This window comes from Symsagittifera roscoffensis, chromosome 6, assembly GCF_963678635.1.
Source record: "Symsagittifera roscoffensis chromosome 6, txSymRosc1.1, whole genome shotgun sequence".
In the NCBI taxonomy this organism is placed as follows: Eukaryota; Metazoa; Xenacoelomorpha; order Acoela; family Convolutidae; genus Symsagittifera; species Symsagittifera roscoffensis.
In genome coordinates this window covers 30,475,641-30,547,729 of record NC_087067.1, presented here as the reverse complement: position 1 = coordinate 30,547,729, position 72,089 = coordinate 30,475,641, and the positions used below count along the sequence as shown (strand labels likewise).

The window sequence follows — 72,089 nt, the reverse complement described above, 5'->3', positions numbered from 1 at the left end:
TCCCCGGACAAAACTTTGTCCCATGAATGTTCTGACTTTGACTCCCCGAGCCTTGTTTTGTGGCAGAAGATTTTACTTTCCGACTCCCCGGACAGTTTTTCAAAGCCGTGCTTGAAGATGTCCGAGTCCCCGGACAATTCCACGTCCAAATCAACTTAATGAGTCGGCTCCCTGAAGAAAAATTCGTCCTCAATTTCTGCCTAGTTAGCCTATTTCTCTTCGAGCCGCTCATAGAACTCCGTCTCGGTACTCAGGCTGTCGGTGTTTTGATGCTTGTTGCGAGTCCGATGCTCTATGTTAATGTGATAGTCATCAAGGCGTACTATTCAGCGAACGGCATAAATTCGATCCATCGAGTATGTTTTCAGCCAAGAAAGAGCTCGGTTATCAATGCGTAGTTTAAAGGGAGCACTTCCTATATAAAGTCTATACTTTTCAACAATAAATCAGGTCTATTCCTCTGAACATTTCTGCCTTTGTCGTACCGTATTTCATTTCAGTGTCGCTAAGAACTTTACTACTATAAGCTATGGGTCGAAGAACAGTTCTTCCATTCACTTCTTGTTCCTGATGGAGTGTGCCCGAAATGGCTACCACTGATGCGTCAGTATCTAAAACGAACATTTCCTTTTCCGGTCGGCGCCAAGGACCAGGGCCTCGCATAGCTTAAGTTTTATATTCTCGAAAGAGAGTTCAGCCTCATCGCTCCAGCTGAGTTTCTCACCCTTTTTCCGCATAAGTTGCTGCATGTCAGCACCGCTTCCACCACCTCAGGGTCTGGTCTGACTCGGTGTTCGTCAAAAAGGAGACCTTGATACTTTATGGTATCCATCAGGATTTCACACTTGGAGGTTTTGGATTTCAGGCCGGTCTGTTTCATGCAAGTGAAGACTTCGTCTAGCCTTCCCATATGATCTTCCAAGATCGATGTTGCAATGACAACGTCGTCAACTTAGCACATTATATGGTTTCCATACTTTTTCGTTACGCTCCTTAGTGCCTGAGCCATTAATCTTTGGAATGTTACTGTCGCGTTACACAATCCAAAAGGCAACCTCTTCCATTAGAACAGTCCCAGTTCGCACGCAAAGACTGTTTTCTCGGTCCTGCTTCCCGAGGGGCATCTCCCAGAACGCAGAGCCCAAATCCAAAGTCTCGAAGAAATTCGCGTCTCCTAACTTCGATAGAATTTCCTCAATACGCTAGATCGTATAGGCATCTTTGATCGTCACTTTGTTCAAATTCCAAAAATCACAGCAAAACGTAATTTGCCCGCCTTATTTTAGCCAGGACCACGCCCCAAGCCCACGAAGACTTTGATGACTCAACCATATCATACTCCATAACTAATTCAACTTATTTCCCACGTGCCTCTGACTTGTTTGGGTCATTCCCCTAGCTCCTTTCCTGTGAGGTACCGCGCTTTGTTCTATTTCTATCTCATGCTCCACAAAAACGAAACAAACGATGTTGGCCTTGTGTTTCGAAAAACGTCTGCGTTCCAATTTAACACTTCCCTAGAGGAATCCAGCTATTCGTCTGACATTTTGCTGTTAAAGGGCTCTATTTCAAGTAAGACTGGTTTTTTTGCTGCTAATTCTGTATCTGATGTCTTTTCAGGGAGAATTGAGCGGCTGGACCAACCATCGTCTGTTTCCCAGTTTGTAGAAAACACCTTCTGTAAATAGCATAATTCATTTATTCTCTTCAATATACACTCTTTGTTAGTGTTAGCATGTAACGGACACTCAGTCACTTCAAATTTCTTCTAGTTCTCCATGCTCTGATGTTCAGAGACAACACATAACCAAGATTTTTTTCACGTTGTATCGTCACTGGTGATGCTTGCTTGTTCACAAACACACTCAAACAAAGTCCGTTCTGAGTGAGTGAGCAACTTCTTCGTAAAATAGCTGAGATCATACTTTTTGGGTTGACTAAACAAATTGTCTGAACGTTCTATTGCTGTTAAGTTCATTTAAGTTGCTCGTCCTAAGCGTGGCCACAAGGGCTTGATTTGGTTTTAGTCTAACTTTTTGATCTAGTAAAATTGGCAATTTGGATTGATTCATCAAGATTTTATTGACGGGTTTTTTTAATACTTCCTCTCTGGTTTTTTAATTATTATTAGTTCATCGTTGAGTTCAATTGTGACACCATATTTGCGCACGAAGTCGCGTGTCAAAATGAATTTGTCGGACTTGAGTAGGAATAGACGACTGGGAACCTCAACTAGTGATGCCTTCCACCCAGTTGCAGCAAGATGTCCTTCCAGCTACATAACTTGCACCCTGGTTGCCCGCGGCTAGTCAGATACAAGTAGGTTTCAAGTCCGATCTATCAAAACTTATATCGGTCCAAGTGCTAATGGGCATGATACTGTCATCTGCGCCGGTGTCCAGCAGGCCCTTTACTGACAGCTGCTCAAGTTGTACGTCCAGCACGTGCGAGTGCGCCAATAGGTCGGCTTAGCAACGAATATGGACTGCGTCCTGCTCAAGCATGGCATTATGTTCACAACGTCGAACCTTCAGTTCTTCTTGCCTGATATAGATTCAACCTACTTTCATTGTGACATACATCAGCCTTTGTGTAGATGTTAATGCCTTCCATATTGATCAAGATTGAGTAAGTGACATAGACCTCCATAGACCTCCAACTACCCTCATTTACCTTGGTCCGCCTCTTTTGAGTAGCGCTCTCACCGCTCTGGAGTATAGCTACGGATCTTTCTCGCGCACAAAATTGGCGTGGATGCCCAGATGAATCAATTTGATTTCTGAAGGTTCACTTAAGTTTTTGACCGATTCGGCTTGACCGCCATTATTTGCTACCTTCTCTAGTAAAACCGAAGGTCTTCCCTGATATAACATTTAGCTTCATTCCTCGTTTTTTGCGTACTTCTTGTTCTTCCACCTTCAAAATCTTCTCTAAGATGTCTAATTTTTTCTCGCAGCTCCGTGTTTTCCAGTTCCGACCTTGAAAAATTCTTGGTAGCTAGTTCCTGTTGAACCTTCTGTCATGCGGTTAACGCCACCAGACCATGATTCAACTTAAGCGTGTTAGCAAAGATTTTAGCCAGATTCGGTTCACCTTTGTCTTCTGGCACTGTTTCTACTTTCTTGCTTGCAAAGGTGCCTTTTGACATTTCTTTCTTTCTTGACTAAGCTCAACTCATTAATCGTGCTCGACTGGATAACACCTCGTGGTGCCGAGGATACTTCGCATCAGCTACTGCATTCCAAAACTGTGTACAGCCTGATTTTAAGTGCCCTTTGAGGTTGAAGAGAAAACATCCCTGGCCGTATTTCATGATTAAACCTCTAACATTTGCTTCTCGGTCCTCGTCTGTCGCGTCCAAATTGTCAAGGAAGTAACCAATTGCCTCCAGACTTTGTTTCTATGTGGAACAAGCTGGCATGTGGTGGCCCAGTGAGCCACAATTTGCCCATGATTACCTCTTGTCCATGTCGTCACAAGGTCTATACCAACCGGAACCAGTGCCGGTGTTCATACCACTATAACTGCCATAATTGTTCTAACGACATGGATTAATTGGCTTAATTAGCAGGTACTCGCGCGACGTCATGCGCAAGTCATTTGGCGTGGGTACAAAATCCGGTGATAAAGTGCAGTAATTGACCAGCATAGTCTTCAGCTCGTCACTTCTCACCCTGTACGTGAACTTGGGGGCTATAGTCAAGTTTCTTTCCGAAATCCTTTCATTAGGTTACTTCTCCTCTTCAATCGAGAAAAAATCCAAAAATTTTTCTCGATTGACTCATCATCCCTTTGGCACCTCTTTTCAAACTTCGCCATTGCCCGATGTCCTTGTACTCCAGAGCAAAACGAAGTATTGAAGATCTTCCAAGCACTGCCATGTTCTTTAGCCGTTTTCACCATGACACAGCTCAGCGCCGTGCCCTTCAGGTTAATTTTCAGTGCACGGCAGTATTGTTTTTTCGAGAGATTTTCTTCCTCGAATTGTAGCTTTCATCACCTCTATCCAGTGGTCTATGCAGCCTTCTGACTCGTGCTTATAGATCTTTCCTTGCAGCCAAAGCCTTTTCTTTTCCTTAGACTCGAAATTTGCTCTCGGTCTCGTGGGAGCCTCTGTGTGTCTGGATTTTCGGAAGCCATTGGTTGTCTTACGTGATTTTTTAATCGTGTCTGAGCTATGTGCTCGGTTATAGCTGGTCAATCGCTCTTCGAGGTTTCGCATCATCAGGTCGGCCTTCTCGTCCAATCTACTCTCTAAGTTCGTCATCGTTTGAGTATTGGTTCTATCGTGATCGTTGAGTAGTCGCTCAATTTCCTGTGTCATTCTACGTTCTCTTTCCTCGGATCCCTTGGCGACTAGAGCTATGTTTTCTGCCAGGCACTGATCAAAATTCTGAGCCAGTAGAGCTTGGTCACATTTGGCCTGCAATTTTGCATCAGCTAACTCTTCTCTCAGTTTTTCCTGACCATATAGAGCTCTTTCATCTATTCTGTCTGTTCTCTTTGTCATGTCTTGTCGCAAATCGTCGAGATCTGCTATTACATTGGCAAACATGCCATTCCTATTGTTAGCCGAGCCCGACTCTCGGGTTGGACCCAGAAAAAAAGACGCACTTAGGTTTGCAGCCTGCTGCTTGATGACGCACCAATGCTCTATGTATTCATTGACATCATTAGCCTATCAAATGTCGAGGACGTTTCCATCGTTATTCCATCCGATGATGGTCTCAATGGCGAAGCGGAAACCGCTTTTTTGCTCTTCTAAAGCTTCGGACTTTCTAGGGTAAGTTCTGTGTCCGACGAGTGTGTCAGTCCCAAAGGGGCGCAGCCATATGATAGTTCGCTAGCCTGAATAGCAACCATGATTCAACGTATGGCGTGTTAAAAAAAATTTTCGTTCCGAACTTGGGTCTTCTTCCTTGGGACATATGCTCGACATTATTTCATTCTTACTTTGTATGACACGTGAGGTTTGCCTTTTTTCCGAATATCGCTCTTAGTATCCGACCAAGAGAAGCCTCCAGACAACAGCTCTTCTCTTGATTAGCCTGGGAACGCTCCGATATCCTTCCAAGTCCGTCAGTTTTTTCATGCTCAAAGTCGTCACCAGATCCTTCAAGATCCCTATGATGGTGGTGGTTGGGCTCGATTAACATTTCTTCTCCTTGTTTAATTATAAGGTTGGATTGCACTCAACACCCGGCCTCAGCGCTTCGCCCTTCGTCACCTTCTAGGTACTTTTTGCTCCCTAGTTTCATTCCGGCAATTAAATGATTTTTGCGACCTTCATTTGTAACGTCGAAAACAAAAACTTCATAGGTACTGCATATCAAAACCCGATTCTTCAAAAAAAAGGTTTCGAGAAATTCTCTGAATGTAATTCAGCTAAAACAAAAATTTGAGTGTGCCCAGTTGTGAGAAAAATTTAATCCCGCTCAAGTACTTAGTTTATAATATGTTATAAGGCACAATAACCGACGCACACAAGGGACACAAAATAATCTCGTATCGCTATCAAATTACCGCTGTAGCTTTATCATATCACTGCCAAGTTTTAAAATCATGCAGTTCTTTATAAAATTAGCAGTGATAAATTCAGCTAGGATGAAGTAAAACCTAATCTCTCAAAAAAAGAGACTTACCTCAATTGGAACATTCCAAAATTCCAAATGAGCGAAGCGCAGAACAGTGCCATGGTCTTCTAAAGTCAGTGTCTTTTTGCTATTGCACACACCAAATTATTCTGCTATGTGCGCTGCGAGTGCCCGAGCTGTCCTAGTAATAGCTCAAGGCAACCTCTGATTGAAATTGTGTATTTAAGGTTTAATCCAAGCAAAGGTCTACCACACTCGTACAGTCCAGGTGCATGAGAGTAGGGGACAACTGATTTTCTTCTCAAGTGAGTGTTTCTTTGCTAATACACTCACCGAGACTTTCTTCCTTCGTGTTTCCGGATTGCCCAAGGCAACCCCAGAGCCAAAATAGCAATAAAAAAAATGTTCGGTTACTCTGATGAAACCAATTTAGAATCTAAATTTGATCGCGAATCTCCGCGTCAACTAGTCTTCTCACTCCTAATATATACGCCCCGCCATAGGTTGAGCTTCTTTTTCAAGTCGAAAGGATATTTGATGTATTTAAATTACCTCGGAGGGTTCCTCTGAATTCCGCTTGTGAGGGGCGTTAGAGGGTTTAAGTTACTTGGGAGGTTTCCTTTGGAGGGTACTTAAAACACTTAATTTACGTTAGAGGGTTACTTCGGAGGGTACCTCGGGCACTTAAATTTTACCGAAGGGCTTCTCAAACTTACTAAGGCGGGTTATTAAGGCTTAATACATTCCGGAGGGTTAACTAAAATTACCGCTGGTGTCAAATGACTTGAAAAAAAAATTACACCGGAGGGTCACTTTTAACTAATTCGGAGGGCTCCCCAAAAACTTCTTACCTAGGAGGGTTTTTGAGGTGCTTAACTGACTCCAGAGGGTTACCTCGGTGGTTTCCCTGAAAACTACGAAATCAAGTGTTTTCGCCGCGGAAAAGCCTCCAACTGCAATCTAAGTTGCTTAAAACAAGGCTAAGTCAGCCTTTCAACCTTCCTTCTAGGATACTTTTACAATTTTGTAAAAACATCTGCTCGGAGGGTTCCTGAAATTCCGGACTCTCACCACTGACTAATTAAAAAAAAATTTTTCCCAAGCCTTATAATCTAAAATCTGTTATGGTTCAAAAAAGTAAGCAAAGACGTCAACTTATGGTACCGAAGTAACTCCGATCGCTTTAGTAGTCTTTAAGAAATCAACAAAAACGCGTTTGCTAAATTGGCCTTTTTTCTATACCAATTTTAGTTTTCAGAGTCTTGATTCCCAATTCTTGCTGAAAGCGCTCGAAAATACTTAAAACGAGCGCATCAACCCTGTACTGAACTTGAATAACGCCAAAATTATACCAAAATATGTTTGGAAACAAAATTTAGTCAAAAAGTATCGGGTTGGGAAACTCCAATTCCTTCCATTTCCGATGTTTAAGTCTCTATCGTTATCCACAGACTTGCTCGGAGGGTTAATTCAAAAAGGTTTTTATAACTGAGCTCTTTATCTTAACAACCTCCTACTGCAAAAAAAATCATCGCTTTATCGCAAGAAACTCAAAATCTTAATCTTCAAAACATATTGATGAATTCAATCGAAACAATTCGATCGACGTTTGATCGATAAATTTAATTTTCTCATTTTTTCCGAAATCTTGTTCCGCGCGGTTTCTTTTTTTAGGTGGATTAAAATACGTAGTGGTTGACTGGTTGGTTTCAATCGGAAAAACTCGAATATCTAAAACATTGGGGTTACCTGTTTGGTACGAAAATTGGTATTTTTCGACAAATTTTTGGAACGTTCGGGTCTAGTATGGGAGATAGAGAAAAAACAACACAGGTTGAAGGTTGTAATCTGTTAGTAAAAATGGTTGATAATACTATACCCTCCCTCACACCAAATTATCCCAACGAAGACCCTTAACTCGGAAACTCGCAACCGATGGAAAATCGCACCCCAACCACCTAAGTATATTGAAATAGTACCAAAAAGATATTAAAATATCGAAAACGATATGCATCGGTCGTTGTTGATCTTGTCCCTAATGACCCTGATATGCCCGAAGCATGTCTGTCAGCTTGCCGCTCAACCCTCCAATCACAGGCAAAATTCTCAATTACGTGCTTAAGTATTCAGTCAAGACTCAAGGTAGGGTTACCTAACCAACAAGCAAAACACTTGATCTTTCGATCAGGAATGAATTAAATCAATCTAAAATAACCACAACCAGAAAAGTTGAATCATATTTCGTCCGGAAAAAAAATATAAAATGTCATTTTATGTTTTCACTGTTTTTGTTCCTTTTCATTCTAAAGTAAAATTTATTTTGGATTTTCATAGTTTTACACTATTTTCGTTTAATTTAAGGCTTTCATTTTAATTATTTTTGGTCCCAGGAGCTTGTGAGAAGTCGGCTCATGACTTCCGACCTACACCTCCAATCCCCGGAGTTTTCGGTCTAAACTAGGTTAAAAAGCTAAAAATTGTACTAGTCGGAGCGTCCGAACCTTCCAACTAGTACATCACAGGAGAAAAACTCAGGCGCTCGGAGCGGAGTGTTCGTCGCTGAAACGTTTGCTGATCGTAATGATGGAATGCCTTAGTAGACCCCACCCACGAGAGCCATGAAAACGTCTTTGTAACATTCGCCCAGAAATTACACAGTGAAGGAGCGTAGAAAAAGTCCCTATGACGACTGGCTGATGTCAATTACCTTAATTCTACTCGTTTTTCTTTGTCACCACCTAGCCATATTTTTTTTGGTCTGTTCAAGCTCTAGCCATCATGTTACTGCTTTTAGGCCATCAGCCAAGTGAAATTAATTCAGCTTCGGTTTACATGCAAAAAAAAGCTTATAGCTGGATCTCAGATCCCCAGACAACGTGATTATTATTAAAACTAAGGCTAGAAACTATATTCAAAGGTATTTTTAGTGATAGTTATACATTAGGGCCATCACAGATAGATTGACACTTTCCTCGCCCCTAACTACTCTTGCTCTGTAATAAAAAATCAATATTGAGTTAAATTAAACACGTTAAGGGCGTTACAGTAGCAAAAGGGATTTTATTGTTCTTTAAAATAGCCTCTGGGCACCGGGCCTCCAATTTAATTTTTCTGCCACGACTAAACTCCTTGCCGTGTCTTCGTATCACAATAAGAGCCTTCAGCTGTGTTTTTTTTCAACAAATATCTCCACTCTTTTTTACACGACTGTTTTCCGTGTCGTATTTGTCTGTTGTTGTTTGAAACGTTGTCATAGTCAAAACGTCCGTTTTTCAGCGTTTCTCAGAAAAATCACAGTCCCATTCAAAAATTCAAAACTTTAAAATTCTAGAATACTCTGGCTTCCTCTTTGACCTAAACTCGTAAATAAGGCCTTTATTACCGTGTACTTTTAGCAACGGAAGCTTCCGCTGTATCATCCAGGGGAATGGCACATACACCAGCAGGGGAGAAGGGAAACAGAAGATTGGGATGAATTTAGGAAGTTTCCTGAAAAAATACCGTAATTTTTTAATATGCCAAAAAATCGCGAAAACCGCATAAGGATAAATACAAATACCACGAAACGCTGAAGAACTCCAAATATCAGCAAAGAATTTTAAACGTAGAGCAGAGTAGCTTCTGCCCGCTAATTTTTGGATACACCGGTGGCGCTGCTCCAACAGCCACGCGGATGATGCAGCGATTAGCCGAAAAACTAAGTGAAAAATGACAAGAAAGCTATCCAGAATCTATAAACTACATAAGAACTTAAATAAGTTTCGCGCTCCTGAGGAGCTCCTTACTTTGTATAAGGGGGTGCAGATCGCTACGCAAAGTTCAATTTATCGACAAATCCATAAGCGCTATTGTAGAGGAAGGACGGCTAAGATAAATTAACATTACGACGATGCATTTAATGCTGATTTATGACTTCATTGCTGATTTATATGAATTTTTATATCGCTGATATGGCCCTATCCAGCTTGTGCACTTACCGTAACTAAAAGGAAGGGCCCTTTTTGTAATTTCGTTTTTTTGAAGCACAAGAGATAGTGTCCTTGATCCTTGAGACAATGGTTATAGGGCCTTTTCTTAACCTCATATGTGACATAAGCAGACGACTGTTACAGGGCGTTTACTCGAGTTTTGTCGAGGTGATGGTTGGCTGATATATTTGTATCAATACTGAAAACAAAGAAAGGTCTAAGCGATACGTCCTTTCAATTAGGATAATCTATATCATAAGTTTATCCTAATTGTTGCGATAAACTTATGAAATAGATTTGTTATGTTTGATGTTTGTGCCTGTATGTGGAGCGCCCTCTGAGGGAGTTTAGAGACAGGTCTGTCAAGTGGCTTTCTGTGGGGAGGTGGGAAACTGGAACTGGCTTGAGGAGTCTGGTGGTGCGCCGCTGGACCTACTGAGCTCGGGTGAGATTGTTACTTGTTTTCGATTTATTTTTATAATTCGATTTTAAAATTTAAATTAATTTAGTTGTCTATTTTTTTATTTGCTGATTTGTAAAATTCCCACTAACCGCTTATCATGGGTGAGTGCAGTCCCCTAAAGTCCAGTCAAAATTCTTTTTTTACCTTTATGCTGCGTCAAGATGAGGAAAAACAACAAAGAGTGTACAAGCAAAGATTGCTTAAAACCTTCAGGATGATAAATTGGATTAGATGTGATTGTTGTTCTAGTTGGTATCATATCAGTTGTGTAATTATTTCTCTTAGCGACTCTAAGAAACCCAATGGTTTCAGTGTCCTTTATGCGTTGATGTAAAATCTGTTAATAAAGCAACAATAGGTAATGATTTAGTGCTAGACAATTATGTTAATACAGCCATCTCAAATGTCCGAGTACTCAAGAGAGTAGCAAAAAACTCGCGTGTTCCCTTGGCAGAAAATCTGTCGGACAAAATAAATGACATCGTCTACAATGTAGAAGATGTTACAAAATGGCTAATTTTTTTAACGTCGTTCTTGTTTTTTTTGGAGCAACCGAAAAGAAGTGGACGCAAACATACCACAAGCATGAGTTCTTTGATAAATAAAAAAATTCGAGCAAATGACGTGTCACTTCCAAAACCCCATCCCCAAGTTTCAAGCCCGCCTCTGAGTGACCTCGAGCAGAGAATAAAGTTAATAAGTAGTAAGCTCGATGAAGGAAATGTAAAGGGAGGAATAAGGCTTGCTGCTTCGGATGACAAAATAGCTCCTTTTTCAACTGATAACTATCAAAAATTGTTGTCTAAGCACCCGCAGCGAGCCAAATTTGCAGCTCCAAATCCAGAAAAGTTGGATAGGTTTTTCGTAACCGATTTCGACCTATGCAAAGCGATAATGTCCTTTCCAAACGGATCAGCAGCAGGTCCTGATAAAATAGTTCCTCAAATTTTTAAAGATCTTGTTAGTAAGTCGAATGGCAGTGCAGGACTTAACTTTCTGAAATCGCTTACTAAGCTGATAAACCTCATTGGAGATGCCAAAATACCCGAACCACTAAGTCCTTTCTTTTTTGGCGCAAAGCTTATCTCCCTCATAAAGATAGACGGAGGGTTGAGACCGATTGCCATAGGCAACACGCTGACACGTATTGCGTCTAAATGCGCTGGAAGCAAGGCCCTCTCAGAGCGACAAAATTTTTTCGGAAACGTACAGCTAGGATGCGGTACCAAACGAGGAGCAGAAATAGCTGCGCACTCGTTTCGAAACCTAATTGAACGCGACGACAATCCAAAAGGCATTGTTCTTTTTAAACTAGATTTTAAAAATGCCTTCAACTCTTTAAACAGAGAAACAATGCTGAATCATGTTTATTCAAATCGCCCCGATTTGTATAATTACACCCATTGCGCGTATGGTAAACCTAGTTACCTTTTTTATGGAAGCTCTGTCATAATGTCAGAAGACGGAACTCAGCAAGGTGATCCTGAAGCCCCACCCCTTTTTGCGGAAACAATTCATACACTAGTCAAACAGTTGGAGTCGAAAAATAACATCTAGTATTTAGATGATGGGAATTTAGCCGACGACTATAAGGTAGTACTCCGGGACCTTAAAAACATTCTGAAATCGGAACAAATTTACGGCCTGAGCTTAAACACTGAGAAGTGTGAACTTTGTTTTTTGGGACCGACTACCAGTACACAGTATAATTCAATTTTAACACAATTTCGAAAAATATGCCACAAAATAAAAAAAAAAACAAAAGAAGAACTCCTCATTTTAGGATCTCCAGTCGGCGAACTTTGCCGAAAAGAATTGCTCGACAAAAAAATTAAGGAGCTTGAAAAAATCTCGGATGTCATTGACAAACTAGACGCCCATTATGGTTTTTACCTCCTGAAAAATTGCTTTAGCATGCCAAAACTCCTATATTTTTTGCGTATGAGCCCTTGTTTTTTTGCAAAATGATTTTTTGGAACGCTACGATTAATTACTAAGAAATTCGTTATGCAAGGTCACTAACGTGAAAATGGATGATAACCAGTTTTTACAAGCAGTTCTCCCGGCAGCCAAAGGTGGCTTGGGCGTTTCTTCCGCTCGTCTACTCGCTTTACCCGCTTTCTTAGCCTCAGCAGTAGGAGCGAAAGATGCCTTGAGCGAAATCTTTGGTTTGGAGCATGTGGATGGAACCTATGATGATGCGCTTAAACGGTGGTTTGACCTTGGAAAAATTGAAATGGCTCCGGAAAATGAAATCCAAAAAAATTGGACGGAGCCAATTTTTGACAGCGAAATTGCAGACGTGATTTTACGACTCGAACCAACGGACGTAAAAAGGTTCAACGCATTCCAAGATAGATTTGGCTCCCAATGGTTGAACGTCATCCCGTGCAAAAATTTAAGGTTAAAACTGTCGAACCAACAACTCAGAATTGCGATAGGACTTCGATTAGGATCAAAAATATGCGAACGGCATAAATGCGTGCGCGGAAAAGACGTTACCGAGGATGGTTGGCATGGTCTTTCTTGCCTCAAAAGTGCAGGAAGGTTCTCTAGGCATTCAAACCTGAATGCCCTTATAAAGCAGAGTCTATCATCTACTCACATTCCGTCTGTTTTAGAACCACAACACCTCTACAGGACCGATCAGAAGCGACCAGACGGTTTGACGCTCGTTCCATGGGCTGATGGTAAGCAGCTCTTGTGGGATGTAACGGTAGTAGACTCCTTAGCTCCTTATAGGATTAATGCCGGGTCTGTTTGTAACCCTGTGTGCCATTCTGCCAGATGACACAGCACAACCTTCCGGCGACATAAAAAAGAGTGACAAAAGGCCTTATGAACAAAAAAGTGTTGCGACGGAGGGTCAGAATGTTCTAGAATTTTTATTTTTAAAATTTCGATTGGAAGAAGAACATTTCTGAGAAATAGAGAAAAGACGGCCATTTTGAATAAAAAGACGAAAAACAGAACCACGATAGAGATTGTGAAGAACAGTCGAGCAAGAAAATTACGAAGCCTCTTATCGTGGCAATAACACACGATAAGAACCTTAGCGACGGATATTTGTGGAGAAGGAGGCTTCAGTGGGGGAAGAAATATACCACGGAACCCTCCCGGGACACGAATTATAAGAGATAAGAGTGTTATCTCAAGAATATTACGGGAGCGGAGGCTTGGTCCCCCAGAGACTGTCTATGTGAAGGGACTGTATAGACTGACTATATAGCTGCTATAATGTCATAGATCTTAATTAACACCGTTATTATTTAATATTTCAGAGCATGAGTAGCTAGAAAAAGGGAAAGGGTCAATCCATCTCCAATGGATTTAATATAAAACGGTCACACAAAAACATATTAAAATAGGTTGTTCGAGCCGTGTTTTTAATGACAATCACGTAGTCTGAGGATCCGAGACTCAGCTATGTGGTTGTGTTCGCATGTAAACGAAAGCTGATCAAAAGTCGTTTGACTGATGGCCTAAAAATGGTAACTTTTTACTTTGCCCTAGACAGACCAGAAAATCAACTGGCAAGGTCGAGACGGTGAAAAACGAGTAGAATTAAGGTAACTGACGCCTGCCAGTCGTTAATAGGTACTTTTTCTACGCTCCGTCGCTGTGTGATATTTGGGCGAATGTTACATAGACGTTTTTATGGCGCTCCTGGGTGGGCCTGTTAAAGGCATGAAACCATCATGATCAGCAAGCGTTTCAGCGACGTACCCTCCGCTCCGGGCGTATGCCCGAGTTAGAGGCCTTAATGACCGTTATTGTACTAGGGGGAAGGTGCGTACCCTCCGTCTAGTACAATTTAGCTTTTTAACTTAGTTAACACCGAAAATTCCGGGGGCCGGAGGGTTAGGTGGGAAATCTAGAGCCCGCTTGTCCTGATGTCCCAGGACCAAAAACAATTAAAGAGAAAGCGTAAAACCAAACAAAAATAGTGTATAACCAAGAAAAAGCCAAAAATAAATTTATTTGAAAACAAAAAAGTACAAAAAACAGTAAAAAATCCAAAAAAGACCAATAACAGTAAAAAACATAAAGTGACAGTTTATATGTTATTTCCGGACGAGAGGAGATCTGACCTTCCTATTTGTTGTTGTTTCAGATTGATTTATATCGTTTCTGATAGAAAGATTGTGTGTTTTGGTGAAGGGTTGCATACCCTCCCTCGAGTGTAATTTGAGTGTTTAAGCACGTTAATGGTGATTTTGCCGGTGACCGGAGGGTAGAGTGGCAAGCTGATCAACGTGTTCCACACTCAACAGGGACATCAGGGACAACATCCGCAACGACTGTTGGGTATCGTTGAAGCAATTTTAGTATCGTTCGGGTACTATTTCATTAAAACTTAAGTGGTGGGGGGCACGATTGGCGCGGTCCGATTGTACCCTCCATCGATTACAAATTTCCGAGTTAAGGGTCTTAATTCGGGTATTTTGGTACAAAGGAGGGTATAGTACTATTCATTAACGACTATTAATAGGTTATTATCCTTATTACATATTACTTATCTCCTCAATTAGATCCAAAAAACACCCAATTTTGTCGAAAATCATCGATTTTCGACCAAACTGTAGACCCCCAAATTTTTGGATATCCGAGCTTTTCCGAACAACAAAAAGCTTTTATATAGGGAGTAGCTACGTAGTTCGATCCCCCTAACTAAAGAAACCGCGTGAGAAAAGACTCAGTAGAAGTTGGAAAAAACCAAAATTTTTCGGTCAAAATTTCGATAATTTTTTGAATTTTTTCAATCTGTTTTGGGGATCGAGTTTTTGAGTTTTTAGAGTTAGAGCAATAAAATTTTTTGCGTTAGGAGTGTGCTAGCATAACGTGCTCGGTTAATAGAGAAATTTTTGGGTAACCCTCCGAGTAGCTCCGTGGATAGAGCTAACGACTTAAGGTTTGGAAAAGGAAGGAATCGGAGGGTCCAAATTTGATAGTTTTTGGCCAAATTTTTGTTTCTAAACCAATTTTGGTCCGGTTTTTTGCATTATTCCAGTGCCTTACAGGGCTGCTACGCTCATTTCAAGTATTTTTAGGCACTTTCGACCGGAATTGCGGAAAAAGTCTTTCAGAACCTATATAGGTGGTGAAAAAAGGCCATTTTGACGAACGCGTTTTTGGCGATTTCTCAAAGACTAGTTATCCGATTGGGATAATTTTGGTACCATAAGTCGACGTTTTTGACCACTTTTCCGAATCGCAACCGTTTTTGGGTTGATTATTTCGGAAAAGAAAAATTTTTTAAGATTTGTTGGTTCGGAGGGTCCAAATTACAGGTAACCCTCCGAGCGGCAGAAAATTTTATCAAAACATCTTTTTATTCAACTGGGAAGGTTGACCGTGTCAGCCAACCTAGTTTTAAGTCAGGTAGACCGCTTTCAGAGACTTTACTGCGGTGATATAACCCTTTTTTTTATTTTGGGGGAACTCTCCGAAGTGACCCTCCGGAGTCAGCTAAACCCTTTAGCAACCCTCCTTAGTGGAAAATTTCCACGAGATCACCCTAAGAAGTTAAAACAGCTCCCCTTAGAGCTCCTAGCTTGTTTTGACGCTTTTTGAAGCCAGTGAAAGAACCTTCTAAGCGAGATCAAAAAATTTGAAAATTTTGGAGGTACCCTCCGAAGTAACCCTCCGGAGCATATTAAGCATCTTATTGACCCTCCTTAGTAAATTTAGGGGGACCCTCCGAAGTAACTTGGGTGATTAGGGTACCCTCCGAAGTAGCTTGGGTGATCAAGGTACCCTCCGAGGTAACCCTCCGGAGTGTCTTAAACCTTCTAAAGATCTTCCTTGTTAGAGACTTGAGTAAACTTTCTGTGGCAACTTGGGAAACGGAAAATATACATTTAATTAGGATCATATTAGGATATTAGGCGTGCTTATCAGGATCATAGGGACCCATTTTGACCCGGAAATTCGTGATCAACTTTGGATTCTACATTGGGTGTATTAGAAGTACCCGAACAAAATTTTTTTTGATTGTGATTTTGGTTGTGTGGTTGCCTTGAGCTACTTAATAGGAAAGTTCGGGCAATCCGGGAACAAATAAAGGAAGACCTCGGTGGGTGTATTAGGCAGATACACACCCACTTGAGAAGAAAAATTGTTCCCTACTCTCGTGCACTTGGAGCAGTCCGAGTGTGGGAGAGCTTTTTCATAGATTTGACGAATTTTCGATCAGAGGTTGCCTTGAGCTACTTAGTAGGACAGCTCGGGCAATCGCAGGACACCCAAAAGAAGACCTCGGTGGGTGTATTAGGCAGATACACACCCACTTGAGAAGACTGTGTCCTGGGCTTCGTTCTTTCGGATCGTTCCGATTGGGGGAAGTCTTTTTCTTTAAGACTAAGTTTTATTGATCTGTTTCTGAGTCATCACTGCTTTTTATCAAAGATTGCTTAATTTTAACAAAGCAGTGACTTGATAAATTGTGTGGCGATAAATTGATACTGACAAAAGTTCGCTGTCACTTGTAGGATATTCTTATCTGATTGATTATCTATTGTGTTTTGTGTGTCGATTATATCTTGTGGAAACTAAGTGATACTGTTATACCATACAACAGGGTTGAGTTAGCATTATATCAATACTGGGTAGACCCTGTGTGTAACTTTAGCTGAGTCACTAGTTTAGTCGTGAGAGATCTAAGAGACATTTTGATACTGACGGAATCGAGTAGGCAGCGTTAAGTGATTTAACTAGATCTTGTTTGTGGTACGTTTGCATTGCCATCAAATTACGAATATTTTCATTTTGTCAAAAACTATGCAGCGCAGGGACTCGCTAGGATCGACTACTAAAATTCCCAGGCTAAGCAAGGGAAGCACGCGGAAATTTAAAACTAGGCGTAGCCAAACCTCGTTTAGCGGCGCTTCCGACGCGTTTGCTGAAGACGAATCGACTAAAGGTCAACCTGATCTTTCAGTGAGCGAAATGAAACTAAGGAGCGAGAAGAACCTCGATGGCAATCAAAGGCGGAGCGCCGAGGCCGAGCCTGCGAGCGAAACGCTGGTGGATCCCTTTGACGAAGGGGAGCGAACGCTCATTCGACCCGACTTTGAGCCAGATGAGGTCCTCGAACGGGAGGAAGTCGAGAGGACAGAGGAGACCTCGGAGCGTCCCGAGGTCGAACCTCGGGAGGAAGTGTTGTACAGGGGAATGTCCAAATCAGAGACTAAGAGCTATAAATGGAGAAAGGAACCTTCACATCCGACAAGTGCACACTCATCTTTGGCCAAACAGAGCAACAACGCGATGATGTCGAGTATGAGTCCGGGTGAAGAGCAGACGTTCTCGAAGGCAAAGAAAAGTTGGAAGTCTTTGTACGATGAGCGCGTGACGTCGCTACAAGCCGGAGGTCTGTCCTCTAGTTACGATTAACCGGAAATAACCCATCCGGATGTGAACTTCACACCGTGCCCAAGGAACGACATGAGCAGGGAGGCGTCTTCTGCCTCGCCGACCAGGCCTATGTCAGATGGGATAACGATGGGAGCATCATCAACGTTTGACAGACTGATGACGTCAATGCACAAGCAAAAGGGCGGTGCGTCATCGAGTACTAGGCTACAGCCACAGTTGACCTCGTCTTCTCTGGGGCTAACCCCGCCATTGGGGGCAGCTGGTGGCATAAGTGATATGTTCGCTGGTGTGATGAATGGCCTGGATGAATTGAGGCGAGACATGACTAAGAGGATAGATCAAGTTGACGAGAGAGCTCACCATGGTCGAGAGAGTTTGAAAGATGAGCTAACGCACGTGAAGTCGCAGGCGAGGTTTGATCAGGCTCAATTGATTCGTGACACCGATCAATGCCTGGCCGAGAGCCTGGCACAGGCAAACAAAGAGTCAGAAGAAAGAGAGGCTAGGATGACAAGAGAGATCGAGCGATTGTTGAATGATCATGATAATACCTACGCCCAAACGAAGACTGGCCTGGAAAGGAGGTTGGACGCCAAATCTGACTTGATGATGCGGAAGCTTGACGCGATCCTGAACGGGAGTAGTTGGCAGGAGCATTCCAACTCAAGGGAGCGCTCACGCCATGTGAATGTTGGAGATGGTACGGGCAACAGTGCCAGAGCCCAGCAAGGCTCGAGAACGAACTACGAACATAGAAATAAGGAGCGGCCAAGAGCAGCCCCGCAGAGGCCTGGCTGGACGAATCCAGTCCCGTCGGAGGCAGATGCCACCCCGGAGACAAGATTGCCAACTGTGCCACAAGTCAGTTCAGTACCGGATCTGACTACAGTCTCACAAGACACAACGATGTATGCCTCGATGTTTGAGCCTCTGAACAGATCTCTCGAAACATTCATCACTAAGCTCTCGAAGTCAACCGAGAGAGGAGAGAGGTCAAGAAGAACACTGAAAAAGCCGAAGTCATATAAAGACGAGTCGGACGGCTGCATTGATACTTGGATAGAGGTGATGAAGTTACACTTTGAGGAAGAGAATCTCTCCAAGAAACAAGAGTGCAGCGCGCTGACAAGCAACCTGGAGGGTACTGCATTAAATTGTGTAATGGCGAAAAGAGCCAATGAGAGAGACAGCGCTCGCAAGATATTCGACATCCTGCTGAATCGTTTCGGCTCTGGAGTACAAGGGCACCAGGCTATGGTGAAGTTCGAGAAGAGGCGTCAGAGAGATGAAGAATCAATAGATAAATTCTTGGACGACCTTGAATTGCTCAGGAGGAGAAGCAACCCGGATGAGAGAATATCCGAGCGAAACTTGGCGATTGCTTCGAAGTTCATGGATGGAGTAAGGAGTGAGGAGTTGAAGACGATGTTGGCCACTCACTTCACCCTGTCGCTTGACCAGGTACCCACGCCTGACGACTTGCGTATGAAGTCACGCGAGTATTTACTCATAAAACCGAGGGCGCAAAACCGTTACAGCAATTATGGCAACTATAGCGGGACAAACACTGGTGCGAATTCCAGTTGGTACAAACCTCGCGATGACATGGACAAGAGGAGGTCGTGCGCGAATTGTGGTTCGATGGACCATCACGTCTCTGCGTGTTCTGCATACAAACAGAACATGAAGGCCATAGGCTACTTTCTCGAGGACGCCGACGCGACCGACGAGGATCATGAGGAGTACGTCAGAGGGCTCATCATGAAATATGGTCCGAGGTGTTTCTTCTGTAATTTGGAGGGACACTTTAAGTCGGATTGTACTCAATTTTGGGACGCAGTAGCGGACGCGAAACATCCCCGCCACGAAGAGGCGCTTTCGGGTGTCAAGGCCAGTCGAGCACGTCTGATGAAAAGGTTAAGACCTCACGACCAAAAAGGTTAAGACATGGCCTGACGAGGTGGTAGCCTCGAACCTCGAAGCAGAGTCGTCTAGCCCACTCAAGGTGGATTACGGCCTGGCGGCAAGGACAGCGCTGCAGAATGTCAAACAGGACCTAGCCACGAAAGAAGTGGAGCAATGGGTAAGGTCGGAGCTGGAGAGCACAGATCTTCGGGAAAGTTTTAATGTCCTGGGTAAAACGACAAAAGCAGAAGACAAAGAGGAACCCAAGAAACAGGGACTAAAACTAAACGTTATATCTGGTAAGACTTTCGGCATGACGAAGGCGGGGACCAAAATAATGTCCATCATCTCAGTCGCAGGGCACCAGGTGGTCAAGAACTTGAGTGAACCATCCGAGATTACACTAGTCCACCTGGACATCTATGCCGACTACCTGAAGGAGAAGGATCCCAAACTGGACTCCAGGGCAGTGCGAGCGCTGCTCACAACGGGAGGTCCGAGACTGATGAAAGTGGACGGACATTATATCGATGTACATGGCCCTTACCCGATCCTGATGAATGTGGATGGCATCAATATCTACACGAAAGCTCACATAACTGATGCGAACGATCAGATTGGCCGGATATACATTGGTCAAGAGGAGCTGAAGGTTAGACGAATCGGACACAACGCGATGCTCGAACAAGATGCGGTGCATATTGGTTGTGAGGCCGATCTCGCCGCACACGTTCTGGACGTGCAAGGCAGACAACTTTCAGTAAAGGGACTGCTAGACACGGGAGCAGTGGTTAGTGTCATGCCAGTCAAAACTTGGACCGACATGGGTTTCGAAAGGTCGGATCTCATACCGACAAACATCAGGTTGGCAGCTGCCAATCAGGGAGCGATCTATGTCGCCGGACGAACCCCGATCATCTCACTGCAGCTCGGAGGAAGACATCTCTGGATGAGCTTCCTAGTAGTGGAGAACTTGGACGAATCCGATCAGTTCATCTTAGGAAGGGATTTCGTTCGCAACTTTGACGTCACGATCGATCTCAATGACGGATTGATTAGAATCAAGGATCCTGAGAGAAGGTATGAGAAAAAACCCCTTAATAAGGTCTTAATTAATCAGGCCAAGGTGCCGATTTTTCTGGATCGAAAAGTTAGATTAAAACCGAACCAAGCCGTAGTAGCGACCTTTAGGATGAGGAACTTGAATGAACTCAGCAATGACAGACAGGTGTGTCTGGTACCAAATCCAAACAGTAAAAGCTCGGCTATTTTAGGAAGAAGCTTCTCACTCACTCAGAGCGGACTGTGTGTGAGTGTGTTATTGAACACAGAAGCAACAACAGTGACAATACAGAGGGGAAAGAAACTTGGCTACGCTTTGCCTCTGAACACAGACTTTCTGAGTGTGGAGAACTTGAAGAAGTTTGATGTAACTAAATGTCCATTGCATGCGAACCAAGAATGTATAGTAAAAAGAGTAAATGAATTGAAATCTTCTAGGAAATTGTTTTCAATGAAGTCGGAAACAGATGATGGGCTGTCTAGCTGTTCCAACTTTCCTGAGAGGCCGACGGAAGCAGAGTTAGCAGCGAATAAGCCTGTCCTACCTGAGATAGAACACCTGAAGGGTAAAATATCAGATAAGGAATTAGATTCGCTCAGAGCGGTGCTAAATCGGAACGCAGACGTTTTTTCAAAGCATAAGGCCGACATAGGTTGTTGCAATTTTGTAGAGCACGAGATTGAGATAGAAGAGGGCTCGGTACCTCATAGGGAAGGGGCGAGAAGAATGACCCCAAACAAGTCAGAAGCGTGTAGGAAGGAAATCGAGATGTTAATGGAGTACGACATGATCGAGCCATCGAAGTCCCCATGGGCTTGTGGCGTGGTCATGGCGAAAAAGAAAGGGGGACAACTCAGATTTTGTTGTGATTTCCGTTATCTGAACGCAGTGACCATAAAGGACGCATACCCGATTCCCCGCATCGATGAGAGCCTATCCAAGCTGGGAGACGCTAAGTTCTTCACGACGTTGGATTTGGGCTCCGCATTCTGGCAAGTGCCACTCAGAAAGCATGATCGAGAGAAAACAGGTTTCGCGTGTGAGCTGGGACTGTTCCAGTGGAAGAGGATGCCATTCGGATTGTGCAACGCGACGGCCACATTCCAGCGACTGATGGCCCAGGCACTCACGAGCGTCACTAAGAAATACGGGAATCTCATCATGTGTTATGTCGATGATGTCGTGATTGCAACACCAACCTTAGAAGACCACATAGAGAGGTTGGAGGAGGTGTTTTCTTGCATGAAGCAGGCGGGTCTGAAATGCAAACCCTCTAAGTGTGAAATCCTCAGGGATTCCATAAAGTATCTGGACCGCCTGGTTGACAAACATGAAGTGAGACCAGATCCCGAAGCGGTTGAAGCGGTGCTGACCTGGAAGGCACCTAAAACATACACACAGCTGATGAGTTTTCTGGGATTCGCAAATTATTATCGAGAGTTCATCAAGGGGTATGCTGACAAAATATACCCCATGCAGAGGTTGATGAGAAACAAGGGCAAAAAGTTCACCTGGACTGATGAGGCACAAGTCTCATTTGAAAACATCAAACGTGAACTTTGCGAGGCACCGGTCCTCGGCATGCCAACGGAGAAGGGGATGTTCGTGCTGGACACGGATGCATCAGTGGTTGCGATATCGGGCATACTTCACCAGGAGCAGGAGTGGAACGGGAGAACGGTTCTTCGTCCGATAGCCTACGGGAGTAAAGTCCTGAGTGATACTGAAATGAAGTACGGCGCACCAAAAGCGGAGATGTTTGCGGTGATCACTTTCGTGGAAAAATACAGGGCCTACTTGGGGAGTTCTCCCTTCAAGTTACGTGTGGATAATCGTGCCCTTGCCTGGCTGAAAACCAATTCGATGGACCAAAGCTATATTGGTCGTTGGATTGTGCGCCTGGATGGATACCACATGATCATAGAGCACCGTACCCGTGACAAGCACCAGAACGCAGATAGCCTTAGTAAAAAGACAGAATTTTATGAGCGCCTCGAGGAAAAGCAGGCTAACCAATCAGAGATCAAAGACGGGTTTTCCTTTCTGGACAAAGAAACCTACGACAAGCTGCCACTTACTAGGTGGTTAGACAAATCAGGGCATCCTATACCTGGACACCCTGACCTTCCAGTGGAGACGGCCGCGGAGATAAAGCTTTTAGCTAGAGGCGAGCCCGTTCCGCTGGATCTGCTAGTCCGATCCAATTTGGTACAGCAAGAACTAACCAGGCTGGGTATAAACAGCATGGCTCTATTGAACAGGACGGTGAACGTGGCGCCGGACGTCAGGGAAAAGCTGCGTGACTTGTTGAACCAGGAAGTGGATAAGCATGATCGTGAATGGATGGAGACAATGCAGCGGTTGACTGTCACCGAGAGAACAGAGAAGAGGCCAGTGTCCATTCGCAGCCGAGGCGTTGAACGGGATTGCAGGTCGATCGTCAACCAGCTGGTGAGCTCGATGCCGAAAGAAGTCTTGTTGAGAACTTCGTTCACTGAATATGGAACATTGAATCAGAACCAAACTACTGAGGAAGTCAGGATCAGGTCGAAATCTAGCTTCACGAGGAGAGTGCACTTCACGGATGCAAAAGAGGAATACGAGCCAAGCCCAGATTGTTCGTCCGTGGACGAGACAATGTCCGGGGAGTCTGACACCTTCGAGCCAGTCAAGGACGACTCGTCTGAGGAGTCAGACACCTTTGAGCCCGTGCAGGACGACTTGTCCGGGGAGAGGTTGACTAGACCACCTAGGGGCAGAATTTTGTCCGGGGAGTCGGGTTCGAAGCGACCGATGGACAGAGTTTTGTCCGGGGAGTCAAGAAACATCTCAGACAACTTGGAATATGATGTTGGGGAATCAGTCGACTCAAGTGTTGACTCGAGACCCCAGTCCTGGGACAACACGTCTGAAACAGCTTCCAATTCCGATATGTCAGAGATCGCAATCCACTCCTTATTGGTAGACTGGAAGCAGCCTGGGCTGGACCGAGAAACACATCAGGATCCAGACAGGGACAGATACACCTCAGATGAAGAGGGCACTGTGGTAGATAATGCCGCAGACGAGCTCGAGCTGATAGCAGTTTCGAAACGCCCAACCAGATTGCTGTCACATGGTACGGTCGTCCGTACCAATCTGGAACCATCTGTGCAGGAAGCGACGCCTTTGAAAAAGATATGGTGTGTCAAGTTGATGGACGATGCTCATGCTCCGGAGATAATGAGTGGGCAAATGAACGTGGTGAAGACGTATTTGAAAGCCAGGTACAGGCTGTCGGATCTCCTAAGGGCTCAACGAAATGATAGAATGACGAGCAGTCTCAAGAGATGGATCGAGAATGGAGCACCTGACAAGGGAGACTTGGAAGAAGACAGCTACAAAATCCTGAAGCAATTCTACCTGAAGCGAAACGACTTGTTGTACCTGAATAAGGACGGAATCGTAGCCTGTAAGCGCAAGGAGGAGGACAAGGTCCTTTATAAATACAATTCAATAGTGTTACCACAGTTGTACCAGACCGAATTGCTCTTTCGTTCACATGATCAGATGGGTCATCAAGGCGTGGACAAAGTATACAACAGGATACAGAAACGATTCGAATGGCCGGGATTGAAGAAGGCTTGTGAGAAATGGATAGCCGCATGCCTGTCTTGTCAACAGGCAAAGGATCCCAGGAAACTAAGGTTCCCCCTACAGTCAATAGAGTCGTCAGGTTTCAACGAAGTGGTGCAAATTGATCATCAGAAAATCTGCATGACAGCAACGGGCTATAATCAGGTGCTGGTAATGATCGACCATTTTACGAAGTATGCGGAGGCAGCACCCTGCATGACAGCATCGGTGGAAGAAACATGCGACCATCTGATAAATGTATGGATAGCGAGGCATGGCTGCCCCATCACGTTCCAATCGGACAATGGCAAAGCATTCGTGGGCGATCTCACGAAGGAGTTGATGAAGAGGTCGCAGGTAGCGCAGGCCCACTCGACCACTTATCACCCGCAAACGAATGGCCTAGTCGAGAGGCAAAATCGCACACTGGTATCCATGCTGAGAGTCTATTGCTCGCGTTACATGGATGACTGGGACAAGCACTTGCCGCAAGTGATGGGTGCGTACAACAGCACGGAGCATTCCACCACGGGAATAAGTCCGCACATGATGTTAACGGGTCATGAAAAAGCGCTCCCGTTGACGTTTTTCTACCCTGAATATGAGGGGAAGAGGACAGCACCGCAAACGTACGTGCGGGATGTTATTAGAAGACAGCAGGATCTCAATGACTTATGCAGGAGGAATACGCAACAGGCACAAATTAGACAAAAAAGGAGGTTTGATAAAAGGACAGCTGATGCGAAAGCCTACTCAGTTGGCGACTACGTCTGGGTGTTCCAGGAAGTGGTTCCACCAAAAGGAACCAAGAAATTATTAAAGAAATGGCGTGGTCCATTTCAGATAACAGAGGTGCACCAAGGAGGTCGTTTTTATCGATTGAGCACTGGAAGAGCAGCTCATTACGAGAACATCAAACCACACAATGCCTCGTCAGAGGATTGGTGCATCCCAGCGGACATGCAAGAGGGAGACTATTTGATAGTGGATCCTGCTTGTGAAGTGAATGAAAGGGGTACTCGCGACAAGAACGACGGGAATGAGGTGGTGGACGATTGCGATCTACCACTGGATCTCGAGTTGACCGAGCGAGTAGAGGTGGACGATGAAACTCTACCTTATGCCGAAGAAGACTGGGACTGCCCGGAACAAACCGAAATTGACAAAGGAATACAGCCCGACTTTCCTCTCACTATGGAAACACGCCAAAGCAAGAGAGGAAAAAACCAGAAGAAATACAATCCGTACGGCGAGGACTTCGTTGTAGACAGGATAGTAGTGAGTGATGTCATAGACTCGCTGGTGGGACTGGACGAAGTGGCGATGCTAGAAGAAATCGACCTTGTGAACGATATGGATCAAGATTGGATCGACGATCGATCAGAACCAGAAGTGGAGTTCGAACCAGAAGCGGAACAGACTCATGAGCAAGAACTAACAAACTTGCGCGTGCTCGAATGGCTCCATGATCTGCCGACAGATCCAAAAGAGACGATCCTGACGATTCAGGGCGTCGATAGAGACGGCGTCAAATACATCAGTCATGACAATACCGAGTCCAACTGGGTCGCCCCAGATGGTCCTCTACGTGTTCCACAATCCAACCTCGATCTCCTAGACTTTGGGCGATCGACGGGGACGTCGATGGATATTTTTGTCCGGGGAGTGGGGGTAGGACTCACCCACACCAAAAATCTGATAATAAAAAAATTGAAATCGGCAAGAGAAACCGGAGAACTAGAGACAGAGGGCGAGAACGCTAAAAAACCGCCTTTTGGACGAATCTTTGAATCGTATTTTGATCTACCGAACCATTATTCGAACAATATCGTCATAACGGACAGCGATTTCATACTCACGGAACGCACGTGCGCCATAGCGATAACCGCGGACGTAAGCTTCAAAACAGCACTAGCGGCTGACTTCAAGAGAGAGTATAAAAATATCGAGTTTTTGTGGAAACAGAGGCCTGGTGTAGGAGGAATGATAGCGTTGCCCCCTGTCGCATCACAGATACCAGGGAAATATTTGTGTTTTTTGGTTAAGATAGCTACTGATAGGCAACACGTGAATCCGGAGAGCTTGGTATTGGCCTTGACTCGACTTAGGGATTTCCTGGTTGAGAGAGGTGTGACCTCTCTCTCGTTACCAGTTTATGATCCCAATAGAGGGAAGCTACACCCGAGAGAGTTGTACGCTCTTGTGCATGTGATATTTTCAGAGACTGACATAGAAGTTTACTTACATAAAAAATACTATCTGAGTATATGCTAAGAATTGCGCTCGGCGATAAGTGGTTTTTATTAAGTTATTCGATAGAAATTAGAGTCAAGTTTTAGGTTAGGTTAGGTTTTAGGTACAGTATTAGGGACTATGTTTCTTTGTGATAGTGTAGGTGTGTGATGTTTATGTGTTTATGTTATGTTATTGTTATGATTACGTTTTATGTTTTATGTCATAAAGGACCTGGAGTACTTCAGGTCATCAAGGTGACAGCGCACATTCGTGCTACTCTGACAAAAGTAAAGGTGGACGATCCACCCTGGTGCTAAATTTTAAATCAGAATTGTGAAAAGAAATTCAATGGAGAGTTTTAAAGAATTGATTGATGTTGTATCCAAAAATGATGATTCTAAGTCGCGACTTGTTTTTTAGATCTTGATTGATCGAAAATTGTTTACTGAACACTGAATCAGACGAGACAGAAAGGAATTACACGACAGGACAACAAGAATCAAGACGATAAGAAATGGGTGACACGAACGAACTCATGGAATTTCTCTCAGCGAGTCTAGGAGCGACTCTAGACGAGATCTATCAGCGGCTGATCGATTGTGATTTCACACGAGAAGACCCGGGGTTGGCGATGTTTGTGGTCGCACTCCTCAATGCACTAGGACGAGAGGGTCGAGGGAATCGCCCTACAGAAGTCGTGTTGATGTTGGCCTTCGGTGAGTCCGGGACCGCCGAGAGAGGCCGAAACCGATTGATGAGATGGAGGCGTGGAGAAATGTCTGGCCACGACCTGGCTCGTGAGCCAGGACTAGGTGAGCAAAGGGACCACCGGCTAGGTGAGATGCCCTTACCCGTCCAACCTGCGCAGCCACTCATCGAAGCGAAGAGACAACGTGATGGGCCAGGCCCGTCACACTCGGTCGACTCTCCAACAGCTGCTCCTCTCCCGAAGAGAGTGAGAGTAACCGAGATAGAGATCCAGACGTCGGAGACAATTGAGACACTGGAGAAGAGGGAGAGAGATCAGAGCGAGCTGTGTGCCAAACTTCAGGAGTACAGGGCGATAGCTCGAGAGAGAGACGAATGGAAAAAGAAATTTGAAGATCTGCAGGTGGCCTACAAGGAGGATGAGATAAAGCACCTGAAGGAGTTGTATATGGCGAAGGTGAGCCAGGTGTCACCGGAAGTCCTGGCGAGCATGAGATCCTCGGAGGGATCCAACGACACCCGCCCCAGGATAACAGCGCAGGAGCTATGCGCATCGATCCATCGAGCGATTGGTTGAAGCAAGGCACATGCTTGGCTCAACAAAGTAGTATGGAACGGCATGTTTGCAACTTGGGACACTGCCTGATTACGCTGAGCGAGCAGCATCGACAACTGGCACGATTGTACGGAAGATTGAGCATGTCAGATAAGAGTGCCATGGAGTTGGTTGCAGACTGCCATGGGGTGACGGACGTAAACCTGATCACAGCCTTGGGATTTTGTAGCATGACGAGTTCGATAGAATCACTCGAGCGCCTGGAGCGTGCCCATGAGCTAGTGACGTCCCTCAGCGTGGAAATATTCCCTGGAGCATTACAAACAGAGCAGAAGATTGGAGGCTGGCGAGAAGCTCTAGAAAATGAAATGAATCTGAAGGATAGTGAAGCCTATCACAGACCTACTGGTTCAAGATATATGGTGGGTTCAAGCTCCGCGCCATACTGTAATAGCAAGTATCCTACGCACATGGTGGTGATGGATGCGAGGACGCAACAAGTGTTGGTTGACCAACTTTTCTCTGTGCCAAAGTGCGTGAGGTCGGCCAGAATGTCAGAAAGGTCATATGACTTGTTGGCAAAGATCTTTCGGGCAGTCTCGAAAAGATCTGAAGGCGAGTTGCAAGACGTTGTGGGTGAAGAGTTCATGAGACTGAACGAAGGCAATGTGAGTGAGTTCGAGAAACAGAAAGCGAGTGGAGCCTTACCCACTGAATTCCCCACAATAGAAGAAAAAGACGACTTACACAGAATTCTGATGGAAGTGGAACCGTTGCTGGGAGCCTCAGGGTATCGGACCCGAAGGAACATAGTGAGAACCCATGGGGATTATCCTTGCCACTGCTTGGCGCAGACGTTGTGGTATCCCAAACGCGGGAATCTGATCCTAGTATGGGACGTGGAGGAGTTGTACTCCACGGGGTTGCCCGATCAGAATCAACAAGTGTCAATCGTGGTGGTTAGCGCCATGCTAGCAGTGAGATGGTTGGAGGCTAACGCGGACACAAGTGAGCAGGAGACGGCCGTGCCGACTCCTGAACAGTTGAGCAACGTTAAAATGAGTCGTGAATTGGATCTTTTCAGAACCACCTGCAAGGTTCTGAGGATACCTAAAGCCATTGAAAGAATATGGTCAAGGCAACGATTGATGCCTTGGTTCCGTGCAGTGATGACATCTTGCATGTATGAACGCGCGAAGCGTCACATGTCAAGGAACACGGTAGCCTATCAATCTTTCCAGCTAGATATAGGACCAGGAGCCTATAAACGAGCATTCCTGACGCACAGAAACGCGGTCACCACAGCGGTGAAGCGGGTAGCTGGAGCGCCTTGTGTTACTGAAGATGAGAAGAAAGAGGTCTTAAGAGCTGACCTAGAACGAAACGTGAGCCTATGTCTTCACAACAGCTTTTGCAGGAACCGGGAGCAGAAGGTGAATGTGGACTTGCTACCTTGCTGCAAACCGAGGCTGCTGGAACAGGAGGGTTGGGGCACGGCCCGCAACTCTCTGGACATGTTAGAGAAAGTCCTGGAAGACAGTGACGCTGAACATCAGCATGGAGAAATGATGGAATGAAGATGACCAAAGAAGAGAAGAGAAGGAGAAAAAACTTGATTGTATTTGTGTGCTAAAACTTAAACCAATCAACCAAGTTTTGATTATTGAACTTGTGAAACTTTTTGTTTTGATCTAGTTTGGTCAGACCAAACTTTGAAAATGTTGCAATTGTTAAAATTGTTGAAATTATTGATTTTAGTTACTACTATCTATGTATGTATATAAGGAACATAGGTGAGTATATTTACCTATTTATTCACGACTGAAGTTTTTAACCTGTGTAAGACACAAATTCACTCTGTGGCGACATGGTAAGTTTGAGTAAACTCGCTCGAGAAGGGTGGGTAACTCAAAAACTTTCCTAGCCACAGAGCTTCTTAGTTTTAATATTAAAAGGACCGCATAGATGACTGATTATACTTGGTGAGTAATGTTAAGTTAATTTTAACGGGTGCGTGGCCGTGCCACGTCCCACTTTTTAATCAGAGGCGAAAAGAAGTTTTATGGCGAGATGACGTAAGTAGTCAGAAAAGAAATTTCATCTAGGACACTCCTCATGGTGCAAATTTTGTTAAAATGTTGAAAGGCAGTGAGATGTAGTACGATGCCATTTGTGAACACGTAGTGAGTTGAGGTGGGGGTAGATAAATTTCAATTTCTTATGCGATTTGTAAGATTGATTACAGAAAACTGGATAACTACTTGACGATAACCCGGTGTTATGCGATCAATAGGGACATTGATGGAGACTTGTCCGGGGAGTATGTGCCATTCTGCCAGATGACACAGCACAACCTTCCGGCGACATAAAAAAGAGTGACAAAAGGCCTTATGAACAAAAAAGTGTTGCGACGGGGGGTCAGAATGTTCTAGAATTTTTATTTTTAAAATTTCGATTGGAAGAAGAACATTTCTGAGAAATAGAGAAAAGACGGCCATTTTGAAGAAAAAGACGAAAAACAGAACCACGATAGAGATTGTGAAGAACAGTCGAGCAAGAAAATTACGAAGCCTCTTATCGTGGCAATAACACACGATAAGAACCTTAGCGACGGATTTTTGTGGAGAAGGAGGCTTCAGTGGGGGAAGAAATATACCACGGAACCCTCCCGGGACACGAATTATAAGAGATAAGAGTGTTATCTCAAGAATATTACGGGAGCGGAGGCTTGGTCCCCCAGAGACTGTCTATGTGAAGGGACTGTATAGACTGACTATATAGCTGCTATAATGTCATAGATCTTAATTAACACCGTTATTATTTAATATTTCAGAGCATGAGTAGCTAGAAAAAGGGAAAGGGTCAATCCATCTCCAATGGATTTAATATAAAACGGTCACACAAAAACATATTAAAATAGGTTGTTCGAGCCGTGTTTTTAATGACAATCACGTAGTCTGAGGATCCGAGACTCAGCTATGTGGTTGTGTTCGCATGTAAACGAAAGCTGATCAAAAGTCGTTTGACTGATGGCCTAAAAATGGTAACTTTTTACTTTGCCCTAGACAGACCAGAAAATCAACTGGCAAGGTCGAGACGGTGAAAAACGTGTAGAATTAAGGTAACTGACGCCTGCCAGTCGTTAATAGGTACTTTTTCTACGCTCCGTCGCTGTGTGATATTTGGGCGAATGTTACACTGGTGCGGCTGCCGCTGAAGCGGAAGAGCGAAAAATTGACAAGTATATAGATCTTTTTCGACCGCTAGCTTTTGAAATTCAGGGCGCGGCCGGCCCCAGCACAAGTTTTTTTTGAGCAAGCTTTGTAAGAACCTAAGCATATGCACTGAGGAACCCAGAGCAGGCAGCTTTTTAAAACAGAGAATCTCCCTGGCAATACAGATTGCGAACGCCGCTTGCGTACTCGGAACAATGAATGACAAAATAACTTTCGACGAAATTTTTTTACTTGTAACACTTGTATATTATATTATCTCGTGTCGAGTTGCGTGTTCTTATTGAAGAAACGTAACCCGTATCGATTTTAATTGAAAAGGACTTAAACGCTTGTTATCTTCTTTAATCATTATCAATTCCATATCTAAAAAATTCCAAGGATTTTGACTGGAATACATGATGAAGGGACTCATGACTGTAACCTCGGTTACTATGATACTTTTGACCTTCTGATTACCATAAAAATAAAATAATAAAAAAAAACCATCACCTCGACAAAACTCGATGCATCAATTATCTTTCTTGACATTGTTTCCCTCAAAATGAAGTTGATTCGCCTGTGTAGAAAATGCATTATAAAAATGGTACTTCAAGGTGATTTATTGTACAAATTTCTCAACTGAGTTATGAAAGCTACTGGGTTATTATCGAGGTCTGGTTGATCTCCTTGATGTAGAAGAGAAGTAGATTGTGTTCGTTTGGTCAGCAGTTTTTGATGCATTCGCCGCAGTTCGTCCTTTAAGAAGTTGTTTTCATGTAATACCTGAAGCGTAAAAGTCAATAACTAGATATTGCTTTTTTGCCTCTTTGTATTTTTTGAAGTATTTACGGCTTGGTGGTGCCTTATTTCTACAGCAGGTCTGAAAACTTTTTTTGTACAAACTTTTATGTTCTGAACGAATCAGAGGTTTGTGATTTCAAAAAAAATGGCTGCTTACTTTTTGAAGCGATTGTTCCAACTCTACTATTTCTTTCTGTTTTAGGTTAGCCACTGACACTACTTTTGTCTGAAGCTCGCCCAGGGCTGTCATGTCGCTCTGATATTTTTCTTCTAGATGTTTCGCTAGTTGTTGTGCTTTTGCTTCGCTTTCAAGCCCAACACTATTAAGCTCATCGAGTTTGGTCTTGAGAAAAGAATTTTCATCCAGAATCTTTTGCATGGATGCCCTAGAACATGTCATAAATGATTACATTATTGTTCCAAGTACTCAAAGAGGAATTAAAGAATCGTTTGTTTTATCTTTGTTTTGACTACTCCAAAAAATTCCGTTGTTCTGAGAGGTACCATCTTCAAGCTCTTCTAGCTGTTATTCGCTTTCCGAGAGAAACTATGTAAAAAACAAGGATAGCCGGTTAGTGTGCAACTAGTAGTTACTGTTCTGACCATAGTCTAAAAGAAACTAGTGTCGTTTTTTCTGCGTGCTGTGATAAAAATATCTGAACAAAAACCTGGAACTTAGGAATAGTCGACAGACATCGTAAAATTGGAAAACATTGTTGAAAGATAATTAAGAAAACAAAAAAATATTTTAAGAAATCAAAAAGTTTTTTGAATTTTGAAAGTTTTTAATTTCCAAATGGCGACAACTCCATAAGCGCTATTGTAGAGGAAGGACGGCTAAGATAAATTAACATTACGACGATGCATTTAATGCTGATTTATGACTTCATTGCTGATTTATATGCATTTTTATATCGCTGGTATGGCCCTATCCAGCTTGTGCACTTACCGTAACTAAACGGAAGGGCCCCTTGTGTAATTTAGTTTTTTTTATTATTATTTCCAAATGGCATAGAAAAAACTCCATAAACAACTTTACTGGAGTAAAACTAAGTTTTCGCTGCTATATTAAGCAAAAATATGCTATTGTAAGCCAGCTCGCTCCCATTATTTGCTCGAATTTTGACTAAAAGTCAAAAATTTTAAACCTGTCTTTCTCGATACTGGGACAATTTTTTAAAAGCCATTCGAATAGCGTCTGAAGGGCTTTAATATGATATATCACTCGAACCATATTATTTGTGCTACCTGATTTTGCTGGGAAAAGAAAAAACTAAAACACACCCGAATACAAAGTTCCTCCCCTTTTTAAATGATCAGAAAACAATAAGGAAGTTTTTGCTTTGTTGAAAAATGTTGTTAAGGATTTTTGCATCTTGAGCAATAATTTGGAAAGTGCTTACTTAAAAATTATAATAATATTTCACAGTCGATAGTAAGTGTGCTACAACCGAGCTCTAGATTTTTTCCATAAATAACTTTGCTCATAGGATTCATCTCCTCGGCAGAACAGACTGCTCGTGAACAGGCATAAATCAAGCATGTGTGAAGTTCAAATATCCACTCTACTCGAAATTCGGTTCAAGATATGCCAATTCCGATTGTATAATTTTATTTTTGCCGTTTTTCTTTCTTCAATTAATTGATATATTGGACTAAATAGGTTTCGGCTTTTGTCAACTTTTAAAGATGTTTTTTAAACTATTTTTTCATTGTCGGCTTAGTCTACGCTTGGTAAATTTTTTCCATGCTAAATTTACGCTGGAAATTGTCTTTGTCGATATGCTTTCCTCTAAATCAATTTTATTCGAGGCAAATTATAGTAGGAAAATTTTGAAATATCTATTTTTTTCTTCATTTTATGTCTACTTCTTTGCCATGCTATGTATCGCCAGTTGTGCGAAGCTTTGCTTATCCCCGGGTTGAAAATTAGCGACTGAAGTTTGTCTTGGTGCCTTAATTGCGTTACATTTGAAGAGCGGAAAAGTTTTTAATGTTTTGGGGCATTCATATTTCTTTTCATAAGAAGAGCACCTAGACTACCTTCGATAATGAAACTTGACGGCAAAGAACTTGAGACAGACAAAGAAAAATGCGATGCGTTTAATCAATTCTTCTGTAGTGTATTTACGAAAGCGGAACAAATAACCGAATTAAGTATCTTTGAAAAAGCAAAATACAACCACATCGAGCTGAATAAAGACTGCATTGAGAAAATAATGCTCGAACTAGACATCAATAAAGCAACAGGTCCAGATAATTTGGGAAATCTTGTCTACGCAAACTTAGCGAAAACAGTATCCAAATCACTCCTCCTAATTTTTCAAACTTTTTTGAATAAAGGTATATTCCCAGAAACGTGGAAATTAAGTGAAGTTGTCCCAATCTTCAAAGATGGGAACAAATGCGATATTAAAAGATACAGACCGATAAGTTTACTATGCTGCATCTCAAAAATTTTCGAAAAGGTTTTATTTGACTACATTTATGAAAGAGTGCGACATCATCTTCATAACTCTCAATATGGTTTTCGTAAAAAACGTTCAGCAATTACCCAACTCCTTGCTTACTTACATCAAGTATACCTAAATTATGATGACCAAACGACCAAAAATATAACAGCGCTCTATCTAGATTTTGAAAAAGCTTTTGACTGCAGTCCGCATCAACTTTTAATGCATAAATTGAAGTGTTATGGTTTTGGAGGAAAAGCAATTCAACTAATAGCCTCTTACTTATTTCTTCGAAAACAGTATGTGCGAATAAACAAAGCAAAGTCTAAGATATGTTACGTAATAAGTGGTGTCCCTCAAGGTTCTCTATTGGGACCATTACTTTGCATACTATATATAAACGACTTACCAGATAACTTGAATCTAGTTGACTCTTTTGGATATGCTGATGACTTTAAGGTTATAGCAACAATTCAAACAGAAATGAACTATGCCACTACTACAATTGAAAATTGGAGTAGTAAAAACCAAATGCGTCTAAATACCGGAAAATGTACTCTCGTTAATTTCAAAAACGAGCTGGAAGGTAAAATTAATAGAAATATCCTAAAAATCGAAACTGAACAAAAGGATCTAGGAATTTTAGTAACACCCACTCTCTCATGGAATGTAAATGCGTCTAAGCGTTGTCAGAAGTCGCTATCGGCTTTTTACTCACTAAAGCGTAACCTCTCTAAAAACTGTCCTATAACTTCTAAGCTAAATGCCTACACGGGATATGTAGTCCCAATTGTAGTTTATGGCGCGTCAGTAACGCACTACTCGAAATCAAACCTCCGGGCAATTGAAAAGGTTCAGCGAACGGCGACCAAATGGATGCTTAACTCACATATCCCATATAAGTGTAGACTACAAAAATTAAGAATGCTACCGCTGTCTCTGTACATTGAAATGCACGACCTCCTTCTGTTCATTTCTATAGTTCGCAATAACTACGAAATTGACATTAACCAATATGCCGAAAACAGCAAAAGCTCAACGAGACAAAATGAAAGAAACGAATATCAAATACCGAAAACTCGCCTTAAGAAAACCAACTCAGACTTCTTCATTAGATGCCCAGCACTTTTCAATGTCATAATTCGACATACCTCAAAACAGTTAACTGACATACAGAAATCGGACATAGCGGAAATTTATTGGAAATTCTTCGAAAGATACTCAGAAATGGACAGCTGTACATGGCGAATAATGTGTCCATGTGGAAACTGTAACCCAAATGGAAAACTCAGAACTCGTTAACACTAAAACTACATTTTGGGTGCCCATGGGATAACAACCCTAAATCCTGTTCTACTACTACTACATGCATTGATCATTTATCAGCACCAATGCGAACTCAACCAGATGTCAGATATATTTTCGGTATGCAGTTGTTTTTATCTTCTAGCACTGCAGTTTTGAAACTTTGAAATCCTAATTCAACCGTTCTTTCCCAAATAATTTGTTTTAAAATTCCATAAAGTAAAGGAAAATACGCTTTCTAATACCTTACTAAATGGTGCAGTAGATTTTTTTTCCGCCTTTGCCATTTTAGTGATCACCCGTTTGTTAATCTGTATAACAAATTTTTGATCTCAAGGACTCAATTTTATATTTTCATGCATTAATGTGCTCAATTGGTGATCAAAGAATGTATGAAAATCCCGTCATTTTAAGTTTCATTCGGCAGACTGAAAAATTTTTGCATCATCTTAAATCAAATTTCCATCTATTTCCTACCTTGGGTCAAACTTTCTGTATCTCGGCTCAAATACTTGAAAAATAAATTTGTTTTTTTTTTGTGGGAAAGTTTATCCAAAACGCTCTGTAGTTGATTCTTTTTTTACGCTTGAAAAATTTTTGTTATTGAAGAGTCCTAGAATTTTATTTGATCTCTTGAGAAAAGATTTAAGACTAAGTCTCATCCATGCTATACCTGTCAGTTGAAGGTTGTCTTTGAAATCTTCTCTGGGAAATGTATTCGTCCCTTTCGTCTAACTGCTTCTTAAGGTTTTGTATCTCGTGTTCCTTTCTCGCTAGAGCTGCTGCTACGTTTCCGCTGGGCGTTTCAGATCTGGAGAAGGCATCACTAGAGTTTATTGAACTTGACCTGTTTGGACTCGAAATGCGTTCTGGAGATCTTTCTCCGATTGAGGCGCTACTGTTGCATCCTACGTCTTCCAAGTAAGCCTGAAATTATCGAGTCAGTAAACCTCATTTTACTTTTACGGTGCAGGTTTGAAAATATATTGCCGATTTAATTGTCATATTAGCTGCTGCTTTGTTCTAATTAAACCACATTTGTTGGTAGCCTGTATTTTCAAAGAAACATTCCGACCTTGATGGTATGCAAGTAGCTCCTCAGATTCTGAACACTAAGTTGGTCGTGTGCCATGTTTAATTGTGGCGTAGAAGAGTACTCTGAGCTGAAACCAGTGTCCTCTGTCAGAGTACGGTTGGTCCCTAGAGTAGGCCAGCTTGTATCACATCCAATCACACCTAGATGTCCTCTCATGTTAACTGGGGAAAGGTTTCTGGAATCGATCACTGGAGTTGAGGTTGGAGTGTGGGTGGGAAAGTTGGCCTGGTTTCGCTGGTGTTTGCGTTGGACGCGTGGTCTTCTACAAATTATACGTGAATTTATCAGCAATCTCTTTCTTTGTTTATCAACTAGAACTTTCTGTTACTTTGATTCAAATCGGCATCTTTTCATCTTGATTTACAAGACTGATTACGATTCGCGATAAGTTTTTGTTTTCCAGAATGTGGAAAAATGCGGGAAATGAGTGTATAATAAGGAAAAATTGAATACCTTAATGACAATGAAGATGCTATGGACGATATTTTTTCGTTGATTTCATCAAGCACCTCAACTTTGGTGTCGAGTTTCCTCTTGAGCTTGTTGTTCTCGTCACTCAACTCACTGTTTCTCTGTTTCAGATTGATTACTTGTTCTTGGAGTTTGTCCTTTGACTCTGGATTCACGGCATGTCCTGATGATGCTGGCTTGACCTGAAGAAACAAGAACGAACTATTTCTTGTTAAAAAAAGAAAAACGAGATAAAAACTTCTTCATAGTTTGATTAATTTAAATAACTGACCAGAAAAGTGAAAACGGAAATATTTGAATCATTTGGCGCTTCTAAGCATGCAAGCGAGGGAACCTATTGTCAGTAATTCGGAACGACTTTGTGTGCATGAGTTATTACTCAACAAGAAAAGATTAGATGGCCGAAAGCAGTTAGAGTTTAGAAATTTAGAATTGACGTTCACAGATCAGCTTGGAGGTTGTGTTGTTGATTTGGGAGATACCAAAGTGTTTTCTCAAGTGTCATGTGACATCGCGCGACCTAGGCCTACTAGACCACATGAGGGGCTCTTGTTTGTCAATTTGGAATTCTCGCCAATGGCTTCGACATCTTTCGAGGTTTGTGGTATTTGACTTTTTAAAATAGTGACCCACTAAGCATAGTGGTAATAGCTTATATTTATATACGGCTTATATTTTATCGGCTTACTAACCCTAATTTTGGATCGTTCGAGGTAACCATAGTTTGTATGCTTTCCTCCATATCGCACAAAGCTGAATAGATTTCTCAGAATAGATTTAATAGTTAAAGTTTTTCATGACAGTAATTTTTATTTTCGCTTGATAATTGTTTTTGAAGTTTCATTAAACGCCGTCGAATGTGTTTCTGGACATATTTTCCGCAAATGGAACATCGGACAATATTTTGAAGTTTTTCAAATTGTGGCTTCCTGTGATGTCCAGTTTAAAAAGTTCAACCAATGTTTTAACCATTAACAAATGAAATTTTTTAAAACCGAATTGGTTTAAACCAATTTGTTTTTAATTAGTGATAAAACATAAATACCCTCAAACCTATAGTAAATGATGCAAGTTTTGAAAGTAGTCGGCCCGCAAATTTAATCGGACGCTATCAAGTAAATCGCCAAAATTGCTAATTATCAATCGATGGAGCATGACTGAGTAAAGGTTTGGTGTGGCGTGGAAAAAAATGATTCCTTGGCCTAACTTAGATTCAGAATACACTTGGCTATTAGTTAAATCAGTTTAACAAACCCTTTTTTAACCAATTGGTTAAACCAATTGTTAAATATTTGGTTATATTGGACGTCACTGGTGGTTTCTTCGAAATTTTTTCCGTTTTTTTTTTGGACTTAGTGGCTCTCCTTTGCTTTCCTGTCTGCTAACTTGTAATGCTATTTTTCTGGTATCGCAAATTAAGCGAAGCTCCGCTTTGCCTCTGTGTAATAAAAATCTGATGGGCTAAAGAATAGTTTTATATAATTTTTTAAAGGAGCTGGGAACAGACGTAGTTAGATATGGTCATCTTTATCTAGCCAATGCAAGGCCCTAACACGCTTTTGGATCTGGAAATCGTGGGTATTATTTCTACGGATTTTGGCCGATGATTCCCAGATTAATCCTTGTTTCATAGATCCAGGATTCAATGGTCAAATAGCTGAAGCTGATGCGCCCTTAAAAAAACGAGTAGTTCTCGGTGTGTGATAGTAATTTAGTTTGAAGTCGTCGCCTGTAATCGAAAGATGTCTTTATTCGTCAGGCAGAGCGCACAAATGAGCTGTCGATAGAAGCTAATCGGATCATCGAGAGGTGTCTGGTGGACTCGCATTGTCTGGACATGGAGTCCCTATGCATCATCAGTGGAGAAGTGGTCTGGGAGATCAGACTGGACATCCGGGTACTTAATCACGAAGGTCAGTTTCTTCAATCAAGTATTTTACCAATTGCCAAAGTGAACAAAGTTTTCCAGGCAAGTTAACAAAGCTCACTTTCCGTAACGGTGTGAAGTGTAACTAGCATCTATCCACAAGTCTAATCCACTTCGATGGAAATGAAACAATGACTCTTTATAGCATTATTTATTTTTTTCTCAAATGATACCAACAAAATACTTTGATTTTTGTTGCGTGATCTTTGAGTTTGTGTCGGCTCACTTTTTGGTAAATTGGATTTCGGTAATTTAAGAAAATTGATTCGTGTTCTTCCTAGGAAATCTCATAGACGCATGTTGCATATCAGCCATTGCAGCTCTCTCTCACTTCAAGAGGCCAGACGTCACAGTCTATGCCTCGGAGGAGATCCAGGCACTCGAAGACACAAACGAACAACAAGGAAGTTTCCACGGCAGGATGAAGTTCCATAGCAGTAAAGAGAAGGCTCTTGTTTCTCTGAATATACAGCATATCCCAGTTTGTGTTACCCTCTGTTTTTATGATCAGGGAAAACAGTACATAGTGGATCCCACGAGACTCGAAGAGATGAATTTGGAAGGTTAGTTTTGGAGTAACCGGAATGATTGATTGATTGATGTGGGCTTGGTTGTAATAATTACACTTGCGAAATAGTGTATCAGTTCGAACCTTCTTTTTTTCCAACCTACGTCGCAAATATTGGTGCCACTTTTAGGGCACGCTTACAGCTTTTTGACAGCATGTGCTTTTACATTCGAATAGAAATAAATTAACACAGTTTATGCATTCTTAATCCATCAAATGAACCGAAAATAGCTATTTTTCAAACAACATCACCATAATGAAAACTCGATTTCGGAAATTTTCTAACTGAACATATCTCGCAATTTTTTTAAATGCATAATTTATACATAGTGTGGCTTTATGCTTTGCGATTTGTTACATGCAAAGTTAGTGTGGATGTTTGTTTTTCCATATTATTTCTTGCAAAATTCAGTCTATTTGTATTTGGTGCCACTTTTGCTGAATGGTTTGGCAATTTATTAGCATATGTAGCTGCTTTATTCGTGAATAGTGTTTGTCGGTTGTTAGGCTTGCGTGGCTGAATGGATAGTGCGTGAGACTCAAAATCTCTTGATTGCATTAGGTCACAGATTCGAACCCTACACGTAGCCGATCTTTTGCTGATTCGAGGCGTATTTCTACTTTCTTATATCACTTAATTGAGCTGCTTTTTGGCCGTGTTCTCCCAAGTGTTTGCGAAGTGCAGCTTCGCTTCTGTGTTTATTTTGTAAATGACGACTCTGACACCGCTTCTGCTTTTTTGTCTATGAGTTTGGTTTTTTCCAAAAACATCTATAATATTACCGAGCGAATCTTTCAAGCGCTGTTATGAACGAATTCAGATGCTTTTGATTCAAGATTTTTTTTTCATATCAGGGTCGACAGAAAAAAAAGAAGTGCTGTTTAACACTTTATTTTGAACACTTTTCACGCGTTTTGATTCTACTGTTCTTTTTTGAAATTAAATAACAATCGGCTGATTCCGCGGAACATTCTAGAATATTTTCAGGAGCGATGATCTGTCAATTATTATTGATACATCCTCTCAGACTTGAGAAATATTGTGGAAGCTGAAAAGTTGGTAACTTGCTTTTCGCATGAAATCGCATGAGTTGATTTTGTGCACATATTTTCTATTCATTCAGGAACCTAGAAAAAAACAGTTTTTTTTTTTAAAAACCAATATTTTAACGTTTTTTGTACGAAAAGTTTTAAGCGTTTTTTTTTGCTAAAAAACAGTTGTTTGCCAGCGCTACATATGATTGTGTTTAGGAAAGATGGTAGTGGCAGTTAACAATCAGAAAGAAGTCTGCACATTGCATCTCTCATGTGGAGGCCTCATGCTTACAAGAGACGACTTCCTATCCCACGTGCACAAGGCCAGCACTATATGCAGTCAGAACCTCATCGTCAAAATCAAAGAGAAGTTGAAGGAAAACGCAGAATGGCAGAAGACACAAAGTCTGCAGAAACAACTGGAATCGAAAATGAAAATCAACCACGAAGTTCCAATTGCGCCTTTGAACGAAGGACAAGCTTATGTGGAGCAATTAAATAGTGAAGTTACTAAATCAAAAAAGAAACAATCAAAAGATAATGTCGTAAATGATGCGAAAGTTAATGAAAATTCAGGCAAAGGAGACGCTTCAGAAGACTATAAAGTTCACCGTAAAAGGCAGAATGTTGCAGCTTTGGTTCAGAATAGTTCAAATTGGAAAATTGGCAATAATTTGACTTCAACCGGAAAAGTTTTCACTAACAAAAAAGAAGGATTTGCATCCTTGATGGATGAAGCAGATCATGATGAAATTGAACTGAATAAAGATCAAACTGTTCCCCCTCCAAACTTAGATAATGATGACGTTGAATTTAGTGATGATGAGGAAGATAGTGTACAAGTTATTCTATAGCGACAAGTTTGTTTTCAGTTGAAGTTTTACTCATTGTTTTTTAGGGAAAGCTAGACCATGCACTAAGAGCTAAACGAAACAAACATAGCCGGTTACTGTGCAGGTAGCACTGAAAGTTCCGACCATATTCTGTAAAAAACTACAAAAAAAAAGTTTTCTTTTTGTTTTCAAATTAGTGTAGTTTTTTCTGCGTGGTGTGATGAAAAATCTGACGAAAAACTGTAATTGAGGCATATTCGACAGTCATAGTAATATAGGCAAGCATGACATAAGTTTTTGAAGAAAATTGACTAGAACAAAATTCTTTTTCAATAATTTTTTGCTCAGAATTTTGAAAAATTTTTGATTCCCAGAATGGCATTAACATCGTCCAAAAACCATTTTTTTCGAATAAAATTAAAATTAGGCATAAATAAGTTATTGTAAACGGCCTAATTAAGCGTACTCGGTCGCTTTACTTCTCCAAACTTAGACAAAAAATTATACATTTTAAAACGGTTTTTCTCGACTCAGTGAAAACGTTTCCGAAATTTTTGAATGTTTGAATCATGACTGAAAGGGTTTTAAAATGATGTATCACTCAGTTCTCTCCGATTATTCTTTGTGGGAGCTGATTTTGCGTGGAAAACAAAATGAAAGAAAACAAGGATAGCCGGTTACTCTACAAGTAGCACAGAATGTTCCGACCATTTTTTTCCCCAAATCAGTTTTTTCTGCTTGGTGTGATAAAAAGATCTGATGTAAACATATAATGTAGGCATATTAGACAGTCATAGTTTTTGGTTCCTGAAATAAAGCTAAAAAAACTTCAAAAAATTAGTTGCTTATAATTAAGTTTTAAGTGCTTAAATGAGGCATAATGCAGCTGCTTCAAGCCGGCTTGCTTGCTTTATTCGGTCGAATAAAGAGACGAATAAAAAGACGAAAAATCAAAATTTTCAAACCGGTTTTTCTCAACTTGAGAATTTTTTTTTTGGAATTTTTCAATTTGGTCCGCGTCACCACTGAAAGGGCTTTAAAAGGATATATCACTCAACCAAACCCGATGATTGTTTGTGGCACCTGATTTTGCGTGGAAAACAACTAAAACATCCTTGTAAAAAGTTCATCCCATTTTCAACAAAAACGGATACAAAATTCCTCCCTATCTCTCAAATGGTCGGAATGATATCCAAAAAGTTAATTATTAAAGAGTTTTCAAATAACTAGGCGTTCTTTACAGTGATCATGTGCTCAAAAACATAGCATTTTTAGCTTTTCTATTTGTGGTCTGGCCGTGTAAATAAAACTTTTGAACCCTCAAGTGATTTAAGGGATGAAAACGTAAAAAATGAAATAGAAACTATATCGAACGCAAAATTTTATGTTGATTAATGATTCACCCTTCTGTTATTGAGTGTATTGCATCCAGGTGTTGTCTTTTTGTGTTGAAACATTCACAAAGTGCATCATTTTACTTCATAAGCGCATCAAGCTTATGCTTCTACTTGAGCTCGCTAAGGGTAGAGGTAAATCTGCTGCTTGGACATGGACAAACACGGGTCTAGGGCTCGAGTTCGGTTAGAAGCCGTATATTTGGACTTTCCTGTTAGAATAATTAAAGCTGTCGGGTTATTATTTGACTCGTTTCTAGTCTCCCGATTTCACAGCATGGCGTTTTTTCCACAAATTTAAAATTATTTAAGCAAATTTTATTATAATTGAAAGTCAATTTAATTAATTTTTGTAACTAACAGAATCACTGAATCAACTCGATTAAAGTAAACTGTTCGAGCCTTCAGTTGCAACGTACTTGAGAATGTCTGCATCTTAGATTTTGGTGCAATTCTATGTTTGTAGAACTAAAGCAATGCAAATTGTAAAAAAATGATTAATTGTATTGTTTGCAAATTGTTTATTCGAGTTTGTAAGATCCGCAAGAATGTTTGGTAAAAAAAAAATTGGACAACGTATTTTGAAACTCGACATTTTCAAAAGTCCCAAAGTTCAAACAGACCAAATAAATCAATTTTACCGGTGCAAATTAGGCTACTATTGAACCGGGTGCACCAATAAAATTGATTTAACTGGCCTGTATGTGTTTTGAGACACTTGGAAACGTCGTGTTTCACGTTACATATTCCAACATATTTCATATTTGTTTACAAAATATTCATACGTCACGTTGAGCGTCTACTCGAGTAATGATGGTAGGCTTAGCTATTTTGCAACCAATTACTAAGTGTTTAAAAAGTAGTTATTTCAAAGCATTTAATCAAAAACGTGGTCCCAAACTCAGAAGAAAGTTTCACCTATAATCAAATATCTCCAAGTTTTAAGAATGCGAAAACTTGGGCGTTTTACAAGTTTTGCAATAAGTATATCATGCTTGTTTCCATTAACGCTTAGCGCAAATATTAGAAAACGCCCAATATTTGCGCTAAGTATCTCCAAGTTTTAAGAATGCGAAAACTTGGGCGTTTTACAAGTTTTGCAATAAGTATATCATGCTTGTTTCCATTAACGCTTAGCGCAAATATTGGATTTGTCGGTCTGAGAAATCATTCCAGATTGATTTTCACATTTCCATATCTTCCTTTTTTGATGATCAAGTAAAACTAAAAATCTCTCAAATACTAAATCCACGCTTCTATTATTCTAACAACGCTGCTCGTATCAAGGCAAAGCCCTAAATGTTTCGACTGCCTTTTAAGGTTTATGAAGCAGTACTAACACAAAAAAAATCAAATGTAAACAAACAAAATGAATTTTTTTTTCGAAAATTTGAAATTTTTTATAAAAAATCATCCCCTCACACGCCATATAAAGTACAAAATGATCGATTTCGCTCCTTGTAACAAATAAATTATGGCAAATAAGCTTCCTTCAACCAATTTGGAACAATTTCTAAGACGGATTAAATCTACGCTTACGCGTTAATAGCGCGAAATATATCGCGCGTTAATTGTCCCAAATTGGCCAAAATGCCAATCTTTAAGCCCCCATAACTTTACGAAAAATGATCAAAGGTAAAATATCTTTTCAAATTTGAGCTTAGGACAACAATACCTTTCGAATGATATTAAAAGTTCCGTCAAAAAAGGCTAATTAAAAAGTCGAAATTTGTCTGAAGAAAAAAAACCTACCCCGAGCTCAAATATTCCGTTACTTTCGTATCGAAAGTCGGAACAATCAGCTAAGAAACGGTAGTCACCATTGCCTAGGTAGTTAGCTAAACAGAATGCTCTGACAAGGGAGATGTGGTCCGAAAGAAAATTGTTATTTTTGTCTTGCAAATTTTGCGCTCTTTGTGTTGGATGGGAATGTGAAAAAAAATGCTCAAAAAATATTTATATACAGAATGTAAAAATGAAAGTCCGAAGTCGCGCATACTAATGTTTTCTAATTTTTAGTTAGTTTTTTAACTTTTCCCAGCTAAGAAAACGTTCAGAATGAAACAAGATCTCTCTAATTAATCCGACTTTCGATACGAAAGTAACGGAATGTTTGTGCTCAGGGTGTTTTTTTTCTTCAGACAAATTTCGACTTTTTAACTAGCCAGTTTTGACAGAATTTTTTTTTTATCATTCGAAAGGTATTGTTGTCTTAAGCTTAAATGTGAAAAGATATTTTACCTGTGATCGTTTTTCGTAAAGTTATTGGGGTTTCAAAGTTGGCATTTTGGCCAATTTGGGACAATTAATGCGCGATATATTTCGCGCTATTAACGCGTAAGCGTAGATTTAATCCGTCTTAGAAATCGTTCCAAATTGGTTGAAGGAAGCTTATTTGCCATAATTTATTTGTTACAAGGAGCGAAATCGATCATTTTGTACTTTATATGGCGTGTGGGGGGATGATTTTTTATAAAAAAATTCAAATTTTCGAAAAAAAAATTCATTTTGTTTGTTTACATTTGATTTTTTTTGTGTTATTACTGCTTCATAAACCTTAAAAGGCAGTCGGAACATTAAGGGCTTCGTCCTGATACGAGCAGTCTTGTTTCTTTCTGAAATCATCACCATTGTAGAAACATTCTGTTGTTTTAGTTGCACAGCCACTCGCTACTCTCTGTAGTTCATTTTTTGAGAAAACACTTTCTTGGTCCAATTTTGGTCGAAAAATTATTCGAAAGACAAGTTGCCTGTTGAACATATTTGTAAAACTACATCACGATATTTTTTATTGTTCTTTTTGGAACTATGAATGAAAAGTTTCAATATGATATATCGCTCGACTCATCTGACGTTCACTTGTGTTGTCTGATTTTGCCTGAGGAAAACCCTAGATCAAAAAACCCCCATACTTGGGGTTAGCAGAAACAATAATAAAATAATTTTCAGTGAACAAGTAAAGGTAAATAGAAATGTTCGAGAATGTACAAACTAGACTTGTTTGAGTTGTCGAAAAATGATGGTCATTTCACAAAACCTGTCGACAAATTTTTCTCGAAAATAATGACAAATTTTTCTCGAAGATTTGTTTGGTAATCAGTCCATAAGCCACCGGAGTGTTTCAGTTACATTAAAAGTAGAACTTCTTTTGGAAAAAAGTTCTAAATCCTAAACCTCTCCAGATCTACTAAGAGGCTAGAAAACACATAAAATAGACTTTGGGCTTTGCCTTACCTTATCATTAGCCTCTTTGGTTTCATTGACATTTCTGGCAGTCTGCTCGTAATGTGTTTTCATCTGCACCAAGGTGGTCTGAAATCGCGCACACTCTTGTTGCGATTCAAAAAGCACTTGAGAGAGATCTTCCTTCTCTTGAGAAAACTGCGCCTGAAAGATTTTTTAAAAAGTCTAGCGTTAAGTAAATCTAACAAAGCTTTTCCTTCTGACTTTTTCGAAACATCAATATTACACAGAAGTATCCGATTTTTTTTTCAAAACCCGCCATCTTTAATTGCTTGACATTGAAGAATAAATAGATATTATTGCCCACAAAAACATTATATGTTGCCATTGAAAAAATCCAAAAGAATTTTTGCCAAATGTGGTCAGCCTTGGGTTTCAGTGGCGCTACAACAAGTTCTAATTTGCTGAATTATAAAAAGTACGTCAAAAATTTTAACCACGTCGAAAATTTCTTGCGCACGCCACTGGTTAAAATTTTTAACAAAGAATGATCTTTCTTTTGCATTTTAAAATTTTTTTAGCTTTTTATCTAAGGCGATTATAAATTTTATGGTTGAATCATACCTTGACCATGTTGAGTTCGACCTCCAGGTTGCCATAACTCGTCCTTAGCTTCTCAATTTCGTCATCGATTGTTTGATTCATCTCTGTTTGAACATCAATTTCCCTGAATGATGGACCTAAAATACATCGACAAAAATTAAGAATATTCTCTCGCTCTCGTCCTCTGCTTCAAAATGAAACTTATAGTTGTTGTTTCTCTGGCATGGTTCATGTAGTGCTCATGATTGTATTTTTCGACAGTTAGCTCACAAAATTTTATATGCTAAATCAGAAGCAAAGGACAACAAGACTGATCATATATTAGGGTAAGAAAAACTAAAAATTTTCCTACTGTCCTTTAAGTTGGTCCCCAATATTTTTATTTAAGAAAAAGTTTTATAACCTTAATATTTCTGGGCTCTCAATGTAAAATCTTAAGCGTTAAAGTTTGATTCGTAAAAGGAGAAATTTTGACTTGAGTTTGAAACAGTTTTGTGTGCGGGATAATTATTCGAAATACGCCGTCAGCCTCATAAGCATAGTTTTCAAGTATTACTAAGGGGGGGGGGGGGGGGGGGGTAGGAAACTAGACGATAAGCAAATTAGACGTGACCAACAAAAACAAAATTAGACGTTAAATTGTTTTTGCAAAACTAGCATTTTAGACGGAAAGCAAAGGGCTAACAAATCATATTGCTTAAAACAAGTTTTCATAATTACAAAAATAATATATGATCCCATTGCACATCAAAATATTTATCTCAATTGATTTATAAAAAGTTAATTTCAAGATTATAAAACTTCTTTGAAATGCATAAGTTATACAATTGAGGCATGTGAAAATTGCGGAAGGTGAAAATTGCGGCATGTGAAAAGTTGGTTTGCATTTAAGAAAGCTGAACGAAAGTTAATTGTAGGCGGTAAACAAATTTCAGACACGAACAAAACAATTACGTCTATTTTCCCATATTTGTAACTTTGCAACGACGTCTAAATTCGTTTTTGTTGGTCTTGTCTAATTTGTTTTTCGTCTAATTTCCTAGGCCCCTCTTTGACCCTACTTAAACTGCTTGTTTAGTATCCCACTTAATAATGGGGCCTAGGAAATTGGACCAAAAGCAAATTAGACGTGACCAACAAAAACGAATTTAGGCGTCGTTGCAAAATTACAAATATGGGAAATTAGACGTAATTGTATTGTTCGTGTCTGAAATTTGTATGCCGCCTACAATTAACTTTCGTTCAGCTTTCTTAAATGCAAATCAACTTTTCACATGCCGCAACTTTCACATTCCGCATTTTTCACATGCCGCAATTGTATAACTTATGCATTTCAAAGAAGTTTTATAATCTTAAAATTAAGATTTTATAAATCAATTGAGATAAATTTTTTGATGTGCAATGGGATCATTTATTATTTTTGTAATTATAAAAACTTGTTTTAAGCAATAAGTTTTGTTAGCCTTTTGCTTTCCACCTAAAATGCTAGTTTTGCAAAAACAATTTAACGTCTAATTTCGTTTTTGTTGGTCACGTCTAATTTGCTTATCGTCTAGTTTCCTAACCCCTGGTCAAAGAGCATTTCAGACAATGCGTAGCAAATCCGCATGAGGAGCACAGAAGCTCAATTACCATTCCAACTCTACAACTTTCTTCCAGGTTAACTATTCTGAACACACTTGTCCTTCGGTTTTTTTAAGCAAAAAATCTTAATTCACCACAATACATTGAATGCGCTTGCGATTAGCAAGCTTTATAAAATCGGATTGTGAACTTTTTCTCGGGCTAACAACTTGGTTAACAGATTCAATTGAATCACTTGGTTCATAGTTAATTAAACTTTCTCAACGACTCTGGCAAATTTCGTCTGGAGGTTATAAACTGCGCCCAGAACAGCAAAAGTCGTTGGTTTGATTCTGACCAGGACCTATTTTTATAGCCCGAACAGGAACTATTCCGCTTGAAAAAAATGTCACAAAAAATGTTTTGTCGGCTTAGTTGTCATTCTTTTACTATACGCAAATTTTTTTGAAATTTTTTTCTGTATTTTGATTTGCTCCTGCAATTTGAAATTTTAAAATCCTTGACTTTGCATATTTTACTTTATTTTTTTCCGCTTGGAAACTTTATTCGACCCCAATTCATACAATTCGTGCTCTTGATCCTCATCCGGCATAAGCGGCAATTTTATGCTTTAGCCGTGGTCGCAAACCAAAAATGTTAAAAGAACTTAACGAATGTGCACTGCAACTGTTACAATAACCGAACAATGTGAAATGATATGAACGCTATTCTGGTTAGTTAAGGTGTTTTTGTTAAGGATGAAAAACATTATATAGTTAATGTTTTTGATGTTTTTATTATAGTTAATTGGTTGACATTTGAAGTTCATTACACTATGACATTGCTAGAACATTTTTCAAAAATGAAGTTAGTCCACATGCAAGCGGCAGTGGAAAAGCGATGAAACTTCCCAATTGTTTCTGTCTGAACTTTTTTGCCTAAAAATAATGGTTAAAGGGTAATTCTGACACGAAAAAGAAACTCAATAAAAAAAAACAGAGATTAGTTTTTGGAAAACTAAAGTATCCTTTCTTGTGAATTGTTTTTTTTTTGGCTTTTTCTCAATCCTGAAATACAATGCTGCTGCTGAAATCCTACCAATCCAAATGCAAGTTTTTCTTAAGATTTCGTCGATTTCATTACACACCGATTGATGCGATGTCAAAACAGTTTTTTAAGCAAGAAACATAGGTTTAAGTATTACTTTGATAGTGTTAAAAACATCAACATCATGCAAAATTACTCTCAATATAGACTTACGTTTGTTTGATTCTTCGCCATGACTCACGGTAGATGTTTGAGTTTCGTTTACTTCGCCACAAACCATTTCTGTCTGAATGCCAGTAGTAGCAACCAAATGTCTGAAATCACTAGTTTGCACAGTTTTTTCCTCCGAAGTTAGAGTACTTCCACGCTTGCTGTCTTCAATTTCTTTTAACCTCTCTTCAGAGCTTAAGAGCATCTGAACTACTTCTAGCATTTGGTTTTCTTTTTCTTCCAGTTTGAATTGCAAGATGGAGTTAAATCTAGTTTTTTCCTCAATTAACTTAGCCTCGTGACTTTCAGTTTTTTCACGTAGTTCACACTGCAGCTTTTCGATACTTTCTTGATACTTCTGAACAGATTTTGACAAATCTTCTTCTGTTTCTAGTAATTTCTCTAACTCTGATCTCTGTTTTTCAGCACTTAGATGGATTATTTTCAGATCGTTATCCAATTTTTGTTTTGATTCTAGTAGTACTTCACTTTCTGTTTCCAATGCTGATATCCTGTTTTTCAATTTCGCATTTTCGGTTTTTATTGTAGTCAAAATAGCTCCCAGCTGTTCAGTTTTTTGTGAATGCTCTTTTTCCTTTGAAACCAGGTTTTCTCGATGTTTATTTTCCAATTCTGAAAATTGAGATGTTTTTTCTTCAAGAGTCAATTTTAACTTTTCAATTTCTATATTGGCGTTACTTAATGCATTCGATGCACTCAATTTTTCTTGTTCTAAATGAGAAATTTCATCATATTTTTGCTGAAGTTCATTTTCAATGCTTCCTATTTCAGCTATCTTAATTCTGAGCTCCTCGTCTTTCGAATGATTGTCTTCCGAGAGTTTTTTCAATCTGTCGGCCACATTTTGCATGTTTTCTGATTGCTCGTTGAAATCGTTCACGACTTTCTTGATTTGTTCGTCTTTTTCATCGATTGTCTTCAAGCTTTCACTTTTTATCAGTTCATTTTGTGACGTCATTTCAAACAACTGTGAGTTGAGAGCGTCCAACAAACAACTGTTTTGGTCTATTTCGCAAATTTTGTCCACAACCATATTTTGCAAGTTTTCGTTGTCTTCGTTCGCTTTTGTGTAGTCTGCAAGTAGTAAGTCGTAAATGACTTTGTCAACAAACTCAGTCTCTGTTTGAGCTCCGAACGCTGACAATTTTTTGCTGTCGGTTTGATCGGTTTGAATGGAACATTCAATTGATGTAATAAAAACTTCGGGAACGGATTGCAGTTCATAATTTTTTGATAGGTCCAAACAAATATCTTCATCAACATCTTTGGGCTGAGATAAAGTCTGAATTTCCTGGTCTATAAAATTTTTATCGAATTTTGCGGTCTGAGTTTCGCTGATTTTTATGTTTAGCGATGATTTTTTGAGCTGTTCCAGTTGTTTTTGTATTTTTTGAATTTCGAAGTTTTTATTTTCGATATTTTTCTCCAAATCCGTTATCAAATTAATACTGGACTCCACTTCAAGTTTCAGGTTTTCATTTTCATTTTTGAGATCTGATAAACTTGCTTGTTTAGTTTCGTCGTCTTTTTCTTGGCGAGGAGAATCTTTTTGATCATTGTCTATGTCACATCTATCCGTGTAAAACTTCAGATCTTCATTTAAATATTCTATTCGCTGTTTCAAAAACTCAATTTCCTTCAACAAGTAGTCTCGTTCTATTGAGAATTTGTTCCATTGAGATTTGGTTACTTCTTTTAACTTAACATTTTCAATCCTTAGTTCGGACATTCCGAACCTCGATTTTTCCTTGAACTCGTCAATATCTGCTAGAATATCTTCCAAGAATCTTTCTCGCTCTTCGAGTTGATTCACTAGACTCTCGTTCTGTTCTTCCAGAGTTTGGCATCTAATTTGGAGTTCTGTTCTTTCCGACAGTTTTCGTTGGATCAATCGCTTGTTATCTGTGCTCAACAAAGAGAGGTCTGTGATCGATTTACTTGTGGCGTCTTGCTTTAAAGATGTACACATTTCGCTGCTTACTTCATTTTCGGGCTTAGAATCAGAACACAAATTGTCGATTTGCGCTTCTGGAAGTTTTTCTTTTTGCTGAATTAAAGTTACATCTTCATGATTGTCAAGTTCGCCATTTGCTTCATTTTTTCGTTGTGATGCTTTCGGTTTGTGCTTTTCACTGGACCTTTTTGCTTCCTCTTCTTTAAAATGACCAGCTTCGACTTGATTTTTATCTGCAACTGGTCCGTCGCCAAGTTCGACAGAAGAGTTATGAATGTCTTTCGAGCCTAATTGACAGATGTTTTGCATGGCAATTTTTTTCAGTTCTCTATCAGGATTGGGTATAATATCGTCGACATTTGAGCCGCATGTTGTCATATAGACGTTTTGCTCCGAAATTTCGTTTCCTAAGTTTTGAGTTTGATCTATGATTTGAGTGTTTTGATCCGTTACCTCTGTTCTTTCACCTTCTGAACGATCAGTTCGATCATCAAGTTTTAATTCCTCCTGAACACTTTTATTGAAATTTTCTTTTTCTTCGTCCTCACTCGAAGCATTTTTTGCCTCCTTAAGCACTGATGGAATTAGTTTTAGGTATTCATCTTCGCAATGGTTAGAAATAAAAGACTCAGTTTTTTGGATCACTGGACTTTTTTGTTCGGTGGACTCTGTAATAACCTCGAAAGATCTGTCCGAAGAATCGAACGAATTTTCAGGATTCTTAGAAACATCTATCGAACTCTCAGTCTCTTCAGACATAATTGCTACCCCTTGGCCTGTCTTAAAACTGAATTGAAGATTTAACTAATCAGTTGTGCAAAAAAATTGGAAAACATAATAAGTTGTGAAGCATATAATCAAGAATAATGGAAAAATGTTTGTTGTATGAGACTTCCAATCAATTCACAGCATCGATAAAACTGAAAAAAATCACTGGACAGAAATGTTCGAATTGAAGAATATGTTTTTTAGTTGATTGTAATATATGATTATTATAGAGAGACTAGTTTTTTTCAAGACTGTGTAAAAGAGTAATTGAACATTGTTCAATCGTGTTGAATTTATCTCAGGTATTGTAAATCATGAATGCAATTAATCAATACAAATGAAACTGATGCTTACTTACTCACAACGTTGAGCAGCTTCAAAGAAGCGCTTATGAGCAACCACAATGCGTGTTTTGTTTTTAAAGTCTGATTTTTGGTAGCCAACTTTGAGCACCAGGTTTCTTAGAGGGGAATTTCAGTGTTAAATGCAGGCTCACCGTCAAAACAATTGAATCTAAAAGAATCAGTCATTTATGGCCCAGTCTGAACTGCAATTTTTCAATGGCTCCTTTTGAGTTGATACAGGCAGCAAAAATCTGGAACTATTATTAACGGCAGCTGGAGCGACCACCTTCCCCTCCTTAACTCTGGTGCCATATATTTCAAATTACCCGATGGGAATCCAAAAAAAAACGAGAAATCGAAAAACTTGATTTTCAGCATATACGGTCATTCAAGGGCTTCAAAAAAGCTCGGAAAAAATTAAGCTATTTTACGCAAACCGAGTCGTTTTTCGAAACACGTCATCAAAAGTTTTGAAGTACGTAAATGTATACTGTCGTAAAAAGGTTAGTTTGTTAAGTTTAATTGTAGGCAACTGTTAGGCATCAAATCGAAATCTTACTGCACTGTCATATTTCAGATCACATCGGACATTAGAGATCGCAAGGTCACGAAAGCAGGTCCCCAGGCAGAAGGAACAAATTGATAGCTCTTACATAAACTCAAAACTGGTTCCTATCTCGAACAAATTGATAGCACTTACATAAACTCAAAACTGGTCCCTGTCTCTTTCGGGCAACCACAAATAAATTTTAAAGCGTAGATATAAAATTTATCAACTCATTGTTTCTTTTGCGATAGGTTCATGTTACTAGTTAAATTTTAGTTTAAATTGAGTTTTCAGGCACACCTGCCAAACCTCTCTTTAAGGTTTCTTTCTCTTGTCTTCATGTTACTTGTGCTCTATTCGATGGATCATAACTCCCCCCATTTTATCAACTCCGCGTCTCTGTCGTAATGATTTTCTCGTCGCTGCTTCGCCTTTTCTTCGTTTTCCACCGACGGTTCTCGGTGATATCTCCCTGTCCGTTCCCGACGGTACATTTTCTCCCCCGCTCGCCGTAATCCTCGCCGGTTCGTTCCTTTCAATTTCCCACTCGCTATCCTTGTCGTCCTCCCTCTCGTCCGTGCTGGATTCTACTATACGGTGTTTCATTGATTTCCGCGCGTTTTCCATCTCAACTCGATCCTTTTCGGCTTTTCTTTTACACTTTGTGGGTTCACTTGGGCCCGGGGTACTTTTTACGCTTTTACTAGGACCTGGGGTGCACGCATCACTTCTATCCTCAGATAGGCTTTCTTCAGCCGCCGATCTAAAAGAAACACCACTTCGCCTTAGTAACGACCCTTTTTTCATCTGCACCGTATGCTTAGTAAATTTTTCAATTTGCAATGGTAAACGTTTATACCTTCTTGGGTCCTTCGGGTCCGTTTTTCCAGTCCTTTGGTAGACTGTTGTTGAGCTGGTCTTATGCCTTTTGAGCCACGCTGGAGCTTTAGGTACAGGTCTTAATTCCTTGGGATCAGCTACTTCCTGAGCCTTGGGATCCGTTTCGGCTAATTCCTTGTCATCCAAAATGATTGGGGTTTTCCTATTCTCCGGGGCGTATACCAAATCGCTCCTCTTCTCCCAATCTAGGGTTAGCTCTACATCCGGGAGATTCTCCGCCTTGTCTAAACAAGATAACTTCTGGTTAACAACATTGTTCCAATTTAGATTTTTCAATGCTGGTTTTTTCGTTAAATTTCGCAGAGCCGTATTCGCTTCTCTTCCATGATAGGCTTCAAAAGGCGTTATCTTAGTCTTAGAATGTGGCACAAAACGTAACGCGCTGAGCGCACGGGATATCATTACTCCAATCTTATAGTTTTTTTTAATCCTGGAGATAAGGTAGCACGTAATTTTTTATCAACCCAATTATTCGTTCGACCATTGCCGTCGCGCGATGGTCCTTAACCGGAGATTTAATGAGTTGAATACCTTCGTAGTTACAGAAATTTTGAATTTCATTCAAGAAAAACCCAGTGGCTTGATCCATATGCAATTTCCGTGGTTGTCGATGAGTATTTATGTACTTCCTTAGGAACTTCAATACATTCTTAGACTTGTTACTTGAACAGACATACGCCGACGGCCAATGCGAAAAAGTGTCTACTGCTACAAGTACATACTTTTTCCGACCCCTTACGTAATTGACCGGGTCCCAGAAATCTAATTGGACCAAATCATTCGGTTCCTTAGGCACATAAGTTTCCCCCATGTCACATTTTTTGGAATATCTGGTTTAAGATTTTTACCTGCTTCTAAGCAGCTTTTGCAGTATTTTGCTGTAGCGGCAATGTTCCTGTGCATAAGTGGTATCCACACATCTTTTGCGGCTGCAAACATTTGTCACGCCCATGATGGTTAAAGCGTAAGCGATTGAGTACTGCTGATGACATATCCTTCGGTGTGGCCAACCGGCCGTCCATCCACAGGCAATTTTCACGTACGGCAAAGTCATTGTAGTGTTTAGCGTAGTTTTGTCCCAGTCTTGTTTTGATCTCTTTGGCTCGTGGGTTTTTGTCTCTGATTGTATCCCTGATGGTTTTCATAACTGGATCTTTTTCTATATTTGCTTCTATCAATTTCAAACTCAGGACCTCCGGGTGATCAATCTTTTTAAAGATTTTTGTCTGATGGCACTAAAAGTAAATCTATTTGTCATTCTGTACAAGTGGGTAGGATAACCCGGATAACTGGTGGGGAAACGAGATAATCGTGTTTAACTTCTTAGAATTTGTCTGTTTTTTAGCAACTTTTTCAGGTGGTTATAATTCAATATCTGAATCCGAACTGACACTGGGTGGTTGATTTAACCGATTAAGAACAACGTTGAGGTTGATATCTCCAGAGTTGGTCGATGTGTTAACAATGGCGGAAGTTGGTGGATCGTTTTTTCAGATGAATTTATCATGTTTTCATTACTCATTTTACTCATTTTACTCATAATTGAAAGCTTGCAACATTGAGAACAACGTCTGATTTTCTTTCTTCGGCATTTGCATTTTTTTGCCGGTCTGCAAATATCTCGATGCTGATTGTTTAACCGCCGGTTGCATGTAAACACGACCTCTATTGAGCGTTTGTGCTCACGGTGAATGTTTGCATTTTCATCTTTTCTTTCATTCCTATTGGATGAAACTGTTTTCGTTGTGTCGAAACATGACTGATCGCCCTCTACCGCCGGTTTTGGCCTAATTTTATTCATTTCTGACCCCTAGGCTTCATTTGATCCTTAGGCTTCAATGCTGCGTTGATCATTTTTATTTTCGCTACTGTAAAATTTTCATCATAGTGACTTGTCTCGGGTGCCTCTGCGGACGAAAACCGAGACAAATAGTCTGCCATTCCCATTTTTGACCCCTGTCTATGTTTGACTTTAAAGTCTATGGCACTAATCGATCGTACCATCGAGTTAATTGGCTGAAAAACGTTTTATTTCCCTTCGGTGAAGAATTTAACAATGTAAGTTTTGCCTTGTGATCCGATATAACCGTGAAATACCGGCCATATATGTAATTTCGAAAATTTTCCGTGGCCCACACTACCGCGAGTAATTCTAATTCATTGGTAGAGTACTTTTTCTCAGCCGGATTAAGATATCTGGAGGCAAACGAAATCGGATGCCAACCGGAGGCGCAATACTGTTCTAATATGGCCCCTAGGTCATCGTGGCTAGCATCACAAATAATTCTAGTTTCATGGTGAATGTCGAAATGTCGTAATTCGACAATGCTTTCCACGAGCGACTTTAATTGTTGAAACGCATTTTCGCAAACGGTCGTTCAGACAAAATCGTTATTCTGACTTAGTAATGGTCTTAATGGTGCGCTTACTTCCGCGAGCTTGGGCAAAAATTTGTGTAAACTGTGCATTGAACCCATTAAAGACTTCAACTGCTTTCGAGATTTTGGGGTTTTCAGGTCCTTTATCGCTTGTGTTTTTCTTGCTAGAGGCGCGATGCCTTCTTCCCCAATCCGATATCCGAGCCACTTGCACTCGGTTTTCGCAAATTCACATTTTCGTAGTTTTAAAGCGACATTAAAAACGTTCAGCTTTTTCAATATCTTTTCCACTAACGCAATTTGCTCGATCTTAGTTCCTTTTGAAGCAATTAAAATATCGTCGATGGACGCGTTAGCTTGAGGGAATTCCTAAGTAAATTATCAATGACTTTTTGGAATTCCGCCGTCATTGACGTAAGCGCGTAAAATCCGTTTTTAAAACGATAAGTTCCCGTGGACTTTCCGCCGACTAGTGAAAAATTGCATTGCTCGCTTGTTTTTTGTTCTAATGAAACTTGTCCGTACGCATATGTGAAATCCAACGTTGTAAAATATACATTCCCCGCTTTTCTTTCAGCAATAATCTGACTTATTCCGTCTACTAGTTCCTCAATATTTGGCATTTGGTACTTATTCTTGTGTACCTACTTGTTCAGTTCTCTTGATTCCAGTGCTAATTTGATACTTCCGTCTTTTTTTACTGTAATCACTATAGGAGAGACGAAATACTTATCCAAGCACTCTTGTAATTTTACGATATGACCTTCGTTTATCAACCGATGAATTTCTTTATCTACCATGTCTTGTAGACTGATAGGCGCCCTGCGCCCCTTTTGTTGTATGGGCATCAAGTTTTCGAAAAATTCAGCTCTTACTTTCGCGTTCCGGATCTTCCCTATTCTAGTAAATAAATTTGGGTATAACTTACAGAAATATGTTTGCAATTAATCATTTTCCTCCTCTTCTTGGCTGCTCCCTTCCCCTGTGATTCCCGTCACTTTCTTCCTTTGCACTAACTTGAGGCCTAGGGTGCCCATCAGATCACGCCCCAGGATTGACAGATGATTTCCGGATATTACTGACACTTGTGCTGGTGCTGCCCAACCGTTCAACGACGTCATCACTGCTACTTTTCCCAGTATGTTTATTCGGTTGTTATTGTAATCCAAAAATTCATTTTTTGAAGGTTATAGCTAAATATTTGCTTTACCTAATGTTGTTTTTAGGTCCGTTATGCTGAAAATCGTCACTGGGGATCCGATATCTATCCACAACCACATCTTCTTTCCTGACACCTCAACCTGGACTCGGGCCCCAGGGATCTTCAGTTCAGTCTCGTTCTTTTTCCTTTGTATTGACATTACCATGTAATTGTCCGATCCTGACGTCATGGATTCATTTTCACCGCTTTCCTGCTGATTCTCCCACGACACTGGATTTTCTGCCAAATCATTAACATTCTGCGTGCTCTGATGGTGCTCATTTTCATCTCTGACTAAGCTGACTCGTCCTCGTCCTCTCCATTGGTTAGTACCCCTCCTAATTTCTCTGCATGTTCGTTCAAAGTGTCCCAGTTTTCGGCACGAGTTGCATGTTGCTCCCTTTGCAGGACAATTTGCTATGTGATCAAGGGTAAAATTTGGTGCGTCGCAATTATAACACTTACGGTTATTGCCGCTTCCCCCACTACTTGATCCTTGGGTGTATCCTCCACGTCCCCCGCGTCCTGGACCTCGGAAAAATCCTTGTCCCCTTCTTATATTATTGACCGGTTCCTGTTTTATAGAAATTGCCGGCGCTGTTGAAACCGGTTTTCCAGTATATGATTTGTATGCGCGCTCACCACGTTCATACGATAATGCGATCCTGTAGACTTCCTCTGGTAACTTTGTTGATTGTGATAATTCTCGTTGGCAATCCGATTCTCGCATGTTCATAATGAAAATATCACGAACATTTTTGGCCGCATTCGCAAAATCACATCTGCCTGCTAGAGCGCTTAATTCCGCGTGCAATTTCTCGAACGTTTCATTCTCACGTTGTTTTCGTCCGTAGAAAAGTCCCCTTTCATGAGTTACATTCCTCTCACGTTGGGAAACATTTTGCATCTCGTCAAGGACTCGTGGGTAACGTTCCGTTTTGACATTAACTGCCGGTTTTTGTGCTTTGAATATCCTTTGCGCCTCGTCTCCAATACAAAGGTATAGATTCGACTTCAACTTCTTTTCCAAATCGAGACGGTTTTTCCCATTGACCTCCTCAGGCAACGCTGTGATAGCCGCCGCAATGAAAGTACGCGCAAAATAGAAATCATCGTGATCAATGTCGTATTTTGCTATCATCCCCCAGTGAAATTTAACTATCCACTCCTCCCAGTAAACTTGAGGTTCCGGTGTTCGTGCATCCCAAATTGCTGTTATATTAAGTGGATTCCCCCCCCCCCCCCGCCTTTTTTCTCTGCTGACTGCGCCATGATGAAGTACGTAAATGTATACTGTCGTATAAAGGTTAGTTTGTTAAGTTTAATTGTAGGCAACTGTTAGGCATCAAATCGAAATCTTACTGCACTGTCTTATTTCAGATCACATCGGACATTAGAGATCGCAAGGTCACGACAGCAGGTCCCCAGACAGAAAGAACAAACTGATAGCACTTACATAAACTCAAAACTGGTCCCTATCTCAAACAAATTGATAGCACTTACATAAACTCAAAACTGGTCCCTATCTCAAACGATATTGAGCTAGCCCTTGTCTGAGAGTGAATTTTGAGCATACCTTCGAAATAGTAGAAAAAAACATTAACGTTAATTTACCATACAATTCAAAATTCATTTTCTTATTAATTAAAAGTTATTTTAAATGAATATGTCTGAGAACAAGGGTGGATCTAGGATTTTCTTGAGAGGGGGGGGGGGGGGGAACTGGGCGGATTTTCTAAAAAATTTCGAAAATTTTGTCGACCTTTTTCTCGGTCAAACAAATTGATTTTATGAGCTCTCTCAAAGTACTAAAAACACCCTGTTTTGGCCTAGTTTTTTTGGGTCGCAGTCAATTATTTGAATAAACTGGCAATAAAAGGTGTTTGTAGGCACTTTTTAGAAAGTTTTGACCAAAAAATTGCCCCTTTTTCTGCGCGCGCTCTCCCCTCAAAGTTATATTCGATCCGAAACATATGAATAAAATTTTCTATGTATTTTATTTCGCTCTTTATTCTTTCTTCAAATTTCTGATGTTTAGGACTTCCTAAAAAACTTTGGTTGACCTTGTTTGGTCGAATGCTGGCCTAACTCCCGTACAACAAATTGTAAGCTCTAGAAAATTAAGCTCTAGTACCCAATTTCAAATCACTCGATTGAAAAGAAAGTAGGAAAAACCTTATCTTTGGAAACCAACAGAAAGCGTTTCAGATTTGTAATGTCTGCATTTTTTGTTTTATGAACCACTTATTTTTCATTTATTCAGCTGCACCTAAATTTTGGCTTCTGCTCAGTTTCGCAAAGTTCGAATCAAACTATTTCTTGTAAGAATTATCTTTTTTTTTCAATTTTACTTGTCTGAGACAGTTTCGTTCTAACTTTTATCGGTTTTTTCCCGCGTCTAACTGGGAATGGTGTGGAGTTCATATGAACTAAACAGGAAACGATAATCTTTGGTTTTGAAGTTATTTTTTTTGTGCTATTTTAGTTTTTGTTTCACCCAGTTTTCGATTTTTTTAAAGTTCTCTGCAAGTTAAATAAATTTCATTTGCTGGATGAGTTTTTTCTTAAGAGGCTGTAAAGCCTATGCAAAACAACAGTAACAGAGTTGCCTGCGTTACTGGGACAGAGAGGGTTGTGACTTCGGGTTGAGGCAGATTCCTTACTTTGTGCAATGTTTGAGTGATCAAGAATCAGTGATATTCAGTCGTTAACTCAATGGCAAAGAAAAACTCTTTTCATTTCAGGGCCAATTCAATGATGGTTTGCGTTTAAGGTAGTGAAAATTGTTAAACCATAAATGGCAGTCCCTGTTTCTGAGCAAGTGCAGTGCAAATTTTTAATCTCATCTGGGAAAGAGTGTGAAAAAAAAGTCACATTATTTGTTTATTACTGTACAAGCCTGCTGAATCTTGAGATCGGCCTAGAAAGGTATTCGAGTAGCAGCTAGAAAGATATTTCACGGTTTTTGCTTCCAACTTGTAAAGTTTTAAACTTCTGAGTAACAAATGATGCGAAGCTCTTCGTTTGCCAATTTCTGAATTCAGATCTGAATACCGAGAAAGTTGGGTTTTGGCAGCTAACTAAGCAAATTTTGTGTTGTAACTTATTTGTTACAATGCTCCTAAAATTTTTCAAATCAAAGAAGAGTTATCCCGTTTCGTTTTTTGATGACCGCTTGACTAACATAAAGCTCGACTAGCATGAAAACTTGAAAATGTAGCGACTAGCATTATTTTGATTGCTGTATTTCTCAGCAGTACGAAGCAGCAATAAGATTCCACTCAAATTAAGACTTGCATTTCTGAAAAGTCAAAAATTAGGCAATTGAGAAACTGAGCAATAAAAAAATACAATTATTCATGACATAAATTGTGATCCGTCACATCTCGACCGGCAATGTCTTGAACCGAACACTGATTACCGCCCAAATTAAGAAATTAGTCGAAACAGGATCAACCGTCAACCGTACAATCCCCCCAAACTGGAGTAAAACGCGAGTGGAGGAAAAACTATGGATTTTTCAGGACATAACTTAGAGTGTACCTTAGACTTATTAAAAAATAACACTTTATCTAGAGAAAATTGATTAAAAGAACTTCAGCTTAGGTTATTAACAGCATTGCAAGTGCAATCCAACCCAAAAATTGTGACAACCAATTTTACGTGAGCGTTTGTTCGAAATGCAAGCATTATACAGAATTAATTTTCAAATTTATTAGGTGGCTAGGGGAAAATTCTACGGTTGGTCACTAGAAGGGGGGCTATTCTACGGTGATCCAAAAAAATCGTGATCTTCAAATAATTTTTGTGTACTCCGAATATTTCATTTAAATAAATTAAGGACCATGATTTACAGATATAATTTTAGCAAACAACTTTTTACATCAAAATTACATTATTGTTTTTCCTGCAATTACCTAAAAAACAACAAGTACACTTTTCGTTTTCTAATCTTCAAAAACCTGCCCGACCTCCGTGACTGGCTTCTATGACTGGCTTCATTTTGAAATAGCTACGGATTATTTTTTGTATGTTTGTTTTTTTTTCATCAAAAATAAAAAAAAACTATGCTTTAAAATATTTATATACATTTTTTCCAAATTTGATAGTAAGTTTTGAGTACTCTTTGGTAGGCTTAACTCAAATTCTTGCGTAGTTGTTTTTCACGAAACTTTTTTCAAGAAAACATTATCAAAATCCTCAAGAACCTTCCTATGTCAATTTGTTTTTTGAAAATGATATTACAAGTTTTTACTTGTTTGCTAATAAGCAAAACAATGAAGTGAAAAAAAGCGAGCAATTTTTGTTTGTAGCTGACTAAACCTCAATTTTTTAAAATATTTTACAAAAATTTAAGTTAACAGTTATGAAGTTTAATTAGTGAATAATTAAAATAAGTCAAGCGTTAAAAGGTTTTCAGGTTTGAAAGTATCAAATGACAAAAAGTAAATGTTCTCATTCAGATATAAGTTTTAGATCTCAAATGGGTTGTGAAATGTTAAAACTAACGCTTTTGTTCTTTATAGTTCTGCTAGCTACTAGCAGGTACTTAGAGAAAAATCTCTCACCGGAGACTGCTGAAAAGTGTTTCCCAAAGCATGAAAAAAACATTGGAATGTTTACATAGTGCATGCGTTTCAAAAGCTCGATGTCTAACAAATTTTAAAAAATTTTTAAAACAGTTGAACAGTCTGATTGTTGGTTTATTCGTAAGTTTTTTATCTCTAACTAATCTACATATAATTTTGTAATGCAAAAAAAAGCTCGAAACAAAACTGATTTATTTGCTCGAAATGCATATATTTCATATAATATAATTTAAGAAAGAGTTTCTCATATCAAATTTCCTATTTTTTACTTTTTCAGGGTTATTTCAGATCTGAAATTTTCTAGTTTAGATTCAAACTGCTTGTCTGAATTAGTTGAATTTTCATCAAAGATCTGAAATAACGAATTTTTGATCTGAGAATCAACTCATGTAAGAAATAAAAAAATTCAGTTCTTATATAGAAAATCCGCTAAGTACGGGAAGTCACGCGTTGCCCAACAACCAGGTTGGTTATACGTTATGTCAATATTCTGTTCACAACTGCAAAGAAAAGAAAAAAGCTATTGAATTTGCATAAAAACTAGTGAAAAAAAAATCTAGTATGGTTGTTCATAGAGTGATCCTTCAAAAAAAGCTGAATAGTTTTTACACCAAGCTCAATTTAAATTTTATATAGCAAGAAAATTTCATTTGTTTCAAGAATTATGTAAAGCTTCACAGTTCATCAGCAAGATTCTTCAACTTTTTCGCCGTTTTGCCAATCAATTTTAAATGAACTAATTGAACCATCTCAATCATTCCTGCAGATCCATGGATTTTCGCGACAAATAAAGTTTTTCTTGAACCATCGAAACGTAATAAATTCTTCGGGGTTTTCATAGGGAAACCTGGGAGACCAAAAACTTCCTACGTTAAGCATGTAAGGTACGCCCACAACTGGGGATTGGTTGTTTCCGCCTAATTTCTGTCTCTTCAAGGCTCCCATTCCAAACCCAATTTTAGCGACTATGTTTGCGTTACAACTGGGCATGTAAAAAGCCATAATGTAGTTAAGTTGTTTCTGCTCCTCGGAATAATCAGTCAGTTTTCTAATGTACTCTTCAGGAGTTAGAAGCAATTTGGAAAACCCACTCGACAAGTAGCGGCTACTCTGTCCATGGCAGCAACCATAACGCTCCACGAAATGGTTGTGCTCGAGGTAAATTGGACGAAAAAGCTCATTGCACCTTAAAACAGAATCGCCCTTCAATTTTCCCCTCCCCAACATAAGGTCGATTTAATTTCTAAGCCTACTCATATTGCTCAAATTAACATAAAATGTATATATTTTTTTCTGTCAGGGCAATCTAACGGCCCTTTCCTCCCGCCACGTTAAGAAATTCTACCCTCACGTTCACTCTCACCTCGTTCAACCCCCTTACCTGCCCTACGTTTGTAGCGTGTGAACGTAATTTGGGGTGCGGAACGTTATGGACGAGGGTGAAGGGGGGAGGTGAGCGTGGGTTAGTGGTGACTAAAGGGTTTGAACGTGGTGGGAGGTGAACGGGTTGTTAGGTTGCCATGAACAGAAAAAGTAGAATTCAAGTTATTATTTGTAAGTATACAAATTGAGTAGTAGGCCGCGAGATATGCAGAAAAAGCTGCAAATTTTGCTAGTGATTTGCAACAGTTTCGTGTTGGTTATAATCCATTAGAATCTGTTATAAATTTGAAGTAATTGATTACATGAATTGAAAAAAAATGGATATATTTAACTATGGATTTAAAAATCAGTTCAAGTTATAAAAGTGTAATTAAAATCCTCTATGATGGAAGGTTTTAAGCTATATAACCATCAGAATTGGTTATTTTAGATAATTACTTAAATTTCAAAGAAACTTTCCGCCGACAGCTAACAAATTTGTAATTGAAAATTCATGCAAGAAAAATCCAAAATTCTACAAGACAAACTAGAAAACTCGCAAAGAAAGACTGCAGTTTTCGTTTTGTTGTATTCCAGAACACTTCCGTGATTTTTTCATAGCGAGGTGACTTCCAGCCATTTTCAGCTGGTTTCCACAATTTTGCTAGAAAATTGAGCCTCCCCACGCGCTTTTACTTGAACTGACGAAAAACACAGAAAATTTACCCATGCTTTTAAGTATTTATAGAAAAAATTGAATGGGAACTTATATGTAAGTTGGCTATCCATAACTTCCTACTTTGTTAATTTTAGTCTGCGTTTTATATTTTGCTTCCTCAAATCAAACAATCAAGATTGCCGACTTTTTTGTTAATTTCCGAGCTCTCCTGAAATGGTATAAGGGCCCTATTTTGTAAAAAAAAATTCTGCTCCGCAGAAAAACTTTTCAAAAAACAGGCCGAAAAAAGCGCGCTCCCCCTCAAAATTAGTCATATATTGGCGCCATTAGAAAAATTTTTTGAGTTTGTTCTGCAAAAAATGGATATCATAAAGTTATACCAAGGAAGGACTCTTTGGAAAATTAAGGCAACCAGAATTCAAAGGGGGCGGTCCACAATATATCCACAAAAATGGTTCGAAAGGCTGAAAAATACCCAGAAAAAAAACATTCCCTGACATTTCTGTCCCCAAACTGTTCAGCTTGAAATGCGAGTTCTTTATCAGATAATGAGGTTAATCACTAAGTGGCCCAGCCTCAGAAACTTTAAATAACCTAGTTTTGAATAGAACTGGGGCGATTTTGTATCGGACTCAAATGTCTTGGAAAAAATTAACTATTTCTAAGTGAGGGTTGCAGTCTCTTTAATCAGCATTTTGAAGCCAAAATATTGCAGTCAAAATTGACCAGTTTTCTTTAGTGTCAAAAACTGATCAATTTTTTAGTCAAATTTTTTAAAAGTCTTCAAAAGCCGCCTCTTTCCTTTCGAATTGCCACCGCCGCAGATAAATGCCCGTGATGCAGAAATTTTAGCAAAACAGGATTCGCGTCTTTTTTTGATTGGGAGATTTCTGAAAAATCATTACAGCCGACAAAAAAACGGTTTCCCAATATTTTGATTGTTTTGAAAAAACAGCCCTGGTTGATTTTGGTCAACTTTTTAAAAATCCATTGCCCCTCGAGTGGCGGATTTAAGAGGGCGGTTTGAGGGGCGGATTTACGGGGTTCTAATTCAATTTCACATTCAAGCCCTGTTGAACGCAATGCGAATACCAAAAATAGTAAGAACAATTGTTTGGAGGGGGGGGGGGGGAGTTTGGGTGGACGCTTCTCCCCTTAGGGATTCGATCCCCTGCCGACCCAAATGGTCCCTTTTGTACTATTTTGAGGTGTCCATTTTTGCCTGATTGACCCTAAAATTTTTCTCAAGGCGCCTTGGGCGCCAAATCATATTTATTTTGAGTAGGGAGCGCGCGCCAAAATAAACGCGATTTTTTGGTCGAAATTTTCCAAAAAGTGCCTAAAAACGCCTTTTTTATGGCCTATTTGTTCAAAAGTTTAGAAGAGCTCAGAAAATCTATTTGGTCGACCTAAAAAAAAGTCGACAAAATTTTCGATTTTTTTTTTGAAAATCAGCACCCCTTTTAGAAAACCTAGACCCGTCCCTGCCTATTTACTTTCCTTCAAGTTATTGATTCAAGGCTTCATGTAGCAAAAAACTGAGAAAAAGAGACAAATATTTTCATTTTTCCCTCCTTTTTCCGCAAAATTCTTCATAAACTATCAATGGCATGCATTAGTTTTTTTGCTTCATTCCTGTAATATAGTCAACGTTTTGAAAAAAGCTAAATATGACGTAAATGAGGATTTTTTGAAAGATTTGACTGAAAAGTTTCGTGTATATTGGCTGCAAAAGCACCTTAGAAAACTACCAGACTTAAAAAAAAACGGTAGTCATCCCCCCACCCGCTCGGCACGCTACTGTATACTATTGTGGTCAAAGCGTTTTTTCCCTTCTTCAAGTGTAACCTGGTTTCTTTTTTTGCGTTCGAAATTTATACTTGTTAAGTGCTTGTAGCTCTAGCTCGTAGATAGAATCCGCAGTGCCCACATAAGTTCCATTGTAATAAAAAGCCAACGCCGGATCATGCCCATCCGTGCTGGCCTCGTAATTCTCAAGACAGTATAAGTTGGAAAACTTCGTGCAAACTGTCCAACTGTAGGGAATAGGTTCATACGGTGGATTCATGGATATCAAAAATTTCAATGACGTCCAGTTAGATTGAATTTTAGGTTGCACGACCAAATCATTTTGGAAACAATAAATTGCAATTTGCAAAAAATTCAGCGAAAATAATAATATGAAGAATATACACGTAAAAGGATATGAAACCATAATTCAATTTATCGTCTGTTAGGTATAATTAATTTAATCTCTTTTATTGTTCATGAAACTAAATTGCGACGTCCAAGGTCTGTATTTGTTTTGATTTATACTGAATGAAAGGAAAGTTTGTTCTTGGTGGTGTCTATTTATGGTTCTGATTGAAAAACATTACCAATGATTTTGATATAAAAATTATATTCTTGTTGCCAAGGCTTAGATGCCCAACAATTTCAATAATTTTTGAATTTTTAAGTGGTTTTCAAAAAAACCGATATCAAAAAGATCGCTAAGAAAATCAAATTTATTTGATTTGGTACCCCATTTTTCTCAATTTGACTATTCAGTAGTAGATTTGAGACGTATATTTTGATTCATACAAAGAAATTTAAATTTCAAAGAAATCTCGTGAAATCTTTCATTTTTTTCAAATAAAATTAATTTTAATATCGGTTATCTTTCAGTAAATAGTTTGATTTTTTGCAGTAATAACTCAATAAAGCCTCAAAAATTGTTGAATTTTATTTCAAAACTAAACTCATAGTTTTTGGCCAAGTAAATAGAATTCGCCTATTTGTTTGTGAGATTGATAAGATAACCAGAAGAAAAAAAAACATGACTGATGCACTTTGTTTGGATTTCCACTTTCCACCGCACAAAACATCTTTCTCTGAAATAACGGAAATGGCCTTTAATTTTTCGAATTAAAATTCCATTAATTCCATTTTGAATATTAAAAAATCCATTAATGGCCATCCATTAATGGCCGTTAATTTTTCCCCCCATTAATTTTTGAACAGCCTTGGTTCCGACTGCACCTTAAAGTAAAGTAAACAAAAGTTTGGTTAAAAATTTGATAGAAGTTGCATTTACGGTCTCATGTAATTACGGTTGTATTTACAATTGTATTTAAGGACAAACAGAAGTTGTATTTACGGTCTTGTTTTGTTTTTAGGACTAAATTGCTAGCTTCAATTCAATTTGAAACGCATTTATTTGCCGCTTACGCCTGTTATAATAACGCATCATGTCGCCCGTTAATTATCTTCTCATATTGGCCTTGTAACTTTTCAAACAACCGTAACTTTGAAAAAATGGTCCTAGGTAAATCAGTATTTAAAAATTAAATTCAACGGAACAATAATTTTCAAATAGTATAAGAAATTTTGCCAATAATACTTATTTAAGAAGTCGAAAAATATTTATCCTAAAAGTACCCAACTTTCCATGAACTCAGAGGAATAATCTTTTTGGATTTGTACACAAGACATTAACAAGACTGATCGTATCAAGGTGACGCACTGATTATTGCGATTGCTTCTCAAGATTCATGGAGTAAGGTTCGCTTTAAAAAAAATAGATGAAGATGTCAAGTTTTTTTTTTAAAGTTTGAACATTTTCTTGAGATATTTTAGAAACCTATTCCCCTACACGCTATGTTAACCACAAAATAGTATATTTTACATATAGCAGCTTTGAATAGACTAGCTAGCATGTCTGAGTTTGACTTTGAAACAATTTCTAACACGAATTAAATCTTCGCTTACGCGTTGAAAGCACGAAGTTTATCGCGAGTTAATTGTACCACATTGGCCACACTTGAACCCCCCTAACCTTACAAAAAAACTAACTGGCGAAAAATCGTTCTGTATTAGAGCTCAACACAACAATTATCTTCGATTGATATCAAATTTGTTGTCAAAAATGGCTAGTTAAAAATCGAAAATTATCGCGAGAAAAAAACCATCCCAAGCACAATCATTCCGTCAATTTTTTCAAAGTCGGAAGAAAAATGGTATAATTAGAGTATAATAAGAATGACTACAAACTTAAACCCCCCTAACTAAGTAGAAACAATTCAATTTAGTTTTCGTACTTCACTTTGATCTCCTATACGATCCAACACTAGATTAATTTCAAAAACACAAAATCTAGTAGAAAAACATCATGAAGAATTAGAAACAAAAATTTTGAAAAAAAAAATATTTCAATAGTTTCAAGTCAGAGTGTAAATCTTTTGATGTTCATCTAATAGTGATTTTTTCATTGAAGTTGAAATCGTAACAAAACAAATTATTTCAATCTTGCACAATTTCCTCTGTATCGTATTCATAATTCCTTCATCGACTTCATCGACTTATTTCAATCATGAAAAGCCAAAACTAAATGAACCTACAATATTGAAGTTTCATCTTGCTCAGACTTCATAGAATCAAAATATATTAGATTATTGTTACAAGTGGCTGTCCTTTCTAAATGATAAAACTTAAGAATTTGCAAAGACCTGCATAATCTAGAAAAATTTATGGATTTCATAAACAAATTTTAGTACATGTGTGGGAAATTGCGCCATCAGGTAATCCTCAGTTTTAAAGCAGAATCTATAAATTTCAACTGAACGTTTTAAGATTTTTAATCGAAATCCAATAAAAAGGATTAGGTCTGTGCTCCTAAATTCTTCATACTATCATTCATTTCTAACTGGCTTTTAGTTGTATATTTGAGATGACGAGCTTTTATTTACTTACGCTAATTTTGGTTCTAGCTTACTTTAGTCTAAAAACAAAATTGCGGGTTCCATTTAAGGTTTGTGCTTAGTTCTTGAGTATAAAAAAAAACGCAGATTTGACTTACAACTGCGGAATTCATTTACAGATAGGGAATGAGGAACAATTAGCTGTATTTGTTTGTTGTCCTTTTCGCCATAAAACTAGTATGACGATCAGTTTTGTGGTAAACGTTTGTTGTTGTAGTAGCTACTAGAAGAACAAACTTGTAACGTAAAACTGATCGTCAACAACGTTACAAGGTGGTTGTGCGCGGATTGCGCCACCAATTGATGCGTGGATTTCACTCACGATTTAAGAATAAGTTTAAATGCCTGGTTCTGATTTCCATGAGCCTAAATATGCTAAAGTATTAGACCTCGTAATGGTTTTTTGCTCAATCTTGATTTTGATTACCCAATTGCTCTGCTTTGAAACAGTTTGCAATGAATTAAAACTGTCTTACGCAAATAATATAACAAAAGTATCAAACTTTTAAATTTTGGCAAAAATTGTCAAAGATGATTATTTCTAAAATTTGAATTTTCAAATTACCAGACATTGATCAAGGCATACAAAAACATGCCAAACGAAAAAAAAGAGGAGTCTCGAGCATTTTTGAAAATGTTATCAAAAGAAAAGGGAAAAAACCAATATCCAGGACTACGTTTACACACAAAAAATTAAATTTTGCATGCAAAGTTTTTTTTTCTTCAAAAAGCGTTTGTTTGAGTACGAAAATCATTTTGCGGTTGAAAACAAAACACAAAAAAATGTTCGGGGCAATTTCAAAAATACTTTGGAAAATTTTGTTGTCGCCATCAAAAAAATGCTAGTCATACAATTTCCATATATGGAAATTGTATGATAAGCATTTTTTCTGACAAAAAGTTTTTCTTTTTTATTTTGTACGATACACCAAAGTTTATGCCAGAGAAAAGTTCTTCGAAAATTCGATGACACCATTTAAGCAAAATGTATGAAATTTGTATGATTAGTAATTTTTCATATAATTTTATAATTTGCAAAAAAGATCACATATGACTTCAGTTTTAATTCATTTTCAACTCGTTGACAGAAAGTTGTTGTTCTCGTTGACATGAGGAAAAAAACCTTAAATTACCACCCATCGTTCATTTGATCATAAACTTTCTCCTCACAGGCCAGTATTGCAAGCGGAATTGGGTTAATAATCATGTGCAGCATGTTGTGTTAATCATGTGCAGTATGTTGTATGGTGCGTTGGTGTGCGATGCCAAAAAACTTTCGGAGATAATTTTTAGCAGCTGCTTTAAGCTGAATGAAGCTGGACAAATTGTATTCGAGGTCGGTAAGTTATATTAGAGAAAGTAAGAACAAAAATGAGATAGAAGTGAATAGCCAAACTTAAATTTTGAATCAGAAATTTCTGACGAAGGGGAAAAAGTTTCTAAAATTGGTTTAGAACTGGATTAAAGCCAGACATTGTATTTTAATCAGAATAACACACAATCTGTTAATATCATATCTTCAGGCTGCCCTTATTTCCGTTAAAAAGTCAGAATGATAACAATCAATTGTTTCCAATTGAGACCTGTAGTACGTAGATCTGAAATGTTTTTGCAGAATTTTCATGCAAAAACTCATGTCAGGAGCTTTTGCAGAGTTTTCCGCTAGAACCTAATGAAATTGTTTAAATTCTTTTTCCATGGCACTGTCTATGGTGTTTTTCAGCTTTTCATAAATTTTGCAACCTGGTTTTTAGAATTTTTTTACGAGTTTCATGGGGCATTTTTAATCACAAATATATAAAAAAATCATTAATTAATGTCATACCGCTACTGCAGTAGCAGTATTTATTATACGTATGTACAGCCAACCTCTGGTGTTAAATCATTATTTTATGGTACGCTCAAGGTCATACATAAGTGATGACACTGAGACTAAGTGAGAGATCAGAGTACTTAACAATGATCTATCTCTCAGTACATAAGAAAACAAAGAAAAGAGAAAATCTAAATTCAATATTCAGAATACAGTATTGAATTCCAACTTGTTTTCAATTTGATATCGCAACGCATATCACATGGCGCAGCCAGCAGGATTCGCAGCTCAAGACAACAGAACGGATATGGGAATCCCGGTATTTTGGGCATCAGCGAATCTAGACCCTCCGTGGCAATTTAAAATCTGGTTCGAACAATTTCTCATGGCGGTTACGGTCAAAGAAAACGTGAACCCAGAGATTATTTTGGAAGAACCAAAAGACATATTAGAGGAACCACCACCACGCCCGGAAACGCCCAGGGATGGGGAGAACGAAGATGCGAGGAACGCCAGAATTCTTAGAGATAAACTAGCTAGAGACAGAGTAGCATTGGAGAACGAAGAGAAAAGAACAAGAGGCCCACGAGTCGGACACAATGTCTTCTACAACGAAGTACAAAAGAAACTGGTGTCACGACTATTTCTATCTTTGGGCACTGAGGGAAAGAAAAGATTCCTACAAAAGAATCCGCACGCAGAAATATCGAAAATGACGTTCAGAGAAGTAACAGAGTTGGCAGAAGTCTCGTTTCAAAAAGTGAAATGTGTAACATACGAGAGATACAAGTTATTTACGAGAATGCAAGAACCTGGAGAATCTCTGGAATCATTCCACGCAGCGTTAACTGCTCAAGCAGCCCGATCAGAACTAGGAACATTGGAAAATGAAATAGTGCGAGACTTGTTCATCTCGAAGATGAAGAACATGACATTACAGGACACGTTGACATTCGAAACCCTGGATCCAGAGGAAGTTCTAAAAAGGGCTATAAAATTCGAACATAGCAAGTTAACCACAATGGCATTTCAAAAGACTAATGCTGCGGCGGCAGGAGGATCAAGTAGCAATTACACATCGGGTGTAAGAATAAAACAGGAACCTGTAATGGCAGTTCGAAATTTGGGGGGGAAAACCAAAACTCCAAATAGAAGAGAAAATAATAACAGACAGAATAATAACAAAAATCAAAACACGAAAACAAAACCATGTAATAGATGTGGAAGGACGTTTGAACAAGGACACCTAAAAAATTGTCCAGCGATGGGAAAGGACTGTAAAAACTGTGGTAAACCAAATCATTTCGCTAAAATGTGCAGATCACAACAAGTAAGTGAAGTTGCGGAAGATTCGGAAGAATCGATAGTGGAATGCGACCAGATCAGTGAAGGTGTTGGGTCCTGTAGTGAATTTGAAGTCATGTTGATACAAACTCAACAACCGGAAAATGAACGAGTTTCAAAATATGTGAAAGATCGAATAAATGAGATGAGAAAAGAAACAAACGGAAAAGTGGTTAGAGTTCAGAAAATAGACTCTATTCGAGATCCAACATTGAACCGCGTAAAGTCACTAAAGGCTATGGTACGAATAGATAACCAGATT

The 72,089-nt window shown here is 39.4% G+C and overlaps 2 protein-coding genes across 2 annotated transcripts; one reads left to right on the top strand and one right to left on the bottom strand.

Moving 5' to 3' along the window:
- Window positions 1–31,236: 31,236 nt before the first annotated feature.
- On the bottom strand, window positions 31,237–52,171 carry LOC134847555 (restin homolog). The gene is made up of 8 exons (XM_063864629.1): window positions 49,192–52,171; window positions 46,390–46,505; window positions 45,817–45,969; window positions 36,808–37,007; window positions 36,334–36,616; window positions 35,932–36,185; window positions 31,658–31,886; window positions 31,237–31,482 (listed from the first exon to the last, which is right to left on the bottom strand). The coding sequence occupies exons 1-8, from the start codon at window positions 51,920–51,922 to the stop codon at window positions 31,309–31,311; spliced, it is 4,140 nt and encodes a 1,379-aa protein (XP_063720699.1). The 5' UTR covers window positions 51,923–52,171; the 3' UTR covers window positions 31,237–31,308.
- Window positions 37,001–41,243, top strand: LOC134847556 (exosome complex component RRP45-like). Its single transcript, XM_063864630.1, has 4 exons — window positions 37,001–37,422; window positions 38,585–38,738; window positions 39,034–39,315; window positions 40,572–41,243. Exons 1-4 carry the CDS (start codon window positions 37,144–37,146, stop codon window positions 41,207–41,209), a joined length of 1,353 nt encoding a protein of 450 aa, XP_063720700.1. The 5' UTR covers window positions 37,001–37,143; the 3' UTR covers window positions 41,210–41,243.
- Window positions 52,172–72,089: the final 19,918 nt, after the last annotated feature.

Bases quoted from the DNA above. Each gene is read 5' to 3' on its own strand.
- LOC134847555 (XM_063864629.1), bottom strand. From the start codon at position 51,922: ATGTCTGAAGAGACTGAGAGTTCGATAGATGTTTCTAAGAATCCTGAA. The intron at 45,970-46,389 runs GTATGATTCAAC...AAAATCTTTCAG, and splicing joins TCGAACTCAACATGGTCAAG to GCGCAGTTTTCTCAAGAGAA. The intron at 36,186-36,333 runs GTCGGAATGTTT...CGATAATTTCAG, and splicing joins GCTACTTGCATACCATCAAG to GCTTACTTGGAAGACGTAGG.
- LOC134847556 (XM_063864630.1), top strand. From the start codon at position 37,144: ATGCAAGCGAGGGAACCTATTGTCAGTAATTCGGAACGACTTTGTGTG. The intron at 38,739-39,033 runs GTCAGTTTCTTC...TGTTCTTCCTAG, and splicing joins CCGGGTACTTAATCACGAAG to GAAATCTCATAGACGCATGT. The intron at 39,316-40,571 runs GTTAGTTTTGGA...GATTGTGTTTAG, and splicing joins CGAAGAGATGAATTTGGAAG to GAAAGATGGTAGTGGCAGTT.